The 59,025-nt window shown below is 47.9% G+C and overlaps 2 protein-coding genes and 1 long non-coding RNA gene across 5 annotated transcripts; 2 read left to right on the forward strand and 1 right to left on the reverse strand.

Moving 5' to 3' along the window:
- Positions 1-4,896: 4,896 nt before the first annotated feature.
- On the reverse strand, positions 4,897-45,796 carry LOC134353852 (uncharacterized). Of its 3 annotated transcripts, none has more exons than XR_010019692.1 (4): positions 44,792-45,796; positions 15,888-15,984; positions 8,438-14,505; positions 4,897-6,794 (listed from the first exon to the last, which is right to left on the reverse strand). It is a non-coding gene; the product is annotated as an uncharacterized LOC134353852 (long non-coding RNA). The 3 variants fall into 3 exon arrangements; XR_010019690.1 differs by lacking the exon at positions 44,792-45,796 and adding an exon at positions 18,653-21,404 and having other exon boundaries at positions 8,438-8,606; XR_010019691.1 differs by lacking the exon at positions 44,792-45,796 and adding an exon at positions 18,653-21,404.
- LOC134353851 (zinc finger protein 239-like) lies at positions 7,632-8,427 on the forward strand. Its single transcript, XM_063062325.1, has one exon. It carries the CDS (start codon positions 7,632-7,634, stop codon positions 7,977-7,979), a length of 348 nt encoding a protein of 115 aa, XP_062918395.1. The 3' UTR covers positions 7,980-8,427.
- Positions 18,709-26,666, forward strand: LOC134353847 (zinc finger protein 16-like). Its single transcript, XM_063062318.1, has 2 exons — positions 18,709-18,779; positions 21,832-26,666. The coding sequence occupies exon 2, from the start codon at positions 22,588-22,590 to the stop codon at positions 23,770-23,772; it is 1,185 nt and encodes a 394-aa protein (XP_062918388.1). The 5' UTR covers positions 18,709-18,779; positions 21,832-22,587; the 3' UTR covers positions 23,773-26,666.
- Positions 45,797-59,025: the final 13,229 nt, after the last annotated feature.

Raw genomic sequence — 59,025 nt, forward strand, 5'->3', positions numbered from 1 at the left:
CTACCTTTGTGGTCCTTTCTCTCAACTCCCTTCCTAACTCCCTATATTCTCCTTTCAGGACCTCATCCCTTTTCCTACCTATGTCATTGGTACCTATATGTACCACGACCTCTGGCTCCTCTCCCTCCCACTTAACTATTTATGGTTCTATTACTATTTATTATTTATGGAGCAACTGTAACGAAAGCCAATTTCCCCCGGGATTAATAAAGTATGACTATGACTATGACTTCAGGATATTTTGGACGCGATCAGAAACATCCCGGACCCTGGCACCAGGGAGGCAAACTACCACGCGGGTTTCCGGACTGCGTCCACAGAATCGCCTATCTGACCCCCTAACTATCGAGTCCTCTATTACTACTGCCCTCCTCTTCCTTTCCCTACCCTTCTGAGCTACAGGGCTGAACTCTGTGCCGGAGGCACGGCCACTGTTGCTTCCCCCAGGTAAGCTGTTTCCCCCCCCCCCCAACAGTACTCAAAAAGGAATACCTATTGTCAAGGGGCACAGCCACTGGGGTACGCTCTATTACTTGATTCTTCCTCTTCCCCCTCCTAGCCGTGACCCACTTGCTTCCGGTGGCCCCGGTGTGTCCACCCGCCTGTAACTCCTCTCTATCAATTCCTCACTCTCCCTGACCAGACGAAAGTCATCGAGCTGCAGCTGCAGCTCCCTAACGCGGTCCCTTAGGAGCTGCATCTCGGCGCACCTGGCGCAGATGTGGACGTCCGGGAGGCTTGGAGACTCCAGGGGCTCCCACATCCGGCACCGAGAACAACAAGCTGCCCTCACACTCAAATGACAACAAAAAATGAATACCCAACCCTTTCCGCCTCGCCCGTTTCCACCTAAGCCTGTTGAGCCGAACCCCAAATGGGATAGTACTTTACTGGCCAGTTGGAGGAACAATGCATGTGATAAAGGGATGTAGAGGTATGTACGTCAGAAGGAAATCCCAAGAGTTGGGAAACATTGAAGGCGGAGTGAGAATGGGTAGATGGGAGAAGAAAGAGAGAACGAGAAACAAAGAAAACAGGCAAAGGCAGATATGGAGCAGACAGGAATATTTAGATCGCCAGTGCGCGCGCGAGATCAGGGCCAATACGGGATCCCGAACCCATGTCTGGCATACCGACCCTGTTTGAGGACAGTGACCGCGATGAGGATTGGGCACCCATTGTATCCCCCACCTTATCAGGGACCGACTGCACCCAGTGCTCCCGAACCCCAATCCTCCCAGTACGCAGATACGCTGGCCGCTCGGGTAAAACAGCGGCGGCAGGGAAGGAGAGGCTCTCTATACCGTGAGAACCAGGAAGGGAATACCGAGGATTATTCCGAGATAGGAAGGGAAGAATCCAATAAAACCCCAGAGTTAATGGCTCCACAAAGACAATTGCCCACCCCGAATGCTGCCCAATCCACGAGCAGCCGAGGAGGGCAGCCCTCAGTAATTACTGTGTATGCACCCTGGAAGCGTCAAGAAATGATAATGATCATGAATCATACCCCAGTTAGAAAAGAACAACCAGCACAGTTTGCTCAGTAGTCGGCAGTACTATACAAATGTATAATGCGACCCCGCAAGATTTGTTCTGTCTCTGCTGCATGATTCTCTCAGCTGGTGAGTGGCTGAAATGGAAGGCAGAATTAAGATACCAAACCTATTGGGAGTTACAGGCGGGAATCCATAATAAGAATGAACAGACAGACCAGATTATCCAAGCCTTGGAGAGGGCTCTCCAACAAGTGGTAAATATCACTAAAGTACTTGAATGCAAACCTAAACCTGGGAAATCTGGACCAGACTATCGGGAGCGATTTGTGGCGTGCTACGGCAGTTTCGCAGGAGACCAAGCCTTTAATTAATGGGAATTCGAACCCCTCCCCCCACCCAGTTTAATGCCTTACTGCTTCAATGCTTACCAATTAAGTTAGCCAACATGATTAAAACTAATAATATGGATTGGCCTGACAATGACCGAAATCGAATGCGACGAGCTTTGACAATCCCGATAAACCCCGAAGGGAACTAATAAAGGTGAATATGTTCAGCGGGAAGAAGGACGCGAGAGGGCTATATCTGGGGATCAGAACTGGGAACAAAAACCTACCAAGGGACAGGTGGGGACAACAACCTGTTTAGAAATTGACAAGCAAGGATGCATCCCACCGTGAGTACCACCCCTCAGGAAGTGCCCAATGTAATATTGCAAGTTGCTGCAATTCTAATTCCGTTTATGATTGATACGGGGACAACCACATTCACTCTCGATCAGGAAATAGTATGGAAAAGAGAATCCAGCTATCAAACGCTACAATCACTCTGTCTGGGTTCGAAGGCACGGAACACACGTATTCACTTACCCAGCCACCGCGGGTGGAATTCCAGGGGGACCCAGTGTGAGGTTTTATTTACAGCCACCACCAGTTTGGGGTGTAATCTTGCAGAGGTAATGCTACCTTTTACAATTTACTCATCGCTCTACAACTACTTCGAGTTTTGGCTGTTTTTAAATGTGCAGCCCATACTGGGGAATCCGATGAGATATTTAAGAGTAATGCTGGGGATGATGCAGCAGCTGAGCAGACAGCCTTGAACCCCACACTTTTGATCCCCTCGGGAAATAAGCAGGCCTCTATTAGACGTGACCCACGGACGGGTATGCCAGATATGGGGGAAATGTGTACATTCTAGGGGGACGCCCCTGAAGGAGAGCGCAAACTATGGTCCCAAATGGGTTGCCACCTTGAACCTCAGACCTATTTATGGGTGACCTCTGTGGGACAGGTCTGTGTTCCCTCTGTGTTCTTACCTATTTTGATAGATTATGTACATAATTGTACACACCTGGGCAAGGAGGGAATGGTTAATACTGTTACGAGAATACACATAAAATTAAGATGTGTGCTGGCCTGGGCTAGCATCAGTGGCATCAGCAGTTGGTCTGCCACCTGCCCTCAGGGGAAGGAGAGATAAGGAACAATGGAGCAGCGTCTGGAGATGTGTAATGAAGGGATGTGGGAGAGAGAGCTGTCTGGAGCGGCTCCCCCTTTGAACCCTGAACTGTTTGAAGTGATGGACAGGCGATACCCCAGCAGGGGGATAAAAAGGGACAGGTTCGCTAAGACAGACACACACGCCACCCGAGGTAACGAGACCCTGGAAGCGGTACGCTTCTCACGAGTGGGTGAGAAGTGCCAGACAACGACCAGGGTGGAAAGGTACGATCAGCGGGAACCCGGTGTGTGTCCGCCCTTGCCTGGGTGCCGGGTTCACTGCAGAGGATCGACCGCATCTGGAGGAGGGGTCACAGTCGGTGACCTCAGGTGACATCACCAAGGACCTGCCCAAAAGCTGTTTGTGAGCCATCTCGCTGGTCTGTGAGCCATCTTGCTGGTCTGTGAGTGAAGCCGTTCTGAATGATCAGTTGTTCCTGTTCTATGTCTCTCTTCCCCCACGTTGTCCACCGCCATGGCAATGATTACTGCGAACTGAACTACTAACTGGACTGAACTTTGAGTAATTTTGAAATTGGTCATTTACCCCTAGACAACGATAGAGCTTGATTGATGCTGTTATCTTAATTCTGTGCACATGTGTGGTTATCATTGTTGAATTGTTGCATTTATTATCCTTTCGATTACTGTGTTGCTTGTTTCTTTAATAAAACTTTCTTAGTTCTAGTACTCCAGACTCCAACTGAGTGATCCATTTCTGCTGGTTTGGCAACCCAGTTACGGGGTACGTAACAATACATTATTACAATCCTGGTGGCACCCTGATTTCCAGAAAGCAGCAGAAAAACGAGCCACAGCATGTTTAATTTGTTAAAAAAAATGAATGCTGGAAAAGGCATGTCTTGTGTTTCTGGAACTACCCCCTTGCCTGGTGGACCTTTTTCTTGTTTAAAACTTGATTTTATAGAACTACCTAGAGTACATTGTTATAAGTATTGCTTGGTGATTGTAGATGTTAAGTAGATGTATTTAGCAGATGAATTGAAGCTGTTCCTACAACTAATAATACCACTGTGACTATTGTGAAAATATTGCTAAAATAAATAATTCCTTGCTCTGGACTTCCAGAAATGATAAGCTCGGACAATGGGCCACATTTTGTTGCCAAAATAAATGAGGAAGTCTGTAAAGAACTTGCTATAAAACAACAGTTCCACTGCACCCATCATCCAAAAGCAGCTGGCATAGTTGAACGAGCCAATGGTACTTTGAAAGATAAGCTGGCCAAACTTACACAAGAAACTGGATTGACCTGGTTGAAGGCTTTACCCTTAGCCCTATTCCATATGAGAATCAAGCCATCAAGTAAGACAGGGTTATCACCTGCAGAAATTATCTACGGGAAGCCTATGAGAACCCCATGAGGACCCCGACCTTGTTTGCTGCTCCTCCCTGAGAGCTTACCTGCAAAATTAGATATGCATACCTTGGGGGAGGAGATGGGAAAATACTTACGCAAATTAACTAAACCTCTCCAAAGCTTGCATTCACAGGCCTATCAGGAAGACAAAATCCAGCCCAAAGGTGATTATTCCATGATTGAGCCCAGAGATTTTGTCCTGATCAAGAACTGCGATTGAGGGGAAACTCTGACCTCGGTGCAGAGGACCATATCAGGTGTTACTGACCATTCCCATGGCTGCGAAACCAAAAGCGCAATCTCGGTGGATACACCAAACAGACTCCAAACGTGTTACTGAAGGAACTGAGTAGAAGGACTCTCTTGGATTAAAGGAAAATGTATTGGTTGATAGTGGTGTTTGTGCTAATGTCTTTGAGAGGGCACCCCAGCATCTGGGGGCCCCTGTGCAAACACCCTTCTGTCTCTCTGTCACACCTACACCAAACAGGTAGAACTAGGGGGCAAATTAGAAATTCAGCAGCATGGTAAAACTATGACTCCAATGTCAGTAATCCCACTCAACTAGAGTGAGGAACTCTCAGCCTGGGCTTTCTCAGACAACACCTGGGGAAGTGAGGCGAGGAACTGTAGTCCAGTCAGAGGCAAAGTTCCCTCTAATTTTTAGTAGTCATTGTGTGCAAAAATCTTATGTTGTGCAAATTTTTTTCCTGTGACAAAAGTACGTGCACACTGAAAAAAAAGTACATGGCACAATTTATGTAGGTTTACAAAATATTTGACATAAAACTGCACAGAATAACAACAAAATAACATGTATATTTAAGTCACTCGGTTATTTTTTCTCTCTCCTGTCTTTGGCATTTACCCATTCTTTGTAAACTCTTTCTAGACTAATAGAACTTCCATCCAATTGATAGCTTTTGATTCTCATTAACATATCCAAATGACATTCAGCTAAACGGTTTCTCAGCTTGTTTTTGAGTTGATTCATTAGGCTAAAACCTCGCTCACAGTTTGCACTAGACTCAAGAAATGTTCCCCCAATGTCCATCAACCGTGCAAGGTCGCAAAACTGTTCATTTTGAAGTACTAATGCCACCATTTGAGCAAAGTTTGAAATCAGTTTGGATTTAATTTTTTCTTGCACGGAAAACTTGAAATCATTAAACTGTCTAACCATTACAGTATTTTCAGCTAGAAAATCATGATATTTTAGACATAAGGCATTGACTTGTTCTGGATAGTCTCCAGAAACTTGAACACATAACTTTTGCTTTGCCAGCTGTCTGAGAGTTAAACATACTTTTCCATATGTTCATTAATGCTTTGAACAGAATGTAAAGAGTTATTCATTTTAACAGCTAAAAACACGCTGTCGAAAAGAACTTTGATCTCCTCTGGGTTTGATCGTTTTCACTTTTGCTCATCTGCACTCAACCGTAACATGCGTAGCACTCCTGTAATGACGGGTTCTGTTGCCTGAGCTTTTTCACACCAACCAAATGCGATTTATTTGCCAAATGATGCTTCAAAAAGTCAAGTTTCCAAATATCATCCCACTTCTTTCCACTAGGAAATTCTCCAGCAACTTTCGCATCACGTCAACACAAACAGATAACTCCAGTTTCCGAATCATACATAAATATTTCTTGTAGCTGAACGTTCATGACCTCATGAGCTTTTGGTATATGAGTTCACCACTGTCAATCACCTTGGGTGGTGGGAGAGAGGGACAGGGTAATTAGAAAGTTTCCAGGATCAGTCATGTAATCATGTAATATCATGTGTTCTTTGTAGGGCTGTGGGATATGACCAGAACTTGAAATAACACAAGTGGAGAGAGACAAACTGAGCCACGTCACAGATTGAAGGCAAGCAGAAATAGCCCGTTCTGATACAGTCAATTCAAATTCCTGATCCATGTTCAGTTTGCAGATCAGGAGTTGATACTTCAACTTCTGTTGAACCTCGCTATAACAGTGGTTGCTATAGAAACTAAAATTATCTCATCTGAAGTGCTGTCCTTCACCCAACGGTATCCTTGGTACATTCTTTTACAGGTGCGAAGCAGCAAAGAATTTGTGTACAGGAATCTCAAACACAACAATACATCAGTTTTAATGTCTCTGTCCAGGTATTTAAGGAGTGACCAGATATTTCCTTTGTAACACCAATATATCTGTTGTTGATCCTAGGAGATGAAGAAGTGTCTCATCCCAGCTGGAAACATGCTTTGTGTCTGAAAGGAAGTTTTCGGTTTGAACTCAGTGAGTCCACTGGAATTGGGGTGCTGACAACACATCAGCATTTGTTGATTTGTTCTGCCCGTGGGAAGCAATTCATTCTGTCATCCAAGCTGATCGTACAACAGAAAATTTACAGCAGTGAGAAGCTGTTCACTTAATCCATCTGTAGGAAGAGATTCACTCAGAGCTGACAGGCAGACACACCAGTGAGTTCACAAGGGACAGAGACTGTTCAATTGTTCCATGTGTGGGAAGAGATTCACTCAATAATCTGATCTGCTGATGCATGTGTGAGCTCTCACTGTGAAGAGGCTGCTCATCTGTTCATCAGTCATCCCATCCACAGACACACCAGTGAGCGCACAGAAGAGAGAGGTGGTTCACAAGCTCGGTCTGTGGGATTCAGTCAGTCATCCCACCCACAAACATACCGGTCACTTCATACTGGGGAGATGCTGTTTACCTGCTCAGAATGTGGGAAGGAATTCAATCGATCATCTGACCTACTGGCACACCAGTCAGTCCACACTGGGGATTGGACATTCACGTGCTCAGACTGTGAGAAGGAATTCTCTCGGTCATCTCAATTGAAGGTACATCAGCGTGTTCACACTGGGGACAGGCCGTTTACCTGCGTAGAGTGTGAGAAGAGATTCACTCGATCATCTCACCTGGAGGCACACCAGACAATTCACACTGGGGAGAAGCTGTTTACCTGCTTAGACTGTGGGAAAAGATTCACACGATCATCTCATTTTTCAGCACACCAGTCAATTCACACTGGGGAGGCACCATTCAGCTGCTCATACACTGGGAAGGGATTCACTCAGTCATCACAATTGAAGGTACATCAGTAACTTCACACTGGGAACAGGCTGTTTACCTGCGTTGATGTGGGAAGAGATTCATTCAATGATCTTACCTGCAGGCACACCAAACAATTCACACTGGGGAGAAGCCGTTTACCTGCTCAGACTGTGGGAAGAGATTCACTCGATCAATGGATTTACTGGTACATCAGCGAGTTCACACTGGGGAGAGGCTATTCACCTGCTCAGACTATGGGAAGGGATTCACTCGGTCATCTCAATGGAAGCTACATCAGCAAGTTCACACTGGGGACAGGCCGTTTACCTGCTCAGACTGTGGGAAGAGATTCTCTCAGTTATCTGAACTGAAGGGCCATCAGAGAGTTCACACTGGGGAGAGGCCGTTCACCTGCTCAGACTGTGGGAAGGGATCCACTCAGTCATCGCAACTGAAAGTACATCAACGAGTTCATTCTGGGGAGAAACCATTCATCTGCTCACATTGTGGAAAGGATTTCACTCGATCATCTCACCTATAGGCACACCAGTCGATTCAAAGTGGGGAGAGGCCATTCACCTGCTCTGACTGTGGGAAGGGATTAACTCAATCATCTGACCTACAGGCACACCAGTCAGTTCACACTGGGGAGTGGCCATACACCTGTACATACTGTGGGAAGGGATTCACTCAATCATCTCAATTGAAGGTGCATCAGCGAATTCACACTGGAGAGAGGCTGTTCACTTGCTCAGTCTGTGTGAAGGGATTCATTCAGTTATCTCAGCTACAGGCACATCAACGAGTTCACACTGGGGAGAAACCGTTCACCTGCTCAGTCTGTGGGAAGGGATTCATTCAGTCATCTTCCCTCCTGGCACAGCAGCGAGTTCACACTGAGGACAGACCGTTCATCTGCTCGGACTGTGGGAGGGGATTCACTCGGTCATCTTCCCTACTGGCACATCAGCAAATTCACACTGGGAAGAGGCTATTTACCTGCTGAGGATGTAGGAGGGGATTCACTCAGTCATCTTAACTGCAGCTACATTGGCAAGTTCACACTAGAGAGATGCCATTCATCTGCTCAGACTGTGGGAAGGAATTCAAAGGTTCATTTCATTATCAGTGTATGTATCCAGTATACAGCTCCTGAGATTCATCTTGCCTACAAGACAAAAGAAAAACCATGGAAATCGTTGAAAGAGAAATATCGACCCCACCCCCCCACACAAAAAACCCCAACCCTTCCCTCACACAAAAACTAACAGATTGCCCATACTGAAAAACGGACACTAGAACGTCAAACTCCCAATCCCCTGCCTCTACATGGAAGGTTGAAATACAGGCTAACCACATGAAAAGACAGGTTCCAGCTTTACAGGATTTGCCTTCCCAGGTGGAGTCTCGGAAGTTGGTGCCCAAGTTCATTGGACCCTTCAAGGTTCTCAAGAAAGTGAACCTGGTGGCTTACACCTTGCAGCTCCCTAAGACCCTCAAGATCAATCCCACATTCGCATTTCCAAATTAAAACCTGTAAACACTAAACCTTTAGCCCCCACTACCGTCAGTCCTGCTGCCACCAGGTTTGTCACTGAAGAACGGTTCCTCACTGTAAAAAGAATTCTGGATTCACGAACTGTTTGGAGTGTTCAGCAGCTCCTCATGGACTGGGACCGGAGGAGTGGTGCTGAGTTCCTGAGACAGACAGCTTGGATCCAGCTGTCATCGATGGCAATCAGCATAATCTCTAAGTAACCAAGGCCGTCAGGAGTCGGCCATAGGGGAGGGGTTCCTGTAACGACATGCAACCAACTGCGCCAGCCTGCAGGGTTTAGATGCTCTAACTCTCAGAATGTGGATAACTGGCCTGTCCTGCTAATTGCTGGCCATGTTTTAGAAACATAGAAAACCTACAGCACAATACAGGCCCTTTGGCCCACAATGCTGTGCTGAATATGTACTTACTTTAGAAATTACCTAGGGTTACTCATAGCGCTTTATTTTTCTAAGCTCCATGTACCTCCAGGATTTTCATATTTAAAGCATGAAGACATTGAGCTTATTGTTCGTCCAGGCAACTCATACCAGCAGTCTCGACCTTTAAACACTCCTATACCTATGGCTCCATTGCATTGGCCAACCAAACCCTGGAGACTTTTACATGTAGACTGCGCAGGCCTGCTGGATAGTCACTGGATAGTTATCGATGTGCTTTCTAAATGGATCAAGGCCAAAACGGTGAAGACGTTGACCAGCCAGATGATGATAAACATTTTACGCACACTATTTTGTGTGCGTGGAATCCCCAGTTCTGTGATAATAGTCCCATGTTTCCAAGTGAGGAGTTCAAAGTATTCTTACAAGACAGTGGAATTCGATTGCAACATTCACCCTTTATCACCCATCATCAAATGGTATGGGTGAAAGAGCTGTTCAGATTGTGAAGCAGGGAGTACAAAGGTTTAATGGGGACATACACAGCAGGATCAACTGGTTTTTGTTCATGTACCAAATAACCCCTCAAACTACCACAGCTTTCTCTCCATCTGAGCTACTGATGGGCTGCAGGTTGCATTTCCAATTAAATTTGTTCCACCCAGAGGTGGGAGATAGAGTAAGAGACAGATGAAAGACAATGAAAATACAGGACAATTCAAATAAGGAACATCAGTGGGAGATCCCATTTATCTTGACCCGACCCCTGAAAGCTGAAGGTGGATGAACGCAGAAATTGTGGTGAAAGAGGGTCAACAAGTTACTTCAACACTTCAGGATGGTAGTGTATGCCATCAGCATCTAAATCCCATCAGGAGACGACCAAGTGAATCCCTCATTCTAGGATGAGCAAGTGAACAAGACAGGTTAGCATTGCAACTAACTGAAGCAGAATCTCCAGTTAAAAGCACTAAATCCGAACCAACACTCAATCCTGAGGCTTCTGGATTGTGCTGATCAGAACGGACCAGAAAACTGATGGAATATTATCAAGCAGGTTTCGCCTGAAAAACTAACAGGTGGAGAGATGTCCAATCCACCCAGTGACTGTTACCGGTCTGTCATATGATATAACGGGATCAGTCGATATTGTAGGCTTGTCCATCTAACAATTGATGTTTGACCTACTAATTCTGTGCGTGTGAGTGTGCTCATTGTTTCTGAGTGACTACCAGTCAAGCAGAACTACTTGGCTGCATTGGACATGAAACACGTTCTGTTCCAACCTCCAGGTTGTTCCTTACTTGTAACAGTACTAAGCAGAATATTCATAGAAGGCATCATACCTATTGTCAATCAGCTGGATGAGTGAGGAGTTCTTGTTAAGACACGCAGTGGGTCAAACTGTCCGGTCTGACCTGTCCAGAAAGTGAATGGCACTTGGTGACCAATGGTAGATTACAGGATCACTGAGTGGAGCGTATTGACAAGTTAATCTCTCTGGTGGCAGATTCATCAATGATCTTCAACACCCTCAACCTACCACACATGTTATCGATATGGCCAATGGTTTCTGGTCGGTACCACTGGTGCCTGAATGTCAATCATAGTTGGCTTTTATAGTCGTTGGTGAACCACAGGGACTTCACAGCAGTCCTACTGTCTACCACGGCATTGAGACAACATCTAAGGGGCTTTCCAGGCACTGACTAAACAACCATACAACATGTGGATGATACCCTGATTGCGTCTGAGACCGCAGATCAGCATGAACGTGATGTACTCTACCTACTCGATTTATCTGTCTTTCAAGGGACACAAAGCAAGTTTGGACAAGGCACATTTGCAACAAGAAGTGACTTACTTGGGACAGAAAATTTCCCAAAGCAAACAAGAAGTCACTGAGGATCGTTCAAAGGCCGTTATATCAGCAAAACCAATTGCAATACATCAGTCCAGCAACTTTGATCATTTCTGTGTTTATACAACTACAACAGAGCATGGGTTGATTCAGATACTGAACTTAGCCAACCCCTCACTAGCCTGCTGAAATGTGACAAGTGTGGATTGGAGCAGAAGTTTTCTGTCAAAGGTGTAATTGATAAGAGAGAGGCCTTTAAAAGTGAAAATTTGAGAGTACAAAGCTTGTATCTGTCTGGCTGACAACCACATCTGCACCAGGTTTTCAAAAGATATTGAGGCCCAGGTTAAGAAAAAAAAAACAGGTATAGACAGTCTGAACAAATGAGTTACCTATGGAGTATAAGAAATGCAAGAGAACACTTCAGAAAGAAATGAGGGCTTAAAAATTAAGGCATGAGGTTGCCATAGCAGACAAGGTGATGGAGAATCCTAAGAGATTCATTCTGTAGATATGTTAAGAGCAAAAGGATTGCAAGGGACAAAGTTAGTCCTCTGGAAGATCAGAATGGTAATCTATGCATGGAACCAAATGAGATGGGGGAGATTTTAAATGGATTTTTTGCATCTGTATTTATTCAAGAGATGGATACAGAGTCTACAGAAGTGAAGCAAAGTGGCATCAAGGTCATGGACCCTACGGAGATTACAAAGGAGGAGGTGTTTGCTTTCTTGAGGCAAATTAGGGTGGATAATTCACCAGGGCATGTTAAAGTGTTCCCAAGGACCCTATGGAAGGCAAGTGCAGAAATTGCAGGGGCTCTAGCAGAGATATTGAAATCATCTTCAGTGTCAGGTGTGGTACTGGAGGATTGGAGGATAGCTAATGTTGTTCCGCTGTTTAATAAAAGCTCTAAAAATAAACCGGGAAATTATAGGCCAGTAAGCCTGACATTAATAGTAGGAAAGTTATTGGAAGATATTCTAAAGGATCCAATCTTTGAGTATTTGCATAGATAGGGACTGATTTTACAGCTTTAAAAATCTGTGCTTCGTAGTCGTATTTTCAGAGCATGACAAAGGAGTTCAGAATTCATTAGCACAGTCAAATAAAAATAAGGCAGGGACAAGCGAAGCTGCCATTATTGGAGTGCAGCAGTGTTGGAGTGGAGAGACTTTTGGCTTTGGCTCATCAGGCATGGGCAACGTAAGTATCTGGTCAGCTTTTTCTTGTTCATTCTTCATCTACAAGTGTATCGTTAGGGCAGTAAAAATGGCTCCAGGGGCTGAGGTTTGTTCTTTGTGTGAGATCTGGGAATTCTCGGAGGTCTGGGAATAACCACATCTGCACCAGGTGGACCGAGCTGCAGCTCCTCAGAGAATGCATTAAAGAACTGGAGCTGCACCTTGATGACCTTGGGTCATACAGGAGACTGCAGAGGTGATATATAGGATCTACAGTGAGGAAGTCACTCCGAGGTTACAGGAGGTAGGTGAATAGGCGACCATCAGGAGAGGAAAGGGAAATAGGCAGCCCATACAGAGTGCCTCGCTTGCGCTTTTCTCAATAACTAGAATACAGTATTAGATACTGTTGGGAACAACCTACCAGTGGGGAGCCGCAGAGATTTTGGTGCTGTAGCTCAGAAGAGAATGAGGCAAAGGGGGAGTGTAGTGAAAATGGGAAATTCCATAGTTAAAGGAGTAGATCAGAGAGTCTGTGGATGCGATAGAGGGACCCAGATGGTGTGTTGCCTCCCAGGTGCCAGGGTCAGGGTTTGTGTACATGATATTCTAAAGGGGGAGAGTGAGCAGCCAGACAACTTGGTACATTTTGGTACTAATGGCATAGGAATGAAAAGAGAAGGGGCCCTAAAGAGGGAATTTAGAGAACTAGATAGAAAGCTGAAAAGCAGAACCTCCGGGTAACAATCTCTGGATTGTCTATGCCATGCGCAATGATGACAAGAATAGGACGATTCAGCAAATGAATGAGTGGCTGAGAGACTGGTGCCTGGGGTAGTGTTTCTGATTTATGGATCATTTGCATCTCTTCTGGGGAAGGTTTCACCTGTACAAATGTGATGAGTTACACCCGAACCCAAGGGGGACCAATATCCCTCCAGGCGGGTTTGCTAGAGCAGTTGTGGAGGGGTTAAACTAATTTATCAGGGAATGGAATTGGAGTGATCGGGCTGAAGAGGTAGTGTATAGTGAGACTGTCAGGAAGGACAGGCAGATGATGGGGCAAAATTGAAGAGTCATGGAATACTACAGCACAGAAACAGGCCTTTCCGCTTACCTGTACTATATCCTCCCATTACCACTCCCATCCATGTACCATATCCCCCAATACCACTCCCATCCATGTACCATATCCCCCCAAAACCACTCCCATCCATGTACCTCCCCCCAATACCACTCCCATCCATGTACCATATCCCCCCAAAACCACTCCCATCCATATACCTCCCCCCAATACCACTCCCATCTATGTACCTATCCAAACTTCTCTGAAGCAATCAAATCACATACACTAATTCCACTGGCAACTCATTCCACACTCCACCATCTGAGTGAAGAAGTTTCGCTGCATGTTCCCCCTTAAATATTTCACCTTTCACTCTTAAAGGTCATGGGTTTCTGCTTAACCCATTACCTCTAGTTGTAGTATCACCCAACCTCCGTGGAAAAAGCCTGCTTGCCATTACCCAATCTATACCCCATCCACATAATTTTGTATACCTCTATAAAATATCCCCTCCAGTCTTCTAGGTTCAGGTGAAAAATACTTCTTTATCCTCATTAGATCATACGAATGTTCCACTTCTAATCTTCTTTCTGGATTTACATTTGATCAAGCTCTTAAGACTGAACCCACGTTCGCTGTCAGCACTGGAAGCTTGAAAAGTTCTAGTGATGTCAACTAGATTTGTCAGTTATCCAATTCTTCGTTTCGAAGCATGTAGTTTAACATATCAATGAACATCATAATTGATCCAGTCTTAACTTTCCCAGAAGTGAAAATTGGAAATCATAGTATTGCTGCGATATTTTTGAAGTAACACTTACTTTGTAGTTTGTAATATTAGCTCAGTTTTTTTTGACAGTTGTACAACATTCTGTTTCACAAATTGAAAATTGGTAGTGTTTGCAATAGTACAAGGTCAAAAGCTTGACTTCTGTTAGCTCATCAGAAAATTTATTATCCAACTGGTTACACACTCATGGAATGAACTGAATAATAAGCCCAGCTTCGACATCAGAACCTATAGGTGCAAGCAGATATTTCACTTTGTCACTCCAATAAAGGGTATCATCAAGATACTGGGCCCATGACTTGTTAATTTTTGCTTTTGCAAACTGCAATGTTTCAGTCGTATTCAAACAGGTTTTCTGAAGGAATTTACAAATGCCAAAAGATTATTAAGGATAGTTAATGCTAATAATTTCAAAATTATGTTAACACTAGATGAAAGAAAATTCCAGCTGCATAGTAACAAAAGCCATGTGCACGGGAGAATTTCAGTTACTCTGCTCTCGTGCACCCATGCAGCTTGGTACCGTCTGCCTTCTTGATGTAGAATCGTCAGCAGATTTCCTTCCACTGTTTCTGTGACATCAGCAGACTTGGACATCGCACATCTTGGCCCCTCCTCATGCTCATGTCAAGTTTACGGATGACACAAAGCTGGGTGGCAGTGTTAGCAGTGAGGAGGATGCTAAGAGGATGCAGGGTGACTTGGATAGGTTGGGTGAGTGGGCAAACTCATGGCAGATGCAATTTAATGTGGATAAATGTGAAGTTATCCACTTTGGTGGCAAAAATAGGAAAACAGATTATTATCTGAATGGTGGCCGATTAGGAAAAGGGGAGGTGCAACGAGACCTGGGTGTCATTATACACCAGTCATTGAAAGTGGGCATGCAGGTACAGCAGGCGGTGAAAAAGGTGAATGGTATGCTGGCATTTATAGCGAGAGGATTCGAGTACAGGAGCAGGGAGGTACTACTGCAGTTGTACAAGGCCTTGGTGAGACCACACCTGGAGTATTGTGTGCAGTTTTGGTCCCCTAATCTGAGGAAAGACATCTTTGCCAGAGAGGGAGTACAAAGAAGGTTCACCAGATTGATTCCTGGGATGGCAGGACTTTCATATGAAGAAAGACTGAATGAACTGGGCTTGTACTCGTTGGAATTTAGAAGATTGAGGGGGGATCTGATTGAAACGTATAAGATCCTAAAGGGATTGGACAGGCTAGATGCAGGAAGATTGTTCCCGATGTTGGGGAAGTCCAGAACGAGGGGTCACAGTTTGAGGATAGAGGGGAAGCCTTTTAGGACCGAGATTAGGAAAAACTTCTTCACACAGAGAGTGGTGAATCTGTGGAATTCTCTGCCACAGGAAACTGAGGCCAGTTCATTGGCTATGTTTAAGAGGGAGTTAGATATGGCCCTTGTGGCTACAGGGGTCAGGGGGTATGGAGGGAAGGCTGGGGCGGGGTTCTGAGTTGGGATGATCAGCCATGATCATAATAAATGGCGGTGCAGGCTCGAAGGGCCGAATGGCCTACTCCTGCACCTATTTTCTATGTTTCTATGTTTCTATGTTTCATTATCCGGTGAACAGCTGTGCCCAAGAACCAGTTACCTGGGTACTCCAAAAGTTACCTCCTTCCAGTCTGAAAATGACCCACTTATTCCAGGTACACACAAAACACCGGAGGATTCGACGGTTGAGGTAGCATCTGTGGAGAGGAATAGATAATTGATAAAATCATTGTGTTACCTTTGTTCATTGAGGAAATCACCTTTCTTCAACATTCTGTAGTTCTGACTCTCTGCCACTGAGACCATGTTTTTCTTCTATGTTCTCCGGGTACACAATAATGCACTGGGTAACAAGTGACTAGTATCATTCATACCATAAAAATGCCACAGTGACAATTTGCAATAAGAAAGCCTAATTGCCTACTCTCGAGGTTCAATGGCATTGCTGACTCTGAGTCAAAAGCCAGAAGCAGCCGTGTACATACTGTGGGCTCTTAGTAGGTCTGTGGGACATGATCAGAACGTGAAGTTATACTAATGCAAAGAGATAAACTGGGCCAGTCACAGCTTGATGAAGGGCAGAAATGACCCATTCTGATACAGAGAGGAAGACAGATAATTTGATGTGGTGCCTGGATGCCTGATCTGTGTCCAGTTGGCACTGAGATGTTCTTCCTCCAAAGTGTGTTCAGTCTTGCTGTAACAGTGTGATGTCAGAGATCACCATAAGGAATAAAATTATCTTAGCTGAAATTTTGTCTTTCACCCATTGGCCTTCCTTCCAAGCTTTTTAGACCATAAGACGAAGGAGCAGAAGTCAGCCATTTGCTCAGCCATTTTATCATGAGTTGATCCATTCTCCCATTTAGTCCCACTCCCCCGCCTTCTCACCATCACCTTTGATGCCCTGGCTGCTCAGATACCTATCAATCTCTGCCTTAAATACACCCAATGTCTTGGCCTCCACTGCTGCCCGTGGCAACAAATTCCATAGATTCACCACCCTCTGGCTAAAAAAATTTCTTCGCATTTCTGTTCTGAATGGGTGCCCTTCAATCCTTAAGTCATGCGCTCTCGTACTAGACTCCCCCATCATGGGAAACAACTTTGCCACATCCACTCTGTCCATGCCTTTCAACATTCAAAATGTTCCTATGAGGTCTCCCCTCATTCTTCTAAACTCAAAGAAATACAGTCCAAGAGCGGGGTAGAAAAGGCAAAGAATTTCTGTTTGGGAATCTAAAACGTAATGCACGTCAGTTCTGCTGTGTCTGTCAGCTCAACAGCACTTGAATGTGAAGGAGGAGATGGTTGAGAAGACAGCACATTAGTTGTAACATGTGGACATGCCCAATGTCTGACCTGATCAATGGCCGTAGAGTTGATCTTACTGAGCTGCCATTCACTGCTTCTCATTTTGGAAGGGATTCACCTGGCCTCTGCACCTGTAGACACACCAGCAAGTTCACACTGGAGAGTTGCCATTCATCTGCTCCGTGTGTGGGATAGAATTCATTCAGTCACATGAGCCATCAGCCAGTTCACTCAGGTGAGCAGCTATACTTGGCTCATTTTGTATCTTTCTATTAGTATAGTACCAAGTGTGGGAAAAGATTCATTTAGTTAATTCACTTTGCGAGGATCCACAATATGTAGGTCAGCAAGGAAATTTACTCAGTCATCCCAGCTGCTGAAAGACCAGCAACTTCACATCAGGAAGTTCAGATAAGGTTTGAGACTATCATAGTGGCTGAATCCAGTTGGAAATTCCTGACGGACTATTAATGTCAGATTCTGCAGATATTGCAGCAGCTCATCACACCCAGGGGAGAGTCCTGATCGCTGAGCATTGGAGGGGTTTCTTCTGCTGATCTTAGACTTAAAACAGACTGGTGTTTAATATTGTGGGTCTGTGACAATAAATCAGTTCTACTTCAAATCCTGTGGCTCAGCTGCAACATTGGTCTCTGTCAGGCCAATGTACAATTGGAGAGACCACTCAGTTCAGATGGTACCTGCTTCTGCAGTGCTTTTAAATCCACCTCTGCTGTTCACCTCTCACTCACCCTATAACGTCTGGTTGCAACTGGTCACCAGTCTGTGGGTGAAGACGTTTACCTTCAGTTTCCTCTGTGACACTGCAAACTGCAGAAGAAGATGAGCTTACTGGGGTTTTGTCCCAAATATCCCTCGTTCCTCAGGTCTCTAAACCAAGAATGAATGTCATGGGCAGTTAAACTCTTTCTGCCCAGGTCTATTCAATATTTTGGGTCATTTTCACTGATTTCCAAGAGCTGTGCCTCACACAGCTGGGCTTTTGCAGTACAGCACTCTCTGAAGTATGGTGGGTAAATTTTCGATAAAATAGGGTCAGAAACAAAAGTGAGGTCAGCATAAATCAAGGCTTCGGGGCTCCAGGTGTGGTGGGGGCTAGAGTTTACGGGGAATAGGAGGAGGAAATCAGACCAGGAAGATGAGGCTACAGTTGAAAGATCAGAAACATTTGGAAACTGAGTGAAATGAGGCTTATGTTTGAAAAATGCTGGATGAACTCAATGACTCAGGTAGCATCTGTAGAGGGGAATAAAGAGTTGATATTAATGACTGTATTCCTCTGCTTAGATGCTGCCTGACGAGTCCCTGCAGCATTTTGTGTGTGTTGCTCCAGTTTCTTTGCATCTCCAGCATATCTTGTTGTATTTATATCTGGATTTGTGAGTGAGTTAAACTTCGACGGCGGTTAACATGAGTTATATTGTTTGTGGGAGCCTGCTACGTTAAAGTGGTTCAGTTTTCTACATAAAGCATTGACTGCCTTTTAGCAATGTACTTGTAAGTGCTTGCCTTTAATGTCACCTTGCTTACCCAAAATCTCTTGCGCCAGTTGCCGCCGGTGATACAGCGATCAAATGCGCATGTGTATGAGACAAAGCTCGTTCCCGTAATTGGCGCATGCGCTGATTGGCAACAGACTGTAGAAGATCGGTAATAGGTAGGAGCGGGGTTCCGCGCGGGGATTTTATCAGCACCGGCTTCCACACCGCGACTGCGGGGCAGTTGTTGCGAGCTCCAGACACACTGTGACTCCGCATCCCAGAACATTCCCGGTCCTTTCCCTCTCTCGCAGCCCCACGATCCGTTCGCGGGCCCCGGGCGCTTTCTGCTCACGAGGGAAGGGGGCGGAGTCATTTCTCTGGCGCATGCGCATCGCTGGGGCCCTGACGGACAGAATCGGGTTTCAGTCACCGACCGATGTGAAATTTGTCTTTGCGGCAGCAGTACTTAAAAAAACGAATTACAGTATCTAGACTAAATAAAATAATACTGCAGAGTGTAGTGAGGCAGTTTGCAAACATCCTGACAGCTGACAGGCGGTTAAATGGCACTTTCCTGTGCGAACCTGTCACCGCGAGCGCGGGCGCGGCTCAGTCGAGGGACGAGTTGCAGAGCCCGTCCACCTAAATCCGGCGCAAAGTTGCATCGACCGAAACGCCGAGCTGATTGAGAAAGGTCGAGAACGCCGCCAGGGTACAACTAGCGTATCGCTGACGGGGACCCGGGTCCTAGTGCGGGGGGCGACCCAGTGTTCGGACGATTTGAACGTCGACACAGAGGCGGGGTGCTGTTGCTTGCTTTTACTGTTTGCATGATTTGTGTTTTCTCCCCTCTTTGTATATTGCGTCTTGGCCTTTTTTGATTGGGTTCTGTCCAGTTTCTTGCTTTGTGGCTGCCTGTAAACAACGAATCTCAAGGTTGTATAATTTATACATTCTTTGATAATAAATGTACTTTCAATCCTTTGAGGTCATATTCATGGTTCACTTTCCATTCAGAAATCCTCTGTTTCTGAATCTTTGAGTGTGTGCCTTCAGGCCCCTGTTACTCCTTCCTGATGATAGCAATGAGAAGAGGGCATGTTCTTGGTGATGGGGGTCCTTAATGATGGACGCTGCCTTTTTGACACATTGCTTCTTGAAGATGTACTGGATGCTGGGGAGGCTAGTGCCCATGATGGAGCTGAGTGAGTTTACAACTTTCTTCAGCTTCTTTCAATTCAGTGTAGTAGCACCCGCCCCCCCCACTCCCCCCAACCAGCCAGTAAGAATGGTCTCCACAATACATCTGTAGAAATTTGTAAGTGTCTTTGGTGACATACCAAATCTCCTCTAACTCCTAATGAAATAAAACCACTGTCCTGCCTTCTTTGTAGCTGCATTGATATATTGGGCCCAGGGTAGATCCTCAGACAAATTGACACTCTGGAACTTGAAATTGATTACTCGTTCCAGTCTGATCCCTTTATGATGACTGGTGACTCGCCTTACCCTTTCTGAAGTCCACAATCAGTTCTTTGGGCTTACTGGTGTTGAGTGCAAGTTGTTGCTGCAATACCAGTCAACCAACTGATATATCTTGTTCCTGTACATCTTCTTGGCACTATCTGAAATGTTGTCAAAAATAGATGCATTGACAGCAAATTTAGAGCTGGCATCTAAGCTGTGCCAAGCCACACAATCATCGGTGTACAGAGGGTAGAGCAATGGGCTAACCATACAGCCTGGCAGTGTGTCAGTGTTGATTGGCAGCAAGCTGGAGAAGTATTACTGATCCGCACAGATTGTGGTCTTCTGAGAGGAAGCTGAGGATCCAGTTACAGAAGGACGTATAAACACCTAGCTGTTGGGGCGTTTCAGTCAGAACTTTGGGAACGATTGTGTTAAATACTGAGCTGTAAATAGCATCCTGACATAAGTCCAAGTGATCCACAGTCACATGAAGAGCCAATGAGATCACATCTGCTGCAGACTTATTGTGGCAACTGCCAAATTGCAGTGAGTCCAGGTCCTTACTGAGACAGGAGTTGATTGAGCCATGACTGACACTTCATCACTGTAGTGTTGATAGTGTTTAAGGCAGCACACCCTGCTCCTCTTGGTACTGGTATGATCGTTGTCCTTTTGAAGCAATGAGAGATTGAATCACGAACGAGAAAATCTACAGATGCTGGAAATCAAAGTAATACACACAAAATGCTGGAGGAACTTAGGCCAGGTAGCATCTATGGACGAGTAGGTATTCAATGAAAAGTTTGCCTGGCCTGCTGAGTTCCTCCAGAATTTGTGTGTATTACAATGAGAGATTGAAAATGTGTCTGAACACCCCCACTAGTTGGTTGGCATAGGTTTTCAGAGCCTGTCATGTTGTGGAGGGTTCACCCTCTTGAAAGACAGTCTGCTGTTGGTTCCTGTAAGGTTTTTCTGGGTACAGAGGAAGCCATGGGTGATAATTCTAGTATTTTCCCCAGCATTCCATGGAGGCAGAGGGAATGGGAATGTGTGGATCTGCCAGACTGCGAAGTCCTGGCTCTCTAAACCCAAGCTTTAGGAACTCAGAACAAAGGTATAGTTCCGAGTTAATCTCAGGTGAAGAGGCCACCTTCCAGTGAATGAAAATATCAGTTAGTGCTGTAGGAGAAAAATGAAAAAAATCCTTCCATCAGATTTCACCGTTGTTTTACCTCTTTCTCTGGATAATGATATCAAATACCTTTCTCCTGGGTAACAAGTGACCTGTAGCTTTCATATCACGAAGGTGCCACAATCCAATGGGAAAGACAACTGCCCTCCCCTTCATATTCATTGTCATTACCATTGATGAGTTCACCTCTGTCAATCCTGCGAGGGTGGGGGGCGGGGTTCACAGTAATTAGAAAGTCTCAGCTGTTTAATATCATGTGCTCTCTGTAGCGCTGTTGGACTTCACCAGAATTTGAAATAATATTAATGGAGAGAGACAAACTGAGCCATGTCACAAATTGAAGTCAGGCACGAATGGTCCATCCTGATACAGGCAGTGAAACAGAGAACTGGATGGTCAGTCCAGTCCTTGATCTGTACGCAGTTAGAAGATCAGGAATTGTTCCTCCAAGTTGGGTTGAACCTCGCTGTAACAATGTGATGTCAGACATCATCATCGAGACTAGAATGATCTCATCTGAAATGCTGTCCTTCACCCATTGATGTCTTTTGTAAATCTTTTTACAGGTTAGAAATGACAAAGAATCTGTGTACAGGAATCTCAAACACAACAACACGTCAGTTCCAATGTCTCTGTCAGGTATTTAAGGAGTGACCAGATACTTCCTTTGTATCATCTTTTGTTGATCCTAGGAGATGAAGAAGTATCTCATCATAATTGGAAACATGCTTTGTGTCTGAAATTAAGTTTTCTGTTTTAACTCAGTGAGTCCACTGGAACTGCATGCTGAGAACTCACCAGCATTTGTTGATCTGTTCTCTCTGCGGAAGCGATTAATTCTGTCATCCAAGCTGATAATACGACAGAAATTTCACAGCAGTGGGAAGCCATTCACTGAGAATGCCATTCAGTGAGAAGCCGTTCTGCTTTGGAAGAGATTCACTCACTCAGCCAATCTGCAGACACACCAGTGAGTTTACGGGAAGCGAGACTGTTCACTAGTTCCATGTGTGGGAGGAGATTCACTCAGTAATCTGATCTGTTGACAGATGAACAAGCTCTTACTCTGAAAAGGCTGTCCACCTGTTCAGGCTGTGGGAAGTGATTCAGTCTGTCATCCTATCTGTAGACACACCAGTGAGCACACACGAGAGAGGCTACTCACCAGGTCAGTCTGTGGCATTCACTTAGTCATCCCACCTACAGATACTCCAGTCAGTTCTCACTGGAGAGAGGTCATTCACCTGCGCAGAGTGTGGGAAGGGATTCATTCGATCATCTGACCGACTGGCACACCAGTCAATTCACAGGGAGGGTGGGGGATGCTGTTCACCTGTGCAGACTGTGGGAAAGGATTCAATCAATCATCTGACTTATTGGCACACCAGTCAGTTCACACTGGGGAGAGGCCATTCAACTGTTCAGAATGTGGGAAGGGATTCACTCGGTCATCTCAGTTGAAGGTACATCTGCGAATTCACACTGGGGAGAGACCGTTTATCTGCTCAGACTGTGGAAGGAGATTCACTCAGTCATCCCAACTGAAGGTACATCAGCGAGTTCACTCTGGGGAGAGGCCGTTTACCTGCTCCGAGTGTGGGAAGGGATTCACGCGATCATCTGACCTATTGGCTCACCGGTCAGTTCACAATGGGGAGAAAATGTTCACCTGCTCACACTGTGGAAAGGCATTTTCACAGTCATCCACCTTACTGAGACACCAGCGAGTGCACACTGGGGAGAAGCCGTTCACCTGCTCAGATTGTGGGAAGGGATTCACTCAGTTATCTAACCTACTGAGGCACCAGCGAGTTCACACTGGGGAGAAACCATTCACCTGCTCAGATTGTGGGAAGGGATTCACTCAGTCATCTTACCTGCTGTCACATCAGCGAATTCACACTGGGGAGAAACCATTCACCTGTTCACATTGTGGGAAGGCATTCAGTCACTCACCTCACCTGAAGGAACATCAGCGAGTTCACACTGGAGAGAGGCCATTCACCTGCTCTGAATGTGGGAAGAGATTCATTCGATCATCTTACCTGAAGCAACATCAGCGAGTTCACACTGGAGAGAGGCCGTTCACCTGCTCTGAATGTGGGAAGGGATTCAGTCGATCATCTGACCTGAAGCAACATCTGCGAGTTCATTCTGGAGAGAGGCCGTTTACCTGCTCTGAATGTGGGAAGAGATTCACACACTCATCTCACCTGAAAGCACACCAGCGAGTTCACACTGGGGAGAAACCATTCACCTGCTCAGACTGTGGGAAGGGGTTCAGTCGATCATCTGACCTGAAGCAGCATCTGCGAACTCACACTGGAGAGAGGCCGTTCACCTGCTCTGAATGTGGGAAGGGATTTTCTCAGTCAAGCAACCTTGTGGCGCACTACCGAGTTCACACTGGGGACAGGCTGTTCACCTGCTCAGACTGTGGGAAGGAATTCAATCATTCAGCCGACCTTCAGAAGCATTATGGAGTTCACACTGGGGAAAAAGTTTAAATCAGTTGCATGCTTGATATTTAACCATCACAGTTACCAAATCCAGAGACAAGTTCAAAAATGGCTGTTGGTGTCAAACTCTGAAATTATTGCTGCTGTTCATCACACCCAGTTCTCCACCCTGGTCACTGGGACTGAGAGGAGTTCCTTCTGCTATTGTTCACATTTAATGCAACTGGAGTTTAATATTCTGAATCTGTGACAAATAAATCAGTTCTATTTTCAACTGTCTCAGGTACTTAGTGAAACTACAACATACCCAGTGTACATTAGGGAGTCAACTACACCCAGCTGGTCCCGGCCAGTCTTTCTGTTCCACGACAGTCCTTCTAAATCTTTCCCTGCTGTTCACCTTTCGCTTTCCCTGTAGTGATGGCTTCCAATCAGTCACCACTCTAAGGTTTCCCTTGAATTTCCTGCATGACTTTCTGCAGATTGAAGAAGACGTGCTGACTGCAGTTATGTCTGTTGTTTGGGTCGAGGAAGAATGACATTGTTAGTTACCCACCTTATTCCCTGTCCGTTTCAATGTTATGGGTTATTTTCACTTTTAAAGGGCAGTGTCTCACACAACGGAGATGTTGGAATACACCAGTGTGCTCAAAAGCAGAACATGGAACATTTAAGTCAGACACCAGAGATGGGTCAGTACACGGCAGAGTTTCAGTCTCTGGACAGTGGGAGGTGTAAGAGGAAATGATGAGGTGCAGGGGAACAGAGGGGGTGGCAACAAATGACAGAGTAGCAGCATTTGGAAACTGACAGAAAAAAAATTAGGTTGATTTTTACTGCTGACATGCCCAATGTCTGTTGACATGGAGTATATTGCTTTGGAAACTTGTGTGTTAAACTGGCAGCTGAATTCTCATAACAATACTGACTTGGTTGGTGCAATTTGGCAGCTGGGGAGGCAATACTTGTAAGTGCTTTCAATGGCACTGTTCTTACCCAGAAATCTGTGAGTTTAAGAATGTACCATCACTGAATCGAGTGTGCAGATGCCGAGAGTCCAAAGTTGTGCCAAAAGGTATGCATGGTTTCAGTAGACAAAAGGCTCCGGGAATGGGTTCACTAGTCCTCCCAGGCACAGCTGAGATCTTGCAATCCAAACTTAAGGATTTGTGAGTCGCATAAAAAATATAATTCTGACTTTATTAGGCATGAAGAACTTTGATGTATTTTCAAGTTAAAAGTAGGTACATGATTTTGTACCAATTGATTTGGAACATTAGGATCAGGTCTGATGACAAGAACCAGCTGATGTCCATACCTCTAGCTAGTAGGAACAGTTGAGACTGAGGCCCAAAAGTAAACTGGGTTCAACTTCTAGTGAATTTAAGTGTCAATTAGAGCTGCACAGGAAAACAAACTCTTTGTCACCTTCATTTCCTCCGCAGATGACCTTTGTGAGGCCACTTTGTGAGTTCCCATTGTCAATCACCTCAGTATCAGTGATTAGAAAGTCTCCAGGAGCATCCATGTAAACACCATGTACTCCTGGTTGGCCCATCGTGATACAGACAGGGAATTTGATGCTGAGTCCAGATGCCTGAACTGTGACCCAATAGAAGTTGAGGATTTGTTCTCCTAATTTGTCACCGTGTGAATGTCAGACATCACCTTGGAGTCTAAAAATATATCATCTGAAATACTGTCCTTCATCTATTGATACCTTTTGTAAACTTTTTACAGAGTACAAAAAGCTAGGCATTTGCATATGGTAATCTCAAACAGTACATCTCATCAGTTCTGCTCTGAATGGCTGTTCACCAGCACTGGAATACCATATGGCATTGGAGATGCTAGATAATGTTGATAGACATCACCAGTTGTAGCAAGGAGAATCTAGACACGTATCTGGGACAACCCCTGCCCACTTGTCTTGTCCGCCCCTCCCCAAGACCTTTTTCTGGGGTAATACTCCACTATTCTTCAGCCCCGTCTCTGCAATAACCCCTCCATTCTTCCCACATCATCTGATGTCTCCTTTCCCCAATGCTCCACAGCCCCCATGTTTGGGATGACCCCCTTCCCTCTCCCACTCTGCCTTTAGGACACATTTTCCATCTCCTCCTTCCCACCTCTGTCCATGTGTCACTCATTTCAGTCCCCTCTATAAGTACCTTGCCCCATTCCTTAGAATCACCTCCCCCATGGCCTAGGGTGCCCCCTTCCCCCTGTCCTGTCCCCACAACTCCTTGAGTCTGTCTCTGGAAACTCTTTTCCCTTTCCCACTCTCCTTCTCTGGGATACACCATTCCCCAATTGCTGTCTCTGGGACACAACCTTTCCCTGCTCCCCTATCTCTGGAATGTCCCATTGCCCCACCTTCCCTGTTCAGTCTCTGGGATAAATAATTTCCCTTCTGGCTTGGCACAGCACACTTATCCCCTAACCCGTCTCAGAGATGCCTATACCATTAGCCCCCGGTTTCTGTGAAGCTCCTTTTTCGCCCTGTTCATCCCATTTTCTCCCTCCACTATCTGGGACGCCAACTCCACCTCTTCCCCACAATGCTGTCTGTCTTAGGACATCTCCAAGTCTCTGGGACTTCCTGTGCACTCCCCCATCTCTGGGTCTCCTCTTTCTGGTTAACATCTCCCCTCACCTGTCTCCCTTTCACTGTGATACACGCTTCCCCATTGCCCTTCCCACATAATTTCCCTTCAATCATTCCCATTCCCCCATCACTCGATTGACAGCTGCCCCTACCGTTGGGTTACCCGTACACCTTTCACATTCTTGGGAAGTCTGCTTCCTCCCTAGCTAATCTCTGACATGCCTACTTTGCACCCAACCACCGTCTCTAAGAACAACTCTACCCTGTCTCTGTCTTTGAAACACTCTTACCCCATTCACTGGAATGCCTGCTGCCTCTATTTACTCACTTTCACTCCTACATCCCCATCTGCCCCTGACTCTGTGACACACCCTTTCTGCTCTAACCCCCATCCCTCACTGCCCCTTTCACTTCACCCCCACCTGCCTCTGGGATGTCCCCTTCCACTCCCCCCTCCAATCTGTCGTTGGATTAAGCCTTCCCACCCACCTCAGGGACAATGTGTTATATACTATCCTCTCCTGGTCAGTGGATGCTTCTACTCACGTTTACTGCCTCCGTGATGCCCAGCTACCAACAACCTTCCCTACCCTGATTCTGAGAAACCCTATCTAAGCCATCTTTGACACACACCCTTCCACATCCATCTCTGAATGAACCCCCCTCCTGCCTTTGGGAAGCCCATCTTCCTCTGCCTCACATGGCAGTGAGTAGTGAGGTAGATCGGCTGTGTGACGGATTTGCCAAACCAGCCTTCCAGTCAACATCAGTGAGATCGAGGAGTTGGTTGTGGACTTCAGGAGGTGGAGATTGGGGAAACACACACCAACCACTACACATCAGGGGATCAGTAGTGAACAATTTCACGTTCCTGGATGTTAACATCTCTCAGATCAAAAACATGCAATTACCAAAGAAGCCCCCTCACTGGCCTAAAAGAAAATTGGCTCATTAGCCAGCTCTGTTATCAGCCACTGGACTCAGTAGTGAGAAAACCAATATATGTCTAGGGTCAGTACAATTTGGGTCCCACCAGACAGGAAAGTTGGGATGTTTTGATTTACAGTACCCCAATTTGAGTGAACGCTGCGTAAATGCTGCCCATACACAATTATTGGTTGGCAAGAAATAACAGAACATACACCACGTACAATTATAAAGAAAGTGTATTTACTAATTTAGCTTTATTAAGAGAATTTTACCAGTTATTAAAAGAAAAAAATAAAAGGGCCATTGTAATTAAACCAGTCTAAATGTGCACATGTTGGAGCTCAGATCTTCCATAATCTGGGTGTGTCCCTTATTCACAGCGCCAACCTCATCACTGATCTCCGGTAGGACTTCCCATCCTTTGGACCGCACCTTCCCATCGGATCGAATCCTATGACTGTCTCTCCTGATCTTCTCTTTGCATCTCCTGCCAAAAGACTGTGAACCCCACCAGTGTCTATCACAAATCCACCCCGCCTAGCTTTCTCTGGAACCTTCTCCCATTCCTGGTTGGCTGACACAGCATTCATAAGTTGAATATCACAGCTCCTTATCTTTAACTAAAACCCAAACACTATCAGCAGGATACACTGCTTCTACAGAAAGCTACTAAATGAAATACCCTACAGCATTAGCAGTAAAAATCTTAACCATGGCATTACCTTGTCCCCCCATCAATAATGATCACGTCCTCATGACTCTGAAATTTATCAAACCATTATTAATAACACAGTATCCAAAGGAATTTAATTTTAATATTCAAAGGAAACAGGCTTAAACACAATCAATTCTTACAGCAATTACACAGCATTCAGTGAATCAATCCCAGATGAAAGCTGCTACAATGAAGCTCTGTCATTGTGTAGAAACTTGACTTGTTAGTCAGCTCTGCTAACAGCTGCTGGACTCAGTGGTGAGAAAGCTACCTTTTGCAAACAATATATGTCTAGGGTCAGTATGATTTGGGTTCCACCAAACAGGAAAGTTGGGATGTTTTGATTAACAGAACTCCAATTTGAGTAAGTGCTGTGTAAATACTGCCCATACACAATTATCTGTCGGCAAGAAATAACAGATTGTACACTGCATACAATTATGAAGAAAGTGTATTTCCTCATTTTAGCTTTATCAACCATTTATTAAGAGAAAACAAGGAAAAGAAAAAGAAGGCCCATTATAATTAAACCAGTCTAAATGTGCACATGTTGGAACTCATATCTTCTAAAATCTGGGTGTGTTTCTTACTCATGGAACCAACTTCTCATCACCAATCTCCAGTAGGACTTCCCATAACCATATAACAATTACAGCACGGAAACAGGCCATCTCGGCCCTTCTAGTCCGTGTCGAACTCTTACTCTCACCTAGTCCCACCTCCCTGCATTCAGCCCATAACCCTCCATTCCTTTCCTGTCCATATAGCTGTCCAGTTTAACTTTAAACGACAACATCGAACGTGCCTCAACCACTTCTGCTGGAAGCCCGTTCCACACAGCCACCACCCCCGAGCAAAGAAGTTCCCCCCCATGCTACCCCAAACCCCTGCCCCCAACTCTCAACTCATGTCCTCTTGTTTGAATCTTCCCCACTCTCAGTGGAAGAAGCCTATCCACGTCAACCCCATCCACCCCTTTCATAATCTGAAATACCTCCATCAAGTCCCCCCCAACCCTCCACGTTCCAAAGAACAAAGACCCAACCCGCTCAACCTCTTTCCGCAACCCAGGTAATGAAATCCAAGTAACATTCTAGTAAACCTTCTCTGTACTCTCTCTATCCTGCTGATATCCTTCCTATAATTCGGCGATCAAAACTGCACACAACATTCCAAACCAGGCCCCACCACTGCCCTGCACAACCCCAACACCACATCCCAACTCCTATACTCAATGCTCTGATTAATAAAGGCCAGTATACCACCTTGGATTCCTTTGGATTGCACCTTTCAATTGGATCAAATCCTATGGCTGTCTCTCCTGATCTTCTCTCTGCATCTCCTGCCAAAAGACGTCGAACCACACCAGTGTCCATCACAAACCCTGTCTGCCCAGTTTCCTCTAGAATCTTCTCCTATTCCACCATCCTGATTGGCTGACACAGCATTCCTAAGTTGAAGTTGATCAGCAGCACACACTGCTTCTACAGAAGGCTATGAAGCAGGGCATTACACAAAGTAGGCACGACAGCTATATTTCACTAGGAGTTTTAGTATGTCACCAAAGACTCGCAAATTTCTACAGATGTGCCATGGCAAACATTCTGACTGCATCACTGTCTGGTATGGAGGGGCCACTGCACAGGTGTGGAAGAAAATTCTGAATGAAGGTTTAAAATAACTGAGTTGTAAACACCTTGTACCTTCCTTTAATTAGCAATATGCCTACTGCTGGCCTTAGTGCTTACACAGGTGTGTAAGCAAAATGAAGACAGTGAAGGTCATAAACTGTAAGGAGGGCTCTGTGGGCTGTCATTTATGACAGTTAAGAATTGAGACTAGTTTTCCTTCACCTGTCTGGTATGAACAGGGTGGCAGGGAAGAGAAGTGTGCGCAGTCACAATTACGACAGAGAAAGTACTCAGGAAGCTGAATAGTCTAAGGGTAGATCAATCTCTCGGACCAGATGGAATGCACCCTTGTGTTCTGAAGGAAGTAGCTGTGGAGGTTGCGGAGGCATTAGCAATGATCTTTCAAAAGTCAATAGATTCTGGCATGGTTCCGGAGGACTGGAAGATTGCAAATATCACTCTGCTATTTAAGAAGGGGGCAAGGAAGCAAAAAGGAAATTATAGCTTGACATCGGTGGTTGGGAAGTTGTTGGAGTCGATTTTCAAGGATGAGGTTACGGAATACCTGGAGGCATATGACAAGATAGGCAGAACTCAGCATGGTTTCCTTAAAGGAAAATCCTGCCTGACAAACCTATACAATTTTTTGAGGAAATTACAAGCAGGCTAGACAAGGGAGATGCAGTGGATGTTGTATATTTGGATTTTCAGAAGGCCTTTGACAAGGTGCCACACATGAGGCTACTTAACAAGATAAGAGCCCATGGAATTATGGGAAAGTTACATATGTGGATAGGGCGATGGCTGATTGGCAGGAAACAGAGAGTGGGAATAAAGGGATCCTATTCTGGTTGGCTGCCGGTTACCAGTGGTGTTGTGTTCCACAGGCGTCCGTATTGGGGCCACTTCTTTTTACGTTGTACATCAACGATTTGGATTATGGAATAGATAGCTTTGTGGCTAAGTTTCCGATGATACAAAGATAAGTGGAGGGGCCGGTAGTGCTGAGGAAACAGAGTCTGCAGAGAGACTTGGATAGATTGGAAGAATGGGCAAAGAGTGACAAATGAAATACAATGTTGGAAAGTGTATGGTTATGCACTTTGGCAGAAGAAATAAACGGGCAGACTATTATTTAAATAGGGAGAGAATTCAAAGTTCTGAGATGCATTAGGACTTGGGAGTCCTCGTGCAGGATACCCTTAAGGTTAACCTCCAGGTTGAGTTGGTGGTGAAGAAGGCGAATGCAATGTTGGCATTCATTTCTAGAGGAGTAGAGTATAGGAGCAGGGATGTGATGTTGAGGCTCTATAAGGCGCTGGTAAGACCTCACTTGGAGTACTGTGGGCGGTTTTGGGCTCCTTATTTAAGAAAAGATGTGCTGACGTTGGAGAGGGTACAGAGAAGATTCACTAGAATGATTCCATGAATGAGAGGGTTAACATATGAGGAACGTTTGTCCACTCTTAGACTGTATTCCTTGGAGTTTAGAAGAATGAGGGGGGGACCTCATAGAAACATTTCAAATGTTGAAAGGCATGGACAGAGTGGATGTGGCAAAGTTGTTTGCCATGATGGGGGAGTCTAGTACGAGAGGGCATGACTTAAGGATTGAAATGCGCCCATTCAGAACAGAGATGTGAAGAAATTTTTTTAGCCAGAGGGTGGTGAATCTATGGAATTTGTTGCCACGGGCGGCAGTGGAGGCCAAGTCATTGGGTGTATTTAAGGCAGAGATTGATAGGTATCTGAGTAGCCAGATGGTTATGGTGGGAAGGCGGGGGAGTGGGACTAAATAGGAGAATGGATCAGCTCATGATAAAATGGCCGACTTCTGCTCCTTTGTCTGATGTCCAACATATAAAAGAAATTATTAGATTAGATTAGGAGGACACGCAGTCTTCTTTTATTGTCATTTAGTAATGCATGCATTAAGAAATGATAAAATATTCCTCCGGTGTGATATCACAGGACAGACCAAGACTGAAAAACTGACAAAAACCACATAATTATAACATATAGTTACAACAGTGCAACAATACCATAACTTGATGAAGAACAGGCCATGGCACAGTAAAAAAGTTCAAAGTCTCTTGAAATTCCCACATCTCAGGCAGACGGGAGAAGGAAGAAAACTCTCCCTGCCATGCCCAATCACAGTCCGACATTGAGTCGTCCGAAAACTTCGAGCTCTGATCAGCCCTCCGACACCAAGTACCGAGCACCATCTCTGCCGAACGCTTCGACCTCAGCCTCGGTTGCCAGCAGCAGGCAAAGCCATGGATTCTGGGCCTTCCCTCCGGAGATTCTCAATTGCACAGTAGCAACAGCAGCGAACCGGGCATTTCAGATAGTTCAAACAGGAATTCTGCAGATGCTGGAAATTCAGGCAACACACATCAAAGTTGCTGGTGAACGCAGCAGGCCAGGCAGCATCTCGAGGAAGAAGTACAGTTGACGTTTCAGGCCGAGACCCTTCGTCAGGACTAACTGAAGGAAGAGTTAATAAGAGATTTGAAAGTGGGAGGGGGAGGGGGAGATCCAAAATGATAGAAGAAGACAGGAGGGGGAGGGATGGAGCCAAGAGCTGGGCAGGTGATTGGCAAAGGGGATATGAGAGGATCATGGGACAGGAGGCCCAGGGAGAAAGACAAAGGGGGGGGGAACCCAGAGGATGGGCAAGGGGTATAGTGGGAGGGACAGAGGGAGAAAAAGGAGAGTGAGAGAAAGAATGTGTGTATAAAAATAAATAACGGATAGGGTACAAGGGGGAGGTGGGGCATTAGCGGAAGTTAGAGAAGTCGATGTTCATGCCATCAGGTTGGAGGCTACCCAGACGGAATATAAGGTGTTATTCCTCCAACCTGAGTGTGGCTTCATCTTTACAGTAGAGGAGGCCGTGGATAGACATGACAGAATGGGAATTGGATGTGGAATTAAAATGTGTGGCCACTGGGAGATTCTGCTTTCTCTGGCGGACAGAGCGTAGGTATTCAGCAAAGCGGTCTCCCAGTCTGCGTCAGATCTCGCCAGTATATAGAAGGCCACATCGAGAGCACCGGACGCAGTATATCACCCCAGCCGACTCACAGGTGAAGTGTCGCCTCACCTGGAAGGACTGTCTGGGGACCTGAATGATGGTAAGGGAGGAAGTGTAAGGGCATGTGTGGCACTTGCTCCGCTTACAAGGATAAGTGCCAGGAGGGAGATCAGTGGGGAGGGATGGGGGGGACGAATGGACAAGGGAGTCGCGTAGGGAGCGATCCCTGCGGAAAGCAGAGAGAGGGGCGAGGGAAAGATGTGCTTAGTGGTGGGATCCCATTGGAGGTGGCGGAAGTTAAGGAGAATAATACGTTGGACCCGGAGGCTGGTGGGGTGGTAGGTGAGGACCAGGGGAATCCTATTCCTAGTGGGTGGCAGGAGGATGGAGTGAGAGCAGATGTACGTGAAATGGGGGAGATGCATTTGAGAGCAGAGTTGATAGTGGAGGAAGGGAAGCCCCTTTCTTTAAAAAAGGAGGGCATCTCCCTCGTCCTGGAATGAAAAGCCTCATCCTGAGAGCAGATGCGGCAGAGATGGAGGAATTGTGAGAAGGGGATGGCATTTTTGCAAGAAACAGGGTGAGAAGAGGAATAGTCCAGATAGCTGTGCAGAGTCAGTAGGCTTATAGTAGACATCAGTAGGTAAGCTGTCTCCAGAGATAGAGACAGAAAGATCTAGAAAGGGGAGGGAGATGTCGGAAATGGACCAGGTAAACTTGAGGGCAGGGTGAAAGTTGGAGGCAAAGTTAATAAAGTCAACGAGCTCAGCATGCGTGCAGGAAGCAGCGCCAATGCAGTCGTCGATGTAGCGAAGGAAAAGTGGGGGACGGATACCAGAATAGGCACGGAACATAGATTGTTCCACAAAGCCAACAAAAAGGCAGGCATAGCTAGGACCCATATGGGTGCCCATAGCTACACCTTTAGTTTGGAGGAAATGGGAGGAGCCAAAGGAGAAATTATTAAGAGTAAGGACTAATTCCGCTAGACGGAGCAGAGTGGTGATAGAGGGGAACTGATTAGGTCTGGAATCCAAAAAGAAGCGGAGAGCTTTGAGACCTTCCTGATGGGAGATGGAAGTATATAGGGACTGCACATCCATGGTGAAAATAAAGCGGTGGGGGCCAGGGAACTTAAAATCATTTAAAAGTTTAAGAGCGTGAGAAGTGTCACGAACATAGGAAGGGATTGAACAAGGGGGGATAAAACAGTGTCGAGGTATGCAGAAACGAGTTCAGTGGGGCAGGAGCAAGCTAAGGCAATAGGTCTGCCAGGACAGGCAGGTTTATGGATCTTGGGTAGGAGGTAGAAACGGGAAGTGTGGGGTGTGGGAACTATAAGGTTGGTAGCAGTGGATGGGAGATCCCCTGAGCGGATAAAGTCGGTGATGGTGTGGGAGACAATGGCCTGGTGCTCCTTAGTGGGGTCACGATCGAGGGGTAAATAAGAGGAGGTATCCGCGAGTTGTCACTGTGCCTCGGCAAGGTAGAGGTCAGTACGCCAGACTACAACAGCAGCCCCCTTATCGGCGGGTTTAATAATAAGGTTAGGATTAGTGCGGAGGGAGTGGAGAGCAGAGCGTTCCGAAGGAGTGAGGTTGGAATGGGAACAAGGTGCGGTGAAGTCGAGACGGTTGATGTCCCGTCGGCAGTTAGCGATAAAGAGATCCAGAGCAGATAGAAGACCAGAGCGGGGTGTCCATGAAGAGGAGGAGGGTTGAAGACAGGAAAAGGGGTCATCGGTGGGGGTGGAAGAGTCCTTGCCGAAGTAGGCTCGGAGACGGAGACGGCGGAAGAAGAGTTCCGCATCGTGGCAAACACGGAACTCGCTGAGGTGTGGGCGAAGGGGGACAAAGGTGAGGCCCTTACTGAGGACAGAGCGTTCTGCCTCCGACAGTTGAAGGTCGGAGGGGATGGTAAAGACCCGGCACAGATGACAGCTGGGATCAGAGGGGGGAGGGGGGAGGCTGGGGGTGTCAGTGGAGAGGGGAGGGTTGGGGTGAGAGGAAGATGGAGCTTCTGAGGACCCAGGAGCTGACGATGGGATCTGAAGGAGACGGTATTGCAGAATATTGGTGGGGAAAGGGGAGACGGGAGTCACAATAGCAGCACATAAAGACCCGGCCTGGAGTTCAAGGCTGGAGTCGCAGTTGGTGGTTGCGCAATCGCTGTGAAGGTGTCCATGGTCGTTGCTGGAGTCCGGGTTTTGGATATGCCCTGAGGTGTTGGAGCCGGTGAGATCAATGGCAGGGGCCGCAATCTGAAGTTCATGCCTGCTAGTTTCATGGCCAGCAGGCTCTGGAGTCCGTAGATGTAGGATCTTGCAATCTTTGCCTAACATGACAAAGTCAAAAAAACGACGACTGCAGGCGTGAATCTGACGGAGGATGAAATAACAGGTAGGATCATTACAGACGGCGAAGGAAGTGTCCCGAAGGTGTGGAAGGGTCTGGGATAGGGACAACAAATACCTCCTCATGGCGGAGAGGGTTGCCTTCAGAGCTAGCGGCGAGAGGCAGAGTCAATAAAATGCGAGTACCTGGGATCCTCAGAAGGTCCAAATTGAGAGAACCATAGAACCATAGAAACTACAGCACAGAAACAGGCCCTTTGGCCCTTCTTGGCTGTGCCGAACCATTTTCTGCCTAGCCCCACTGACCTGCACACGGACCATATCCCTCCATACACCTCCCATCCATGTATCTGTCCAATTTATTCTTAAATGTTAAAAAAGAACCCGCATTTACCACCTCGTCTGGCAGCTCATTCCATACTCCCACCACTCTCTGTGTGAAGAAGCCCCCCCTAATGTTCCCTTTAAACTTTTCCCCCCTCACCCTTAACCCATGTCCTCTGGTTTTTTTCTCCCCTTGCCTCAGTGGAAAAAGCCTGCTTGCATTCACTCTATCTATACCCATCATAATTTTATATACCTCTATCAAATCTCCCCTCATTCTTCTATGCTCCAGGGAATAAAGTCCGAACCTATTCAACCTTTCTCTGTAACTGAGTTTCTCAAGTCCCAGCAACATCCTTGTAAACCTTCTCTGCACTCTTTCAACCTTATTTATATCCTTCCTGTAATTTGGTGACCAAAACTGAACACAATACTCCAGATTCGGCCTCACCAATGCCTTATACAACCTCACCATAACATTCCAGCTCTTATACTCAATACTTCGATTAATAAAGGCCAATGTACCAAAAGCTCTCTTTACAACCCTATCTACCTGTGACGACACTTTCAGGGAATTTTGTATCTGTATTCCCAGATCCCTCTGTTCCACTGCACTCCTCAGTGCCTTACCATTAACCCTGTATGTTCTACATTGGTTTGTCCTTCCAACGTGCAATACCTCACACTTGTCAGTATTAAACTCCATCTGCCATTTTTCAGCCCATTTTTCCAGCTGGTCCAAGTCCCTCTGCAGGCTCTGAAAACCTTCCTCACTGTCTACTACACCTCCAATCTTTGTATCATCAGCAAACTTGCTGATCCAATTTACCACATTATCATCCAGATCATTGATATAGATGACAAATAACAATGGACCCAGCACTGATCCCTGTGGCACACCACTAGTCACAGGCCTCCACTCAGAGAAGCAATTCTCTACCACCACTCTCTGGCTTCTTCCATCGAGCCAATGTCTAATCCAATTTACCACCTCTCCATGTATACCTAGCGACTGAATTTTCCTAACTAACCTCCCATGCGGGACCTTGTCAAAGGCCTTACTGAAGTCCATGTAGACAATATCCACTGCCTTCCCTTCATCCACTTTCCTGGTAACCTCGAAAAACTCCAACAGATTGGTCAAACATGACCTACCACGCACAAAGCCATGTTGACTCTCCCTAATAAGCCCCTGTCCATCCAAATGCTTGTAGATTCTGTCTCTTAGTACTCCCTCCAATAACTTACCTACTACTGACGTTAAACTCACCGGCCTATAATTTCCCGGATTACTTTTCGATCCTTTTTTAAACAACGGAACAACATGAGCCACTCTCCAATCCTCCGGCACTTCACCCGTAGACAGCGACATTTTAAATATTTCTGCCAGGGCCCCTGCAATTTCAACACTAGTCTCCTTCAAGGTCCGAGGGAACACTCTGTCAGGTCCCAGGGATTTATCCACTTTAATTTTCCTCAAGACAGCAAGCACTTCCTCCTTTTCAATCTGTACAGTTTCCGTGGTCTCACTACTCGATTCCCTCAATTCCATAGATTTCATGCCAGCTTCCTTAGTAAATACAGACGCAAAAAACCTATTTAAGATCTCCCCAATTTCCTTTGGTTCCGCACAAAGCCGACCACTCTGATCTTCAAGAGGACCAATTTTATCCCTTACAATCCTTTTGCTCTTAATATACTTGTAAAAGCTCTTTGGATTATCCTTCACTTTGACTGCCAAGGCAACCTCATGTCTTCTTTTTGCCCTCCTGATTTTCTTGCACTTCTTATACTCCTCAAGCACCTGATGTACCCCCTGTTTCCTATACATTTCATACAACTCCCTCTTCTTCTTTATCAGAGTTGCAATATCCCTTGAGAACCAAGGTTCCTTATTCCTATTCAATTTGCCTTTAATCCTGACAGGAACATACAAACTCTGCACTCTCAGAATTTCCCCTTTGAAGGCTTCCCACCTACCAATCACATCTTTGCCAGAGAACAACCTGTCCCAATCCACGCTTTTTAGATCCTTTCTCATTTTTTCAAATTTGGCCTTCTTCCAGTTCAGAACCTCAACCCTAGGACCAGATCTATCCTTGTCCATGATCAAATTGAAACTAATGGTGTTATGATCACTGGAACCAAAGTGCTCCCCTACACAGACTTCTGTCACTTGCCCTAATTCGTTTCCTAACAGGAGATCCAATATTGCATCCCCTCTAGTTGGTCCCTCTATATACTGATTTAGAAAACTTTCCTGAACACATTTTTTACAAACTCTAAACCATCTAGACCCCTAACAGTATGGGAGTCCCAATCAATGTATGGAAAATTAAAATCTCCTACCACCACAACTTTATGTTTCCTGCAGTTGCCTGCTATCTCTCTGCAGATTTGCTGTTCCAAGTCTCGTTGACTATTGGGTGGTCTGTAATACAATCCCACTGATGTGGCCATACCCTACACATGAGGCTTGGAAACGAATCCTAAAGCCAACTGGAGTAAGTTGGCGACAGAGGCACGTTCCAAGAAAGGGTATATGGCTGTGATAGTGAGTCTGAGTCAAAATGTGGTCGAAAAGTTTAAGAGCCGAAGAAATTACAGATGGGGAGCAGTGAGAAATGGTTTCACTGAACTCCCGTCGAAGAGAGGATCTAAACTTCTTCAGTGTGGGCATCACCGGAAGAGGCTTCACAGTAGTGAATTTTAAAAACGCAAACAACAGGAATTCTGCAGATGCTGGAAATTCAAGCAACACACATCAAAGTTGCTGGTGAACGCAGCAAGCCAGACAGCATCTCTAGGAAGAGGTACAGTCGATTTTCAGGTCGAGACCCTTTGTCAGGACTAACTGAAGGAAGAGTTAGTAAGAGATTTGAAAGTGGGAGGGGGAGGGGGAGATCCAAAATGATAGGAGAAGACAGGAGGGGGAGGGATGGAGCCAAGAGCTGGACAGGTGATTGGCAAAGGGGATATGAGAGGATCATGGGACAGGAGGCCCAGGGAGAAAGACAAAGGGGGGGGGAACCCAGAGGATGGGCAAGGGGTATAGTGGGAGGGACAGAGGGAGAAAAAGGAGAGTGAGAGAAAGAATGTGTGTATAAAAATAAATAACGGATGGGGTACAAGGGGGAGGTGGGGCATTAGCGGAAGTTAGAGAAGTCGATGTTCATGCCATCAGGTTGGAGGCTACCCAGACGGAATATAAGGTGTTGTTCCTTCAACCTGAGTGTGGCTTCATCTTTACAGTAGAGGAAGCCGTGGATAGACATGTCAGAATGGGAATTGGATGTGGAATTAAAATGTGTGGCCACTGGGAGATCCTGCTTTCTCTGGCGGACAGAGCGTAGGTGTTCAGCAAAGCGGTCTCCCAGTCTGCGTCGGGTTCGCCAATATATAGAAGGCCACATCGAGAGCACCAGATGCAGTACATCACCCCAGCCGACTCACAGGTGAAGTGTCGCCTCACCTGGAAGGACTGTCTGGGGCCCTGAATGGTGGTAAGGGAGGAAGTGTAAGGGCATGTGTAGCACTTGTTCCGCTTACAAGGATAAGTGCCAGGAGGGAGATCAGTGGGGAGGGATTTTTTTCAGAAATTTCTCCAGATTATACTTTTATACTTTAATGACTTACTAGATCTAAGGATTAAATGAACCTATATATCATAAATAAGCATGCCATTTGGCCTGGGCTCTCAGCATGCTTGCAATAATCTATATTAGTTTCAAGGATGTTCTAACAACCTATGTCTGTGTTATGGACAGAAAAGAGACTGTCTCTGGCATTTTTGTGGGAATTGATAAGATGCACAGGATTGACTTTGTTTAAACTTTGACTGATTTAATTGACTCTCTGTGTGCATGAATAAAAAAGCTGTGACTATTGTTCTGTGGAAGACTTGGCAATCGCACCGTTAGAGAGGGATTCTTCCCTTATTCATGAATAAAGTTATTCTCTAGTCACTTCAAAATCTATGTCCAATTCATTAGCGACCAACTTTAATTGAATTTTCTTAGCAAATAAATTTTCCTAAAACAGGATTGGAAGACACTCAGAAAGCTCCATCATAAGCACCTGCCTCCCCAGCATCAAGTACACGTTCAAAATGTGTTGCCTCAAGATGATAAGGACATGGATAGGAAGAGAATGGAGAACTGTGGTGTGAGTAGAAAAACATGTCTGCACAGATGAGATGGACTGAAGGATAAACTTCTGTGCTGCAGAATGGGTGAGGAGGCTGTCCAGTGACCATTCCTGTGCATAAAGCTCTCATCACTGAGCAGATATTGTCTTCTCATTCTCTTTTGCTTAGCCTGTCACTCAGCAAGTTCATTGCTTACAGGAAATCACAGAATCAGAGAAGGGACCCGACAGAGGGTTCCCCATTCTGTCTCAGTCTGATGATGGGGAAAGGCTCCCACTCCCAGAGAGTGACATGGGAATCTTTTGACATGGAATGATTTGACAAAATGCTGGAAGAAGTTCTGGAGTTCGACATGGTAAAAAAACACACTGAACTGAAAATCACCATGAAACATGGCAGACTTAATAACGTCAGTCAGTCAGATCTGAGTTAATAGAACATTGAACAGTATAGCACAGGTCAGGCCCTTTGGCCACAATGTTGTACTGACTTCTAACCTCCAAGATCAATCTAAATGTTCCCTCCTACATAGCCAATATTTTCTATCATCCATGTGCCTGCCTGTCTAAGAGTCTCTTTACTGTTCTTAATGTATCTGCCTTGGACTCCACCTCTGGCAGGGGGTTCCACACACCAACACTCTGTGTAAAGAACTTAACTCCAACATTTCTGCCTCCCGCCCACCCCCACACCATACTTTCCTCCAATCACCTTAGAATTATACCCCCCCCCCCCATATTACCATTTCTCCCCTGGGAAATATGCCTGGCTATCCACTCGATCTCTGCCTCTTACTATCTTTTCCACCTCCATCACGTCAGCTCCCCGTACACTCCAAAGAGAAAAGCCCTAGCTCGCTCAACCTGTCCTCATAATACGTGCCCTCTAATCTAGCCAGGTGCTGGTAACCACCCCTAATGCTTCCACATCCTTCTGATAGTGTGGTGCTCAGAACTGAACATTATGCTCCAAGCGTGGTCTAGCCAGGATTTTATAGAACTGCTGTGTACATACATCTATTGATACTTCTGGACACATCTTCAGTGATGTTCCTGGAATCATCCGGCGTTTCGGGTCTTTCAACATCATACAACCTCCTCTAGCTGACCCAGCCGGGGCTGATCAGACCCCAGCTTGTGTCCAGATGGCTAGCTACTTATGACTCCATGGTTCCCCTCTTTTGAGCCACAGCCATCTTGAGGCCCTTTCTGCTGCATCAGTGGTACTGCGGATGGCTCTCCTCTTCCTCTCTCCCTCGATGCCCAAAATGCTGAAGGCTGTAACTAAAGAACGGGCTACGAATTCCCCTACAACCAACCTCCACTGGGAGACAACTCGCTCTCCATCCAGCCTGCTGACAGTTGCTGACCAGTCCTGTGTACTTGGAGAGCTTCCTTTCAAAGGCCTCTTCCAAGCTATCTTCCCATGGGACTGTCAGCTCCAGCAGCACCACTTGCTTACTAGACTCAGACACTAGGACAATGTCTGGTCGCAGGGTGGTGGCTGCGATACGGTTGGGGAACTTCAGCTGCCCTTCGAGGTCCACCAACAGCCTACAATATGTCGCTACTCTTGAACTCAATACCTGACTAAAGAAGGCCAACACTCCATACATCTTCTTAACCACCCTGTCAACTTGCGTGGAAATTCATACTATTACTGCACTTTCTGATTGGAGAAGCTTATGTGAACAGCAGGGGGTGTAATGTTACCATGACAGAAACCTATGTAAGCATTACACTGTGGTTTACAAATCCCTCTGGCCTCTTCTCTCTCACCTCCCTATGAAGACCCTCCTTCCTCCCTTTCTCCTATGGTCTACTCTCCTCTCCTATCACATTCTTCCCTCTCCGGCCTTTTATTTTTCTCACTCACCTGACTTCACCACCTTCTAGCTATCGTCCTACCCCTCCATCTCTTTATTCAGGTGTCCTCCCATTCCTTTTCAGCCCTGAAGAGTGTCAGCCTGAAAAATCAGCTGTTTATTCATTTCCATAGATGGCGACCTGACATAGAAACATAGAAAATAGGTGCAGTAGTAGGCCATTCGGCCCTTCGAGCCGGCACCGCCATTTATTATGATCATGGCTGATCATCCAACTCAGAACCCTGCACCAGCCTTCCCTCCATACCCCCTGATCCCCGTAGCCACAAGGGCCATATCTAACTCCCTCTTAAATATAGCCAATGAACTTGCCTCAACTGTTTCCTGTGGCAGAGAATTCCACAGATTCACCACTCTCTGTGTGAAGAAGTTTTTCCTAATCTCAGTCCTAAAAGGCTTCCCCCTTATCCTCAAACTGTGACCCCTCGTTCTGGACTTCCCCAACATCGGGAACAATCTTCCTGCAACTAGCCTGTCCAATCCCTTAAGGATTTTATACGTTTCAATCAGATCCCCCCTCAATCTTCTAAATTCCAACAAGTACAAACCTAGTTCATCCAGTCTTTCTTCATATGAAAGTCCTGCCATCCCAGGAATCAATCTGGTGAACCTTCTTTGTACTCCCTCTATGGCAAGGATGTCTTTCCTCAGATTAGAGGACCAAAACTGCACACAATACTCCAGGTGTGGTCTCACCAAGGCCTTGTACAACTGCAGTAGTACCTCCCTGCTACTGTACTCGAATCCTGTCGCGATAAATGCCAGCATACCATTCGCCTTTTTCACCGCCTGCTGTACCTGCATGCCCACTTTCAATGACTGGTGTATAATGACACCCAGGTCTCGTTGCACCTCCCCTTTTCCTAATCAGCCACCATTCAGATAATAATCTGTTTTCCTATTTTTGCCACCAAAGTGGATAACTTCACATTTATCCACATTAAATTGCATCTGCCACGAATATGCCCACTCACCCAACCTATCCAAGTCGCCCTGCATCCTCTTAGCATCCTCCTCACAGCTAACACTGCCGCCCAGCTTCGCGTCATCTGCAAACTTGGAGATGCTGCATTTAATTCCCTCATCCAAGTCATTAATATATATTGTAAACAACTGGGGTCCCAGCACTGAGCCTTGCGGTACCCCACTAGTCACTGCCTGCCATTCTGAAAAGGTCCCGTTTATTTCCACTCTTTGCTTCCTGTCTGCTAACCAATTCTCTATCCACATCAATACCTTACCCCCAATACCGTGTGCTTTAAGTTTGCACACTAATCTCCTGTGTGGGACCTTGTCAAAAGCCTTTTGAAAATCCAAATATACCACATCCACTGGTTCTCCCCTATCCACTCTACTAGTTACATCCTCAAAAAATTCTATGAGATTCGTCAGACATGATTTTCCTTTCACAAATCCATGCTGACTTTGTCCGATGATTTCACCGCTTTCCAAATGTGCTGTTATCACATCTTTGATAACTGACTCCAGCAGTTTCCCCACCACCGACATTAGGCTAACCGGTCTGACTGCTGAGTTCCTACAGCATTTTGTGTGTGAAACATTTGCCCCTCTCACCTTATCTCCTTACCTGTCCATCTCCTCCCTCAGGTGCTCCTCCCCCTTTCCTTTCTTCCATGAAATCCATGAGATCAAGTTGCTGAGAACACATCCAGTGTACATCAACTATACCCAGCTGATCCCTGCCAGTCTTTCATGGCATGAAGGACAGATTAGCAATGTTTGTAAGTTGATTGACAGTGAAAAATAAATTAGGTTTCCTTTGACTGCTGACATACAATGTCTGTCGACATTGTGTGTATTGCTTGTGGAAGCTTGCTGTATTAAACAAGCAGCCATGTTCTCATAAAATCTTGATTGGATTGGTGCAATTTGGCAATGGGATGACAATGTTTGTAAATGCTTTCAATAGCACTGTTCTTACCCAGAAATGTCTGAGCTTAAGAATGTACTATCACTGTGAATCGAGTACACAGGTGCAAAGAGTACTAAGTTGTGCCAAAAGACACACTTGTGTTCGGTGGAGAAAAAGCTCTGGAAATGGGTGCACTGGATCTCCCAGGCACAGCTGAGATCTTGCTATCTAAAGCTAAGTATTTAGGACTTGGATGAAAAATATAGTAAATATAGTTCCAAATTTGTCTCACATGAAGAAATTATAATGTATCTTTCAGACGAGTAAATAAGCAATTTTCTACCAATTGAAATGGAGCATTGAGAATCAGGGCTGGTGTCCACATCAGATATCCATACCTCAGTAGCTAATGGGAGTAGTTCTGATTGAGGCCTCAAAGAAAGAACTGGGTCCAATTTCCATTGAATTAAAATATCAATTTGAGCTCCACAAGATAAATAAACTGCTTGTGTCACTTTTGGTTCTTCAGCAAATCGCCTCATGAGACCTTTGTTTCTTCTGTTCAATTAAGGTATACAATGATAACAAACACCTATCATATCAAGAGACCTGTTGCACTCGACCACAAAAGCTCCACACATTAACAATCTTCCATGAGAACGCCCAGTCGTCTACTTTTGACATTCATTGGTATTGTCATTGCTGAGTTCACCCCCATCAGTCACTTCAAGGTCACAGTGATCGGAAAATCTCCAGGACCAGTCGTGTAAATACTGTGACAATTTTTGTAAACTTTGTACATGGTAGAAATGACAAAAGACGAGTATGGCAATCTCAAACACAACAATTCATCACTCCTACTCTGAATGTCAGTTCTCCAGCACTTGAATACCATTGACCTTTGAATGTGGCGTTGGAGATACTAGATTGTATCTAGGTACTGTAGATACCACACCAGACATACAATGAGAACTTGTACACATGTCTGTGTAAGGGTGAGATTTGGATGAAGCAAGCTGGAGATAAATTGTCTTCAAGTTATTGAAGGAGTGAACAATTTTTTCCTGTGTAATACCATCATACCAGTTGTTGATCCTTCAAAAACAATGCATAACTCATGTTTGAAACGTTTGTCTACTTTGTGTCTGAAATGAAGTTTTCTGTTTTAACTTCTCATTGACACCCATTGGATCCAGAGCCCTGACAACACTTCAGCATAACTTCACCAGAGATTAGATGTTCAACTGCTTGAATTGCGGGAGGAATTCACTACTTGATCTGATCTTACGATGCACTAAGAGAGCACACAGGAAAATATTCACCTGTTCTGAGTGTAACGTTCAGTTATATTGGCTCGTGTATGTCTAGGGGAAATCCAGCCCAGCACCCGCCTCAACACTCCCCACAGGGTCGGTTGCCGCCCGAATCAATCACAAATATCAATCATCAGCCAGCACACCCAGTAAATTTTAACAAATACACTTTATAGATATTACTAATTCTATGACATTAATATACATTTGAGACAGAGAGGAAAGTAATGAAAAAAAAAGGCGCCAACACTTATCAAAGTCCAAGTTCTTCGCGCGCTACGTTGGAGCTCAATTCGACTTCAGACGACCACTCGAATTCCGTCGACTCACGGCTCGGGACCACCCTGAGTGATCGACCGGAGCCTCTCCACACGTCCGCGGTCCTCCTCGTCTCTCCTCCAACTCCCCGCCAAAACTCAGTCCACAGTCATATCATACAGCATGGTATCCGAAAACAAAACAATACATAACCACCCATTGGCTAATAGAAGCCTGTTATCTCATTTTAAAAATAAACAAACTGTTAGCGCAAACTCTCTTCAGCGTTAAAGCACAACAAAGCCGCATTCCCCAGATTAACATAACAAAGTCGCCATTTTAAATGCAACAAAAGAAAGACCCCATACATGAGTGTGGGAAGGGATTCAGTCATTCATCCCGCCTGCAGACACACTGGAGAGTTCACAATGGGGAAAAGTCATTCACCTTCTCTGTCTGTGGGAAGGGATAAATTTAGTCTCCCAACATACAGAAACACCAGAGGAGAGGCTGCTTGGAGTGTAGGAAAGGATTACATGATGTGAGGCAAAACTGAGTTCACACTGAGAGACAGCGTACCTGTTCTGTGTGAACAAAGAGGTTTGAAGATTCAAAGTACATTTACTATCAAAAAAAGTATAAATCATACAACCTTGAGATCTGTTTGCTTACAGGTAGCTACAAAGCAAGAAACTCAAAAGATCCCAATTTAAAAAAAAGACCAACCCCAATGCACACAGAAAAAGAAGGGGAAAACACAAATAATGCAAACAATAAATGAGCAACAACAGCATTCCAAACAAAACTGAGTCCTTAGCTCCAAATCCCTCAAGAGGGCACAATGCCTCAGTATTCAGTTTCATCATATTAGCAGGGCAAATCGTTGCAAAATTTGCAAACACGAAACACAGCAGCCGGGACAGTCTCAATTTTAGTGCTTACAGCTATCGACCCTTGTACCCGGGTTAGTTGGACAGGCATCGGAACTCCCCTGCTTTGTCTTCTCCTCTCCAAATCACTTACTCCAACCAGCATGACTCCAACTCCAAAACCACTCTCCTATTCCCCACCTTCCCCTAATCCCCATCGATCTCCTATTCCCACCCTCACCTAATCCCCACCACTCTCCTAATCACCACCACTCTTCTATTCTCCACCCTCCCCTAATCCCCACCACTCTCCTATTTCCCACCCTCGGCGAATCTACAGCACTCTCCTGTTCCCACCATCCCCTGTTCACCACCACTCTCCTATTCCCCACCTCCCTGAATCGCCACCACTCTGCTATTCGCCACCCTGTCCTAATCCCCACCACTGTCCCCGAAACCCCACCACTCTCCTATTCCCACCCTCCCCTAATACCCACCACTCTCCTATTCCCCACCTTCCTCTAATCCCCTCCGCTCTCCTCAAACCCCACCACTCTCCTATTCCCACCCTCACCTAATCCCCGCCACTCTCCCCGAAACCCCACCACTGTCCTATTCCCACCTTCCACTAATCCCCACTACTCTCCCCGAAACCCCACCACTCTCCTGTTCCCCAGCTTACACTAATCGCCACAACTCTCCTATTCTCCACCCTCCCCTAATCCCCATCGCTCTCCCCGAAACCCCACCACTCTCCTATTCCCACCTTCCACTAATCCCCACTACTCTCCCCGAAACCCCACCACTCTCCTGTTCCCCAGCTTACACTAATCGCCACAACTCTCCTATTCTCCACCCTCCCCTAATCCCCATCGCTCTCCCCGAAACCCCACCACTCTCCTATTCCCCACCTTCCCCTAATCACCACGCTCCTATTTCCCACCCTCCCCTAATCCCCACCACTCTCCTATTCCCACCCTCCCATAATCACCACCACTCTCCCCAAAACCGCACCATTCTCGTATCCCACTCTCCCGGAAACCCCACCACTGTCCTATTCCCCACCTTCCCCTAATCCCCACCGCTCTCCTATTCCCACCCTCACCTAATCGCCACCACTCTCCTGTTCCTCATTCTCCCCTAATCCCCACACTCTCCTATTCCCACCCTCACCTAATCGCCACCACTCTCCTATTCCCCATTCTCCCCAATGCCCACCACTCTCCTATTCCCACCCTCACCTAATCACCACCACTCTCCTATTCCCAGTCTCCCCAAAACGCCACCACTCTCCTATTCCCACCCTCACCTACTCCCCACAACTCTATTCCCAGTCTCCCCGACCCCCGCACCACTCTCCTATTCCCCACCTTCCGCTAATTCCCACCACTCTCTTATTCCCACCCTCTCATAATCACCACCGCTCTCGGCAAAACCCCACCACTCTGCCATTCCCACCCTCACCCAAACCCCGCCACTCTCCCCGAAACCCCACCACTCTCCTGTTCCCCACCTTACACTAATCGCCACAACTCTCCTATTCTCCACCCTCCCCTAATCCCCATCGCTCTCCCCGAAACCCCACCACTCTCCTATTCCCCACCTTCCCCTAATCACCACCACGCTATTTCCCACCCTCCCCTAATCCCCACCACACCCCGAAATCCCACCACTCTCCTATTCCCACCCTCCCCTAATCACCACCACTCTCCCAAAATCCCACCTCTGCTATTCCCACCCTCACCCAAACCCCGCCACTCTCCCTGAAACCCCACCACTGTCCTATTCCCACCCTCACCTAATCCCCACCAATCTCACCGAAACCCCACCGCTCTCCTATTCCCACCCTCACCTAATCACCACCACTCTCCTATTCCCCATTCTCCCGTAATGCCCACCACTTTCCTAATCCCCACCTTCCTCTTATCCCCACCACTCTCCTATTCTGCACCCTCCCCTAATCCCCACCACTCTCTTATTCCCCACCTTCCCCTAATCACCACCACTCTCCTATTTCCCACCCTCCCCTAATCCCCACCACTCTCCCCGAAACCCCACCGCTCTCCTATTCCCACCCTCACATCATCGCCACCATTCTCCTATTCCATATTCTCCCCTAAACCCCACCACTCTCCTATTCCCACCCTCACCTAATATCCACGTTTCCTATTCTCCACCTTCCCCTAATCCCCACCACTCTCCTATTCCCCACCTTCCCCTAATACCCACCGCTCTCCTATTTCTCACCCTCCCTTAATCCCCACCACTCTCCCCGAAACCCCACAACTCTCCTGTTCCCCACCTTACCCTAATTGCCACCACTCTCCTATTCTCCACCCTCCCCTAAACCCCAACACTCTACTATTCCCACCCTCACCTAATATCCACCAGTTTCCTATTCCCACCCTCACCTAATATCCACCAGTTTCCTATTCCCCACCTTCCCCTAATCACCACCAGTCTCCTATTCCCACCCTCAGCTAATCCTAACCTCTTTCCTAATCCCCACCCTCCCCTAATCCCCACCAATCTCCTATTCCCACCCTCACATAATCCCCACCTCTCCTATTCCCCACTTTACCCTAATACCCACCACTCTCCTGTTCCCCACCTTACACTAATCGCCACAACTCTATTCTCCACCATCCCCTAATCCCCACAGCTCTCCCCGAAACCCCACCACTCTCCTATTCCCCACCTTCCCCTAATCACCACCATGCTCCCATTTCCCACCCTCCCCTGATCCCCACCACTCTCCCCGAAACCCCACCACTCTCCTATTCTCACCATCCCCAAACCCTGACCACTCTCCCCAAAACCGCACCACTCTCCTATCCCACACTCACCTAATCCCCGCCACTCTCCCGGAAACCCCACCACTGTCCTATTCCCCACCTTCCCCTAATCCCCACCGCTCTCCTATTCCCACCCTCACCTAATCGCCACCACTCTCCTGTTCCTCATTCTCCCCTAATCCCCACCACTCTCCTATTCCCACCCTCACCTAATCGCCACCACTCTCCTGTTCCTCATTCTCCCCTAATCCCCACCACTCTCCTATTCCCGCCCTCACCTAATCACCACCACTCTCCTATTCCCACCCTCACCTAATCACCACCACTCTCCTATTCCCAGTCTCCCCAAAATGCCACCACTCTACTATTCCCCACCTTCCCCTAATTCCCACCACTCTCCTATTCCCACCCTCCCCTAATCCCCACCACTCTCCCCATAAACCCACCACTCTGCTATTCCCACCCTCACCCAAACCCTGCCACTCTCCCCAAGACCCCACCACTCTCCTTTTCCCACCCTCACGTAATCCCCACCACTCTCCTATTCCCACCCTCACCTAATCCCGCCACTCTCCCCAAAACCCTTACACTCTCCTATTCCCACCCTCCCCTGGTCCCCACCACTCTCCCCAAAACCCCACATCTCCTATTCCCTCCCTCACCTAATCCCCAGCACTCTCCTATTCCCAGTCTCCCCGAAACCCCACCACTCTCCTATTCCCCACCTTCCAATAATTCCCACCACTCTGCTATTCCCACCCTCCCCTAATCCCCACCACTCTACACGGAACGCCACCATTCTCCTATTCGCACCCTCACCTAATCCCCACCACTCTCCTATTCCCACTCGTCCCTAATCCCCACCACTCTCCTATTACCACCCTCACCTAATCCCCACCACTCTCCTATTCCCACCCTCACCTAATCCCCACCACTCTCCTATTTCCCACCCTCCCGAATCTCCAGCACTCTCCTGTTCCCACCATCCCATTTTCACCACCACTCTCCTATTCCCCACCTCCCCCAAATCGTCACCACTTCCCTATTCGCCACCTTCCCCTAATCCCCACCACTCTCCCCGAAACCCCACCACTCTCCTATTCCCACCCTCCCCAATACCCAGCATTCTCCCCAAAACCCCACCACTCTCCTATTCCCACGCTCACCTAATCCCCACAACTCTATTCCCAGTCTCCCCGACACCGCACCACTCTCCTATTCCCCACCTTCCGCTAATTCCCACCACTCTCCTATTCCCACCCTCTCATAATCACCACTGCTCTCGGCAAAACCCCACCACTCTGCCATTCCCACCCTCACCCAAACCCCGCCACTCTCCCCGAAACCCCACCACTGTCCTACTCCCACCCCCACCACTCTCCTATTCCCCACCTTCCCCTAATCACCACCACGCTATTTCCCACCCTCCCCTAATCCCCACCACTCACCCCGAAACCCCACCACTCTCCTATTCCCACCCTCCCCTAATCACCACCACTCTCCCCAAAATCCCACCTCTGCTATTCCCACCCTCACCCAAACCCCGCCACTCTCCCTGAAACCCCACCACTGTCCTATTCCCACCCTCCCCTAATCCCCACCACTCTTCCCGAAACCCCACCACTCTCCTATTCCCACCCTCACCTAATCCCCACAACTCTATTCCCAGTCTCCCCGACACCGCACCACTCTCCTATTCCCCACCGTCCGCTGATTCCCACCACTCTCCTATTCCCACCCTCTCATAATCCCCTCCGCTCTCCTCAAACCCCACCACTCTCCTATTCCCACCCTCACGTAAACCCCGCCACACTCCCCAAAACCCCACCACTGTCCTATTTCCACCTTCCACCAATCCCCACTACTCTCCCTGAAACCCCACCACTCTCCTGTTCCCCACCTTACACTAATCGCCACAACTCTCCTATTCTCCACCCTCCCCTAATCCCCATCGCTCTCCCCGAAACCCCACCACTCTCCTATTCCCACCCTCCCCTAATCACCACCTCTCCCCAAAATCCCACTTCTGCTATTCCCACCCTCACCCAAACCCCGCCACTCTCCCTGAAACCCTACCACTGTCCTATTCCCACCCTCCCCTAATCCCCACCACTCTTCCCGAAACCCCACCACTCTCCTATTCCCACCCTCACCTAATCCCCACCACTCTCCCCAAAACCGCACCATTCTCCTATTCCCACCCTCCCCTAATACCCACCACTCTCCTATTCCCCACCTTCCTCTAATCCCCTTCGCTCTCCTATTCCCACCCTCACCTAATTCCCACCACTCTTCAATTCCCCACCTTCCCCTAATACCCACCGCTCCCCTATACCCACCCTAACCTAATCCCCAGCACTTTCCTGATCCCCAGCCTCCCCTAATCCCCAACACTCTCCTATTCCCACCCTCACCTAATCCCCACCACTCTCCCCGAAACTCTTACATTCTCCTATTCCCCACCTTCCCCTAATCACCACCACACTCCTATTTCCCTCCCTCCCCTAATCACCACCACTATCCCCAAAATGCCACCTCTGCTATTCCCACCCTCACCCAAACCCCACCACTGTCCTATTCCCACCCTCACCTAATCCCCACAACTCTATTCCCAGTCTCCCCGACACCGCACCACTCTCCTATTCCCCACCTTCCGCTAATTCCCACCACTCTCCTATTCCCACCCTCTCATAATCCCCTCCGCTCTCCTCAAACCCCACCAATCTCCTATTCCCACCCTCACGTAATCCCCGCCACTCTCCCTGAGACCCCACCACTGTCCTATTCCCACCTTCCACTAATCCCCACTACTCTCCCTGAAACCCCACCACTCTCCTCTTCCCCACCTTACACTAATCGCCACAACTCTCCTATTCTCCACCCTCCCCTAATCCCCATCGCTCTACCCGAAACCCCACCACTCTCCTATTCCCACCGTCCCGTAATTCCCACCACTCTCCCCAAAACCGCACCATTCTCGTATCCCACTCTCACCTAATCCCTGCCATTCTCCCAGAAACCCCACCACTGTCCTATTCCCCACCTTCCACCAATCCCCACTACTCTCCCCGAAACCCCACCACTCTCATGTTCCCCACCTTACACTAATCGCCACAACTCTCCTATTCTCCACCCTCCCCTAATCCCCATCGCTCTCTCCGAAACCCCACCACTCTCCTATTCCCACCCTCCCCTAATCCCCACCACTCTCCCCAAAACCGCACCATTCTCGTATTCCACTCTCACCTAATCGCCGCCACTCTCCCAGAAACCCCACCACTGTCCTATTCCCCACCTTCCCCTAATCACCACCGCTCTCCTATTCCCACCCTCACCTAATCGCCACCACTCTCCTGTTCCTCATTCTCCCCTAATCCCCACACTCTCCTATTCCCACCCTCACCTAATCACCACCACTCTCCTATTCCCAGTCTCCTCAAAACGCCACCACTCTCCTATTCCCACCCTCCCCTAACCCCCACCACTCTCCCCATAACCCCACCACTCTGCTATTCCCACCCTCACCCAAACCACGCCTCTCTCCCCAAGACCGCACCACTCTCCTATTCCCACCCTCTCGTAATCCCCACCACTCTCCTATTCCCAGTCTCACCTAAACCCCACCACTCTCCTATTCCCACCCTCACCTAATCCCCGCCACTTTCCTATTCACCACCTTCCCCTAATCCCCTCCGCTCTCCTCAAACCCCACCACTCTCCTATTCCCACCCTCACGTAATCCCTGCCACTCTCCCCGAAACCCCACCACTGTCCTATTCCCACCTTTCACTAATCCCCACTATCCCCGAAACCCCACCACTCTCCTGTTCCCCACCTTACACTAATCGCCACCATGCTCCTATTTCCCACCCTCCCCTGATCCCCACCACTCTCCCCGAAACCCCACCACTCTCCTATTCCCACCGTCCCCTAATCACCACCACTCTCCCCAAAATCCCACCTCTGCTATTCCCACCCTCACCCAAACCCCGCCACTCTCCCTGAAACCCCACCACTGTCCTATTCCAACCCTCACCTAATCCCCAGCACTCACCCCGAAACCCCACCACTCTCCTATTCCCACCCTCACCTAATCCCCACAACTCTATTCCCAGTCTCCCCGACACCGCACCACTCTCCTATTCCCCAACTTCCGCTAATTTCCACCACTCTCCTATTCCCACCCTCTCATAATCCCCTCCGCTCTCCTCAAACCCCACCACTCTCCTATTCCCACCCTCACGTAATCCCCGCCACTCTCCCCAAAACCCCAACACTGTCCCTCCCACCTTCCACCAATTCCCACTACTCTCCCCGAAACCCCACCACTCTCCTGTTCCCCACCTTACACTAATCGCCACAACTCTTCTATTCTCCACCCTCCCCTAATCCCCATCGCTCTCCCCGAAACCCCACCACTCTCCTATTCCCCACCTTCCCCAAATCACCACCACACTCTTATTTCCCACCCTCCCCTAATCCCCACCACTGTCCCCAAAACCGCACGATTCTCCTATTCCCACCCTCCCCTAATACCCACCACTCTCCTATTCCCCACCTTCGTCTAATCCCCTTCGCTCTCCTATTCCCACCACTCTCCAATTCCCCACCTTCCCCTAATACCCACCGCTCCCCTATACCCACCCTAACCTAATCCCCTGCACTTTCGTAATCCCCAGCCTCCCCTAATCCCCACCACTCACCCCGAAACCCCACCACTCTCCTATTCCCACCTTCCCCTAATCACCACCACTCTCCCCAAAATCCCACCTCTGCTATTCCCACCCTCACCCAAACCCCGCCACTCTCCCCGAAACCCCACCACTGTCCTATTCCCACCCTCCCCTAATCCCCACCATTCTCCCCAAAACCCCACCTCTCTCCTATTCCCACCCTCCCCTAATCACCACCACTCTCCCCAAAATCCCACCTCTGCTATTCCCACCCTCACCCAAACCCCGCCACTCTCCCTGAAACCCCACCACTGTCCTGTTCCCACCCTCCCCTAATCCCCACCACTCTCCTATTCCCACCCTCACCTAATCCCCACAACTCTATTCCCAGTCTCCCCGACACCGCACCACTCTCATATTCCCCACCTTCCGCTAATTCCCACCACTCTCCTATTCCCACCCTCTCATAATCCCCTCCGCTCTCCTCAAACCCCACCACTCTCCTATTCCCACCCTCACCTAATCCCCACCACTGTCCTATTCCCACCTTCCACCAATCCCCACTACTCTCCACGAAACCCCACCACTCTCCTGTTCCCCACCTTACACTAATCGCCACAACTCTCCTATAATCCACCCTCCCCTAATCCCCATCGCTCTCCCCGAAACCCCACCACTCTCCTATTCCCCACCTTCCCCTAATCACCACCATGCTCCTATTTCCCACCCTCCTCTAATCCCCACCACTCACCCTGAAACCCCACCACTCTCCTATTCCCACCCTCCCCTAATCACCACCACTCTCCCCAAAATCCCACCTCTGCTATTCCCACCCTCACCCAAACCCTGCCACTCTCCCCGAAACCCCACCACTATCCTATTCCCACCCTCCCCTAATCCCCACCACTCTCCCCAAAACCGCACCATTCTCGTATCCCACTCTCACCTAATCCCCGCCACTCTCCCAGAAACCCCACCACTGTCCTATTCCCCACCTTCCACCAATCCCCACTACTCTCCCCGAAACCCCACCACTCTCCTGTTCCCCACCTTACACTAATCGCCACAACTCTCCTATTCTCCACCCTCCCCTAATCCCCATCGCTCTCTCCGAAACCCCACCACTCTCCTATTCCCACCCTCCCCTAATCCCCACCACTCTCCCCAAAACCGCACCATTCTCGTATTCCACTCTCACCTAATCCCCACCACTCTCCCGGAAACCCCACCACTGTCCTATTCCCCACCTTCCCCTAATCACAACCACTCTCCTATCCTCCACCCTCCCCTAATCCCCGCCGATCTCCCCAAAACGCCACCAGTCTCCTATTCCCAGCCTCTCCTCATCCCCACCACTCTACTATTCTCACCCTCCCCTAATCCCCACCACTCTTCCTGAAACCCTACTGCTCTCAATTTCCCACACTCACCTAATACCCACCACTTTCCTATTCACCACCTTCCCCTAATCACCACCACTCTCCTATTTCCCACCTTACACTAATCCCCACCGCTCTCCCATTCCCACCCTCACCTAATCGCCACCTCTCCTATTCCCCACCTTCCCCTAATCCCCACCGCTCTCCTCTTCCCACCCTCACCTAATCCTAACCACTCTCCTAATCCCAACCCTCCCCTAATCCCCACGTCTCCTATTCTCCACCTTCCCCTGATCAACACCACTCTCCTATTCCCACCCTCCCCTAATCCCCACCACTCTCCCCAAAACCCGACCACTCTCCTATCCCACTCTCACCTAATCTGCACAACTCTCCCGGAAACCCCACCACTGTCCTATTCCCCACCTTCCCCTATCCCCACCGCTCTCCTATTCCCACCCTCACCTAATCGCCACCACTCTCCTGTTCCTCATTCTCCCCTAATTCCCACCACTCTTTTATTCCCACCCTCACCTGATATCCACCACTTTCCTATTCACCACCTTCCCCTAATCACCACCACTCTCCTATTCTCCACCCTCCCCGAAACCCCACCACTCTCCTATTTCCACCCTCACCAAATCGCCACCACTCTCCTCTTCCCCATTCTCCCCTAATCCCCACCACTCTCCTATTCCCGCCCTCAAATAATACCCACCACTGTCCTATTCCCCACCTTCCCCTATCCCCGCCGCTCTCCTATTCCCACCCTCACCTAATCGCCACCACTCTCCCGTTCCTCATTCTCCCCTAATTCCCACCACTCTTTTATTCCCACCCTCACCTGATATCCACCACTTTCCTATTCACTACCTTCCCCTAATCACCACCACTCTCCTATTCTCCACTCTCCTATTCTCCACCCTCCCCGAAAACCCACCACTCTCCTATTTCCACCCTCACCAAATCGCCACCACTCTCCTCTTCCCCATTCTCCCCTAATCCCCACCACTCTCCTATTCCCCACCTTCTCCTAATTCCTACAACTCTCTTATTCCCACCCTCCCCTAATCCCCACCACTCTGCCCAAAACCCCACCACTCTCCTAATTCCACCCTCAACTAATCGCCACCACTCTCCTATTCCCCATTCTCCCCAAAACCTCACCACTCTCCTATCCCACTCTCACCTAATACCCGCCACTCTCCCGGAAACCCCACCACTGTCCTATTCCCCACCTTCCCCTAATTCCCACCACTCTCCTACTCTCCACCCTCCCCGAATCCCCACCACTTTCCTATTCCCCAGCTTCCCCTAATCACCAGCACTCTCCTATTTCCCACGCTCCCCTAATCCCCACCACTCTCCCCGAAACCCCACCACTCTCCTATTCCCAACCTCACCTAATCCCCACCACGCTCCCCGAAACCCCAATACTCTCCTATTCCCACCCTGACCTAATCTCCACCACTCTACTATTCTCATCCTCCCCTAATCCCCAGCACTCCTTTATTCTCCACCCTCTCCTAATCCCCACCACTCTCCCTGAAACCGCACCGCTCTCCTGTTCCCCACCTTCCCCTAATCACAACCACTCTCCTATTCTCCACCCTCCGCTAATCCCCGCCGATCTCCCCAAAACGCCACCACTCTCCTATTCTCACCCTGACCTAATCCCCACCACTCTACTATTCTCATCCTCCCTTAATCCCCACCACTCTCCCTGAAACCCCACCGCTCTCCTATTCCCCACCTTCCCCTAATCACAACCACTCTCCTATTCTCCACCCTCCCCTAATCCCCGCCGACCTCCCCAGAACGCCACCACTCTCCTATTCCCACCCTGACCTAATCCCCACCGCTCTCCTATTCCCACCCTCACCTAATCCTAACCACTCTCCTAATCCCCACCCTCCCCTAATCCCCACCACTCTCCTGTTCCTCATTCTCCCCTAATCCTCACCACTCTTCTATTCCCACCGTCACTCTTCTATCCACCACTTTCCTATTCACCCCTAATCCTCACCACTCTTCTATTCCCACCGTCACTCTTCTATCCACCACTTTCCTGTTCACTACGTTCCCCTAATCAACACCACTCTCCTATTCCCACCCTCCCCTAATCCCCACCACTCTCCCCAAAACCCGACCACTCTCCTATCCCACTCTCACCTAATCTGCGCCAGTCTCCCGGAATCCCCACCACTGTCCTATTCCCCACCTTCCCCTATCCCCACCGCTCTCCTATTCCCCACCTTTCCCTAATCCCCACTGCTGTCCTATTCCTACCCTCACCTAATTGCCACCAGCCTCCTATTCCCCACCTTCCCCTGATTCCCACCACTCTCCTGTTCCCACCCTCACCTAATCGCCACCACTCCCCTATTCCCCATTCTCTCCTAATCCCCAGCACTCTTTTATTCTCCACCCTCTCCTAATCCCCACCACTCTCCTATTCCCCGACTTCTTCTAATTCCCACAACTCTCCTATTCCAACCCTCCCCTAATCCCCACCACTCTCCCCGAAACCCCACCACTTTCCTATTCACACCCTCACCTAATCCCCACGACTCTCCCTGGAACCCCACCACTCTACTATTCTAACGCACCCCTAATCCCCACAACTCTCCCCAAAACCCCACCACTCTTCTATTCCCACCCTCACCTTATCCCCACCACTCTCCTATTCCCACCCTCACCGAATACCCACCACTTTCCTATTCACCACCTTCCCCTAATCACCACCACTCTCCTATTTCCCACCCTCCCCTAATCTGCACCACTTTTCTCAAAACCCCACCACTCTCCCCAAAAGCCCACCACTCTCCTATTCCCACCCTCACCTAATCGCCACCACTCTCCTATTCCCCATTCTCCCCTAATCCCCACCACTCTCGTATTCCCACCCTCACCTAATACCCACCACTTTCCTGTTCACCACCTTCCCCTGATCACCACCACTCTCCTATTCCCCACCTTACCCTGATCCCCAACTCTCTCCTATTCCCACGCTCACCTAATCGCCAATACTCTCCTACTCCCCACTTTCCCCTAATCCCCACCGCTCCCCTATACCCACCCTCACCTAATCCCCACCACTCTCCTAATCCCCACCTCTCCTATTTCCCACCCTCCCCTAATCCCCACCACTCTCCCTGCAACCCCACCAAATCCCCACCTCTCTCCCAAAAACCTTTACACTCTCCTATTCCCACCCTCCACTAAACCCCACCACTCTCCCCAAAACCCCAACACTCTGCTATTCCCACCCTCCCCTAAACCCCACCACTCTCCCCAAAACCCCAACACTCTCCTAATCCCCACCCTCCCCTAATCCCCACCAGTTTCCTATTCTGCACCTTCCCCTAATCCCCACCACTCACCTGTTTCCCACCGTCCCCTATTCCCCACCACTCTACCCGAAACCCCACCACTCTCCTATTCCCACCCTACCCTAATCCCCACCACTCTCCTATCCCACTCTCACCTAATCCCCACCACTCTCCCGGAAACCCCACCACTGTCCTATTCCCCACCTTCCCCTAATCCCCACCGCTGTCCTATTCCCAACCTCACCTAATCGCCACCACTCTCCTATTCCCCATTCTCCCCTAATCCCCACCACTCTCGTATTCCCACCCTCACCTAATCCCCACCACTCTCCTATTCCCACCCTCACCTAATACCAACCGTTTTCCGATTCACCACCTTCCTCTAATCACCACCACTCTCCTATTCCCCACCTTCCCCAATCCCCACCACTCTCCTATCCCACTCTCACCTAATCCCCGCCACTCTCCCGGAAACCCCACCACTGTCCTATTCCCCACCTTCCCCTAATCCCCACCGCTGTCCTATTCCCAACCTCACCTAATCGCCACCACTCTCCTATTCCCCATTCTCCCCTAATCCCCACCACTCTCGTATTCCCACCCTCACCTAATCCCCACCACTCTCCTATTCCCACCCTCACCTAATACCAACCGTTTTCCGATTCACCACCTTCCTCTAATCACCACCACTCTCCTATTCCCCATTCTCCCCTAATCCCCAGCACTCTTTTATTCTCCACCCTCTCCTAATCCCCACCACTCTCCTATTCCCCACCTTCTCCTAATTCCCACAACTCTCCTATACCCACCCTCCCCTAATCCCCACCACTCTCCCCAAAACCCCACCACTTTCCTATTCCCACCCTCACCTAATCCCCACCTCTCTCCCCGGAACACCACCACTCTACTATTCTCACGCACCCCTAATCCCCACAACTCTCCCCAAAACCCCACCACTCTCCTATACCCAGTCTCCCGAAAACGCCACCACTCTCCTATTCCCCATTCTCCCCTATTCCCCACCATTCTGGTATTTCCCCCTCAGCTAATACCCACCACTTTCCTATTCACCACCTTCCCCTAATCACCACCACTCTCCTATTCCCCACCTTACCCTGATCCCCACCGCTCCCCTATACCCACCCTCACCTAATCCCCACCACTCTCCCCAAAACC

The sequence above is a fragment of the Mobula hypostoma genome, chromosome 11, assembly GCF_963921235.1.
Source record: "Mobula hypostoma chromosome 11, sMobHyp1.1, whole genome shotgun sequence".
Classification (NCBI taxonomy): domain Eukaryota; kingdom Metazoa; phylum Chordata; class Chondrichthyes; order Myliobatiformes; family Myliobatidae; genus Mobula; species Mobula hypostoma.

Excerpts from the sequence above, each read along its gene's own strand:
- LOC134353847 (XM_063062318.1), top strand. The coding sequence starts at position 22,588 with ATGCTGTTCACCTGTGCAGACTGTGGGAAAGGATTCAATCAATCATCT.
- LOC134353851 (XM_063062325.1), top strand. The coding sequence starts at position 7,632 with ATGGATTTACTGGTACATCAGCGAGTTCACACTGGGGAGAGGCTATTC.